The sequence below is a fragment of the Nansenia antarctica genome (assembly GCF_963989245.1).
Source record: "Nansenia antarctica genome assembly, chromosome: 1".
NCBI lineage: Eukaryota > Metazoa > Chordata > Actinopteri > Argentiniformes > Microstomatidae > Nansenia > Nansenia antarctica.
Window position 1 is genome coordinate 62,188,454 of NC_137674.1, and position 72,089 is coordinate 62,260,542.

Here is a 72,089-nt window from a genome sequence, read left to right on the forward strand (position 1 = left end):
TGGCTCAGATGTGACAGAACAGCAGTAACTAAATCCCTTGGGAGAGACATGTTTTGGAGAGGAGAGGCAGCCAGCTTGAAGAACAAAGCAGACCTTTGTTGCCCAAAAGAAGATCTCAAAATAGATGCTTTGTGCCAAAATATTTTTAGGCATTGTCAGGCATTGTACGCAGGGAACATGCAAGTTATATCTGGTGGTAGATCGGCTCCCTTCTCTGAAATAGAGGATGTCCATCATCGTCTCTCCTTGAGACAGCCTTAAAGCACCTTTCACTGACTTGCCTTAGAAGTGGGGAGTTGACCCCAAAACAGGCGACATTTGACTCTTTGGAGTTATTAAAGTCCAATTTTGAGAGGGAGAAGAATCAACTCCCGCTGGAGAATCGAGTCACAGACTCCAAATTCCACTGCTAATTTATGTCTGACACAACAATTTGCCTTAATGACACACACGACAGTTGAATGCTCAAGTCACAACCCAACCGACGTGAGAATCGGTCAAAAAGAAGGCGGGATCCTAATGTGTTCCACTGCTGCTGTGTCCCTCCAGTTTGTTTTTTCTTTCTTTTGCAGTTATTCACACTTGTCCCCCAACGATGTGACAGTCCTGTTTACTGTGTGTTGCCTGTCTGTCTGCTCAAGGCCTGTCTGTCTGCCCAAGGCCTGTCTGTCTGCCCGAGGCCTGTCTGTCTACCAGAGCTGTCTTCTCTGTTCTGTGTCATCATAGAGCTGCTCCTGGGAAATACCACTGTGAAGGGGAGGGGGGGGGGGGCATTTCAATAACATGGAATGCTCTGGGGTGGGGGTGGGGGAACTGGAAAGGGGGATGGGGGGAGGTGCACAAACTCTAGTCATCCCTATTTATGTTTAAAACAAATCTGCATGTGTATACAACAAAAAGGTCAGATTTCCTGCTGGGAAGAGGAATGTGTCCCAGCATACAAACCTTGCCTGAAGGCAGGATGTTATTTATCCCTAGGAGATATAACATCGCTACTGTTATGATAACAATAATAATAATAATAACCTCCTAGAGAATGAATTGACCCCATGCCTGCTCTGCTTTGCTTGGTTAGTCTCTAGTCTTGACTGTCTCTCATATTTCTATGTGCCAGTCTAGATGCATGTTGCAGTAGCACCTCTAGTACTGTTACCATTGCTCCTGACCAGGGCTCACCTGGTTAAGGATAACGGAGTACTAGTTGGAGAGACTCACCCCCCCCCCCTCCTCTCCCTCGGCGGTGCCCAGAATGAAGAGCGGAGGCAGCAAGGCTTGGGGGAACAACCAAGACGGGGTGGTGGCCAGCCAGCCCGCCCGCGTGGTCGACGAACGTGAACAGATGGCCATCAGCGGAGGCTTCATCCGCAGGTGAGGAGGGTTGGGGGGGTGGGGGGTGGCTGTGTTGGGTTGGGGGGAGACTGGGGTCTGTGTAGGGGATAGGGGGCAAGAATGGCCATAGGTGAGTGTGTGGATATGTAGGTGAGTGTGTGGATATGTAGGTGAGTATGTGTGGGTGCGGAGGGGATGTTCCTCTGTTGGTGAGTAACCACAGAGACAGAGAGTATGTGTGTGTGTGTGTCAGGGTTTCCGTTAGAAAAATTTGCCGTCGGACATCGTGTCCGGGAAGAATTCGATTTACCGGACAAACGTGATATATTCCGGTCATCATATTAAAATATAATAATTTTTTTTTTTTTCAAAATCATATTTTTTTTTTCTCCAAATCTAATATAGCTGTTTGTCGCGGTGATTACTGTTGTGTAGCGGCCTATATATGCCATTTAATGTCTATTTCTCATCCGATACGATTAGATGCGAGCTATATAATATATAATAATATAACATGATTTGACGCATGCGCGCTATGCCATGCGTCAAATCCAGCGCTGAACGGGTCCAGCGCTGAACGGGCGCCTCACTGGGAACTGAACAGACAGCATCGATCAATGAACGGACTCCACATTACGTTAACTGAAGTTTGTTAAATTGTTTGGGATTAATGTGAGTTTTCTATTTTCTCTTTACAGTTTTACCCTTTTTTTTTTTAATCAATAAAACAACGTCATTTCTAGCTCGGGAGTATGACAATGGGAAGAACATAACTGTTTATTGAGAAACAATTGATAGGCAGTCTGGGATACGTATATAAAGAAATACCACAATGTCTAGATGTATAACATTTTATTGAACAGTAACAGTGCAAGCATGTAGGCTACGGGGAATAGGGATTTTGGTCAGTAGGTCCTTTGTACAGAGGGCGTTTCTCTCCGACAACGCGTTCCCAGGTACCATGGAAGTCATAGGTAGTCCAGCACACTGACAGAGAGACAGACAGACAGACAGACAGACAGACAGACAGACAGATAGACAGACAGACAGACAGACAGACAGTCAGCTTACTTCTACCCTTTTGAGTGGAATTACTCCTTTAATTAGCTGTTAGCCATCTCAAAGCCTCCTGAGCTGCTCGTCAACACTGAGAATAGATCACATTATAGAAACCAAAACACCGTTTTTTAAATCCACAGGGAATAACCGAGAGTGTAAGGAAAGGCACACCCAGCGCTGTCAGTGGTGGGGAGACTTGAAGTGGCTTTGCTTGATTTCCATCACAGATTCAAGGATTGAAACACTGATGAAAATAGGGAGTAATAGTGATGGGATTATTTTAGATTATTTTAGATTAGATTAGATTAGATTAGGTGAGATTCAACTTTATTGTCATTGCAGAGTACAAGTACCAGACAACAAAATGCAGTTTAGCATCTAACCAGAAGTGCAAATAGTGATATAAAAACAAACACTTAATTTTCGGGGAAACTGCTAAAATAAAATAAATTAAATAAATTAAAAAAGAAAGCGACTATTAGCACCGCCGAATGACAACAAACGTATGAGTAATGAGTAAAACAATGTCACTTTTATAGTATGTTGTTTAACTTGCCGTTCGGTCGCCATGGCTCTGGTGTGTGTAGCAGCTTCAGCTAGCTGGCTGGAAACTTCTAGGGGTGCGTTCGTAAACACGCTCTGAGAGCGCCGGAGCGCACGCTGGCTTCGATGTCACAGAGCGACCGAGTCGTTCGATTGGACGAGAGGCGTTCCGCGAGTGCTGATCGGATTTCCAGAGCGTGTTTACGAACGCACCCAGCCAGCTTTAGCGAATTGTATTCAAAGGGAATTATTTTCACCGGACAATATGTCCGACGACTTTTCAATGTGTCGGACTTCACCAAATTTTACCGGACAAAGACCGGTAATTGCCGGTTAACGGAAACCCAGGTGTGTGTGTGTGTCAGGGGAGAGATAGAATAGGTGGGGGGCAAGGTTGTCCATCTGTAGGTATGGGGGTTGGTGGTTAGAGAGATTGTCAGGGGGCCTCGGAGAGGCCAGTGGGGAGAAGGAAGGACCATCTGCAGGGATAGATGAGAGAGGAAAGTTGAAGGCTGTGGTAAGGTGGAGGTGTGTGTGTGTGTGTGTGTGTGTGTGTGTGTGTGTGTGTGTGTGTCTGTGTGTGTGTGTGTGTGTGTGTGTGTGTCAGTAGGGGGTAAACAGTGACTTGTTTAGCCAGCTGCTTGGACAGGAGGCTGATGTCTCATAGAGGGGAAGAGATCAAAGGGGGAATATGTATGAATATGTACTGTATGGTGAAATGGTGTGGAGCAAGTGTGTGTGTGTGTGTGTGTGTGTGTGTGTGTGTGTGTGTGTGTGGGGGGGTGGGTGTTATCCTGTGCACTATTACAAGTGTCTCCATGATTCCTAAATCCGATGTGTGTGTGTGTGTGTGTGTGTGTGTGTGTGTATGCAGGGTAACAGATGACGCCCGGGAAAATGAGATGGATGAGAACCTGGAGCAGGTGGGAGGCATCATTGGCAATCTTCGCCACATGGCCCTGGACATGGGCAACGAGATTGACACTCAGAATCGCCAGATCGACAGGATCATGGAGAAGGTACAGTTGATCTAGAGTACCTACTTCTACCACTACCAAAACTGTACTCTACAAAATTCTGTTTTGATATGTTTGAAGTGCGGGGTTCGGACAAAGGTTTCCAATACGGAAGACCCAAGCATTCCATTCCATCATTAGAAAGTTAATGACGCACAACGTTCTGTTCCATAATGGAGGATCGATTGTCCAACTCTGTACATCAATAGCTTTGACCCCTACTGTTGGTTAACCTTGCTGGGCGCTACACTGCACTGTGGACCAATAGAATTGTATTGTAAATCAGTTTGACATCATACAACAACCAAGACTAGAGCCTCCAATGTGAAGATCTATTTATTTGTTACCATAATCTGTGAATGTGATGAGATAAAAAGAAATGTCCACATTCCATTCATTGACAAGCGACTCACTCACATTCTTCTTCTCTACCTCCCTCCACCAACCAGGCTGATTCCAACAAAACCAGGATCGACGAAGCCAACCAGCGGGCCACAAAGATGCTGGGCAGTGGCTAAGCTCTCGGAGCACCTGGTTTTAATGGCTGCGCAGTTTGTCAAGAGGCGCAAACAATGCTTTTATCATGGTATTTACCTTCTAGGTTTGCACACATGCACATATCACCCTACCCTAACATTGTAAATGTTGTTCTGTGTATCGTCTGTCCGGCTTTTTCAATGATTGTCCTCGTAAAAAAAAAAAAAAGATTTCTTATACTCCGTATCCATCTTTCCAAAGGTTGTATATAGTGCTGATCTCGATGGCTCTAGCTCACTTGTGCAGTTTTTATTCTCTTTATCGAAAAATATATATATCATATATATAATATATATCATATATATATAATATATAAAGGTACACCATGCTGGATGACACGTATAATAGGAATGCTATACAAGTTGTTTTTCCTTTCTCAGTATCTCAGTATCGTCTTAGTAAAACTGTGTCATTCCATTAGGCTACCGTCATGCTCCTTATGTTGATGTTGTCATGACGAATGAAGAAGAGGAAATAAGAAGATATATAATAATAATAATAAAAATTATATAAACATTTTCAAAAAAACGTACAATCACTTCTATTTGGTTCATTTTCCTCATCACAATCATATTGAGTTACCGTTTAGACAATGTGCAACTAGATTCTGTAGCCGTTATAGAAATTGCATTCCAAGTGATGTGAATTGTGCGTTCTGCATGACCAATGGTAGATTTTAGAGTCTTATAAATAAAACCTGTCTTAAAAAAATATAAAAAAATAATAACATGGCAGTAGCAACATTTGACAAACAGCATGCTCAGTATTAGGACACACACTTTGACCGTTCCATGTTCCTGCAAGTTTGCAATAGCGCCACTATTTCTGTCAATATATATTTACAGACTGTGACCATGGTTGTAACATAATGCAGAATGATCTAAAGTGAAGAGATTATGATGAAAAATTATGATGAGAATGTGGCTGTACCGCAAAAAATGACCTGTTTTCTAAAACGAATATGCAGTTCAGTGAAGATATTGAATCCGTGCTGAAAGGTAGGAGGGCTGGTTGTGTATTGTATCATAAGTTTTGGATGCTCTGAAAAAAAGAAAATCTATAAAACGTTTGCAATGTAAAGCAAAGATGCATATTTCTGAGAGACCTTACTTTTATAAGAAGATTGTATCCTGTTAGTTTACTCTCCCCGTGTGGTTTGTTTATTGGTAAATAAATAACAATAAATCAATAATACTCTAAAACAAAAAATAACATACAAAAGGTTTTTTGTTGCTTCTGTACTTAGAGCTATGCACACCAAATCGCCGAAATGTTGAGTAGTTAGAATACAATGAATAAGAACCTTATCTGAATGACACATAGGTTAAACTGTGAGATTGATGTCTTCAACGCATGTAATATTAAACCTCCCTCTGTATCCTGTCAGTTTGTGAAGTGGTGGACATTTTGTAGCTAGCTAAATTGATTAAAAGTAATAAACCCTACTCTCTATGGTCTGTCTTTATTGATCTTGTCATTCAATAATATTGTTGAAATGTATATGAATTAATGCATCTCTTTATCTGACACACACATATTACTTTTACAACAATATCTTCCAGACTGATGTATTTGTAGTACCAGGATGTATACCAGCGCAGGCTAGTGGAGATAGAAATCAGAGGACGGACTCATTGTAATGGTATGGAATAAGGAACAGTATCATGGTTGATACCAGTTTCTACCTCCACTGCAGCATACAGTGTGTGATTATTATGGGATATCAATAACAGACAATACTGTATATAACCATACATATCTCTAATGACGTATGACACAGATATTCATGTTATATGAACCTAAATAGAGTACATGTACAGTATACGTGCATGATATGACTGACAAAATATATATTACAGAATGTATTTCTGTACTTCATTCTTTGGATATGGTTAACTGCTTTATGAAAGGTGTCCACTTAACAATTAGTTGTCATTGTCCTGTCATCCATATGTGTTTCTGGAACGCTGCATTATTAAGATAAATGAGTTTGATGACATTGATTAATTGAGATACATCGTCCTCCTTCACTTCATACAAACTCATGGCTATACAACACAACACCCCCTGACTCCCACGCTCCCCCACACACCATTAATCACACTTTATCTCACCGACACAGACTCCTTTGAGATCAGGCACTGTACCAACAGAGTTTTGATGTCGTCGTACAACACAAAGCACATCTCGAGATACTGTATGCCATATCCCACAGAGACAAATAACATTCCTAATGATAATGCCTAAATCTATATATTCTAATATACGGTATATTAAATATATATTCTGAAGTATATATATATATATATATATATATATATATATATATATATATATATCTGTTATGTATTGGCTCATATAAAGTATGGCAAATTGTATATTCCGAAGAAAATGTTTGAGAACACTTTGAAGATAGTGTCTATTTTTAATAGTCGACTCTATAGTATGAAACTGCAATATGTCATTTAGGAGAACATACTTGGGGTGGTGGGGGGGGGGGTCAGGTGGGGGACAGAAATATTTTTTCCCTAAAAAGCCTTGGTTAGGATCAACCAGAAGTACCTGGGAGTCTATGATGCAGCATATAAAGCTTCCTGGAAGAGGATAAGGGGGGGGGGGGGGGGGGAGTGGATAAAAACAAGTGCTGCAATACCACGCAACATCATCAAAGACTCCTCTGTCCCCACATCCATAATTCAACAGCATAACAGAAATACCCCTACTGAGGGGATAGGGAATGGTATTATTGACCAGACCAGTCCTCTTCACACTGCTGTTCTTGGCCTGGATCATTCCATTTGAACAACAGTAATTATGTATTTGGTTGTGATATTTGAGGATTGAGGTTAAATACAGTATATTAGGGGTCTGATTGGTAATTGTACATACCAGACCTGTGCAAAACACATATTTGAAATATTGTAAAACTTGAGATATGCTTGATTTGCTGCTGCTGAACCTGCTGCTGAACCTGCTGCTGAACAAGTCAAAGACCCAGGAAATCATCGTAGACTTCAGGAGGAAAAAGTCAGAGATCCAGCCCCTGCTCATCGACGGAGAGAGCGTGGAGAGAGTCTCAACCCTCCGATTCCTGGGGATGCACATGCCGGATGACCTGACCTGGAAGGACAACACAAAAGGCACCATCAAGAGGGCACAACAGCGGCTATACACCCTGAGATGCCTCAGGAAGGAACACAGCAAGCAGGAGATACTGGTGACCTTTTACCGCGGCGCAGTGGAGAGCATCCTCACCTACGGCATCTGCAACTGGTTCTCCAGCTGCACAACAGCGGAGAGAAATCAGAAGATCACCGGCGCCCCCCTCCCCTCTCTGGAAGAGCTGTACAACACACGCTGTCTCAGGAAGGCCTCCAAGATCTCCAGGGACCCGACCCACCCTGGGTACGTACACTTTACCAGGCTGCCCTCGAAAAGGCGGTTCAGGACCCTGGCCGCTAAGACAAACAGACTGAAGAACAGCTTCTACCACAGGGCCGTCCAGGCCCTGAACACAGCAAAGACCTAAGTTCTGGGCCCTGGACAGTCTGGACGGATTGTATGGCAGCTGCTGGACTGAAAAAATCAGGTGTAGTGCTGAGGCACAAACATGTACATTTCAAGCCTGCAAACTGTGACACTTTAAATAACGTGAAACAATACTATTGTGCAATATGACAACCCTAGTCGTCTATCTGTACAGTATAGTACAGTGGATTGTGTACATAGCCTTTATTTATGTAAACCAGCTCCTTCCCTTCTTGTGATTTTTTCCTTTCCTAACACCAGGTGAGCCACCCCTCCTAAATTTCGTTGTTTGGTACCTGTACTGTAGCAATTACAATAAAGTCCATTCATTCATTCATTTAACTTGTCAGACACAATGGAAGCGATGGGATAGTCTCAGAATTTGCCTACAAATACTAGTTAAATCAAGCAAACCTGAATATATTTTTAAACCATCCCAAATAATATTATGTTTTTTTTTTAACCCAGATCTAGTACATACTGTATGTCACATATAATTTACAATTTTCCATCCCTCGCGACAGTATCATCATCAGTTTTAACCTGAGATAAGGACCTCAAACATCAGATCTCGAGCTGGCTGATTCTCTCCGTCAGTGCATTTCAGCAGTGGGCTGTGCATCGTGACTGTGAGGCCATGACAACCGCATAAACAATTACAGTAATAACAGGGTAATATTGTTACACTGCGCTGTCTGATCCCCCATGTGGGCGTCCGTTCAGAGGAGACACAGAGAACAGGAGGTTTATGTGGCTGTAGCATTAACAGTTTGTCTCTGTGTGTGTGTGTGTGTGTGTGTGTGTGTGACTATGAGTAGGTGGGTAACCTTATACTGTGGTTGAAAAGTGGTTGTAAATAGTGTGTGTGTGTGTGTGTGTGTGTGTGTGTGTGTGTGTGTGTGTGTATGTGTATGTGTTTAACACAGGGGTAGTGTTGGTGTGTTTATGGGCATGATTGAATAATGACAAGCGAGTTGAGACAACATTGACTTCCTGCTGTTAGCTTCTCTGGCTAGTAGTCTATTGAACGTCTGCAGATATCAGCCAAACCCCCCCCCCATCACCACCTACCCCCCGTCAACCCCACCCAACCCCTCCTCTGTGTCTCTGGGAGCTGATAGACGACCCAGTGCCCCGGTGGATAGTGCTGATGGAGGTAGTAATTAAAAATCCCAGAGATTTATCATAGAGAGACTGTCTCCTCTCAGACAGCGCAGAGAACTGGCCACCCCTATGGAATCATATCTTCCTCACCACAGAATCCACAAACACACACACACACAAACGCACAAACACACACACACACACACACACACACACACACACACACACACGCACAAACACACACACGCACACACACGCACAAACACACACACACACACACACACACACACACACACACACACACACACACACACAGACATCATCACATACTCCATCCCCTTGGTCCGGACCATGAAAGGCAAAAGGGCGTTCTCATTTGCAGCCCCTTCCTCTTGGAATTCATTACAGCAGAGTCTGAAACTGTCTCAGCTGATCCCTCTCTCCAGTTTCAAGCTCTTGCTGAGAGGCATACAGTGCGAGTCCATGATTTGTTCTTGCTATTAAGTTGACCCTCCCTTTTGCCCATTACTGACCCCTCCCTGTCCCTAGATCTTTAGCTGTCTAGTTTTAGGTTTTTGTAGTTTTAGTTTAGTTTTAGATTATCTTAGACTGTTTTAGACTAGTTTTAGTTTTAGACTATGTAGTTTTAGTTTAGTTTTAGACTATGTAGGCCAGGTTTTGTATTGTATTTGTTTGTGGTGGATGTTGTATGCCTGTGAACAGGTCACACTTGAAAATGAGCCCTTGGGGCTCAATGTGTTTCTTACCTGTATAAATAAAGGTTAGATAAAATAAAATAAAATAAAAATACATTTGGATGCGGTGATGTCATAATCAAAAAGTGCATCGTAGCAACGGAATGTTTGAGTTAAAATGTTTGGTTGATAGGTGCCAGAATTCAGTTTTGGTGATAACAGCCCTAAGACTAGACCTGAAACGTATTACTCCAAGCTAATATTCTAGACTTTTCCAAAATGAGCTTTTACGTCCAGCAAATTCATCCACTTGCACCCCCATGCATGGCTCAAGGTAGACAGCATCTTCCTTTGCCACAAAGTAAGAACAGTTTCATGTCTTATTTCATTGATTTGTTACCATTTGAATAATAATTTTAAAAAATGTTTTACCAAATAAAGCTGTTTTGTGTATCAGTCAATGTGACTTGATGTTGACCAATATTGAATGTGTATTCTAGTGCCTGGTCCTGGTCACCAGCAGGTGCAGCACATATATCTCTGTCTCCAAGAGCGGGACTACATGGAGCAGTGCCAGCAGAACCAGTTCCACTGCAGTTCCATGGCTCAAGGTAGACAGCATCTTCCTTTGCCACAAAGTAAGAACAGTTTCATGTCTTATTTCATTGATTTGTTACCATTTTAATAATAATTAAAAAAAAATGTTTTACCAAATAAAGCTGTTTTGTGTATCAGTCAATGTGACTTGTTGACCAATATTGAATGTGTATTCTAGTGCCTGGTCCTGGTCACCAGCAGGTGCAGCACATAGATCTCTGTCTCCAAGAGCGGGACTACATGGAGCAGTGCCAGCAGAACCAGTTCCACTACTACGTCTCTGAGCTACAGTACTACCTCTGGCTGTTACAACACGACCCAATGGTTCTCCACTACCTGCCTGAGGAGAAAAGGGGGCGTATGTTCAGCTTCTTCTTAGAGCAGAGGGACAGAGCTATGCGGGTACGCTCAGTGGAGAGAGAGGTCAACAAGAGCACAGTAACACAGCTGAGGAAGAGAAAGGCCCAGGAGGAATGGACGGTGCCTCCTCAGAAGAAACAGTGTGTGGGTTCAAACCAGCAGCTGCTTTTCGCTGAGGAAGAGATGAAGAAACTGGAGGCCATTCCAGGGATCCTGGACCTGGCTGTGAAGATGGGCTTCCTGTCTGCATCTGACTAGTTAACTTTAACCCTCTGATTGGTAGCCCTTCCTGACTGAATAATACACATTTATTTATTTAGTAGTAATATGATAATATGTTAGATAATATATGTTATGTTATAAGATATTTATATCAGGTATGTATTTATCATGTTAGGGTTTAATTATGAAGATAGATGAAAGCACAGGTGGGTATACCTGCTGGGCATTGCTGCCTGTCGCACCTCCGACGGTGCCAGTGGGCTGACTGCAGGGTCGTCAGCCGGGAGCCACCCTTCACTGATGTTTCGCTCCTTTAATCCCGGAACATCTCAAGGTGGTGGAGCAGTGACAGGGACGTCTCCCTGCCACTCCCTGCAGCCAGCCCTAGGATCCTCCTTTCCCCCACGCCTTGTCCTTTCTTCTGAGCCAGAGCCAGAAGCTCCCTTGTTCAGCCTCCTCCGCCAGGTCTTTGAGCGCCTTTCTCAGCTTGGATCCTGTGATCCCCAGCGACCTCAGGAGCCGCTGTGTAGATGTTCCTGTATAGCCTCTGCACCCAACTTGCACAGGATAGGTGACTGCCCTCCACCCTGCTTGCGAGCACGCAGCTGCCAAGTCTGTGTACTTTTCCTTCTTTCTCTCGAAGGCAGCCTCCATCCCCTCTTCCCATGGAACGGTCAGCTCCGCCATGATGACTGTCCTCATCGGGGTAGACCAGAGTACGACATCTGGCCGAAGGGAGGTTAATGTGATCTCGTGTGGGAACTTCAGCTGTCGATCGAGGTCAGCTCTCATGTTCCACTCTCCTCCAGGAGACAGGAGGGACCACTGCTTCGTGCTGCTGCCCTGACTTTTTCCCCCTTGCCGGACAAACTGGATCCGCTGCTGTGATGTGACTGGGCTGCTCTTGTTTGATTCCAGTCTGCGTGCTTCCAGAATTTCCGCTAGTTTGCGCAGCACCCGGTCGTGCCGCCATCTGTACCGACCCTGCGTCAGTCCCGCCTTGCATCCAGAGAGGATGTGTCGCAAGTTTGGGTTGTTGGCGTTGCAGAGTTGGCAGGTCTCCTCTGTGCCGTACCAGAGGTGCAGGTTCCGGGAACTGGGAAGGGTGTCGTAGGTGGCCCTGATCGAGAAGCTCAACCTTGCTTGGGGCAGCCTCCACATATCCTTCCATGTGATGGCTCTGTTGATCACAGCCTCCCACGTTGTCCACCTTCCTTGCTGTTGTTGGCCCACGGCTCTGATTTTGTAGCACTCCTCTTCGATCTTTACGACTTCGGAGATCACTAGATCTTTCCTTTCCTTCCTCGTTGCCTTGGACCACATCTTGGGTGCTGATCCCCATCCAAACCCAGTCCTGCCTGGCTGCAGCACCCCGACGATCTCCTGGTGTTTCAAGCGATTGATGGCCTGGTCAACTGCCTGCGTGGCATCCCACTTGCGTCCTGTGCGAACCTGGGCCTTGCTGTGTTGGACAAACGGGTCGGGTGAGTCTCTCAGCTCGAACACGAGTCTCACCTTCTCCTGTTTATAGCCCAGGCTGATGGATTTCAGTGGGAGCTTCAGTGTGGTTCTTCCAAACAGCGCTGTATTAGTGAGGCAGCGGGGAAGGCCCAGCCACTTGCGGATGTAGTTGTTGGCTTTTGCGTCCAACTTCAGCACTGTTGTTAAATTGATGTCACACAACTTCAGGGGCCACATGAGACGTTGGTATAAGGTGAACTGGTAACACCACACCTTGAATTTTCCTGGCAGGAGGCTTTGGTCGATCTTCTTCAGGCCGTCCAAGAGCTGGGAAGTGACAGAAGAAGCCATGTGCTTGTCAGAAAGGTCAGCCGTGTAGAGCCTTCCGAGGCTTCGCACAGGATGGTCCACTAGCAGCGGGATCTTCTCGCCATCCACTGAGAAAGAGATGTTGTCATTCCGGACTCCTTTCCTGATTGAGAGACTGCGGGACTTAGTTGGTTTTATCCTCATCCGGGTCCATGTTAGGAGCTCCTCAAACCTCTTCAGAAGTCTCGCTGTGCACGCTGCTGTCTGAAGGAGTGTGGTGACATCATCCATATAGCTCCGTAGGGCTGGGAGTCGCAGACCTGACTGGGATCTGACTCCTCGGACCATCTGTCTTCCGCCGATTAGGATGATCTCAAACGCTGCTGTGAAAAGGATGGGGGAGATCGAACAACCCATCGCTATCCCTTTCTCCAGCCGGTGCCAACACGTTGAGAACTCCTGGGTTGTGTAGTATACATGGAAGTTGTTAAAGTAGGTTGCTAGTAGGCTCTGGATGCACGGTGGTATGTGGAAGAATTTGAGGGCAAAGTGGATGAGCTGGTGGGGAACAGACCCATATGCATTTGCAAGGTCCAGCCAAACGACGTGCAGGTCTGATTTGCTCCGCTTCGCTGTCTGGATCTGTTCCCAGATCATAGCCGAGTGCTCCACGCAGCCAGGAAATCCTGGGACGCCTGCCTTCTGACAGCTGGTGTCGATGTAATTGTTTGCCAGGAGGTAGCTGGTCATGCGCTTTGCCATCACTGAGAAGAAAATCTTCCCCTCCACATTCAATAAGGCTATGCCTCTGAATTGGCTGATGTTATGGGAGTCTTTCTCTTTCGGGATGAAGGTAGTGACTGCTCTGCTCCATGCTGAAGGGATGGATTCTGTTTTCCAGGCAATGCCCATTAGTCTCCACAAAAGCTTCAGGGTCATTGGGCAGTTCTTGTATACCCTATAGGAGACGCCATTTGGTCCGGGTGCAGATGCAGCTCTCGCATGCTCCACCACCTGCTTGACTTCAGACCATCTGGGGGGAGTGGTGTCAAACTGAGAAGAGGGCTCGGGTGGGAGCGGTACGTGCCCTGGGGAACCAAGGGGACTCTCCTTTTGGCTGTCACTGAGCTGGTCCTTGATGTGTTCCTCCAGCTCCTGCTCGGTGGTCTGCAGCTTCCCCGATTTCGTCTCCTCAAGCAAACCCCGGGCGTACTTGAACGGGTCCCGGAAGAAGTTCGTCCTTGCCTTTTCCTTGTTGCTTCTACGTTTCCTGATCCTTTCAGCTCGCCTCAGGTGGGTGAGTCTGGTTCTGATCTGACTCCAGAGGTTCTGCAAGCCCTCCTTCTCCTCTTCCTCAGCTCTCCTCCATGCCTTCCGCAAACGTCGCCGCTCCTTTACCAGCTGGAGGATTTCTCTCTCCCGTCTCCCGCTCTGCCTAGGAACGGTCCTCCTCTGAGGCATCTCTCCAAATCTTCCCTTGCCTTCCTCATAGATGATATGGCCGAAGATGTTCAGCTTGGACGTTGTGCTGCCTCTTAGACTGTTCTGGAGGGTGGTATGTAAGCTTTCGTCGAAGCTTCTCCATGAATCCTTGTCGCTGGCCTTTGGCCACTTGATCTTGGGTTTCCGGTCTGGCTTCTCTGGGGTTTCTTTGGTGGATTCTCTACCTGACGTTCTGCTCTGATGCTCCTGTTGTGGGTCGTGCAGATGTGGTTGCAAATCCTGCTGGGGAGGCTGTTCTTGCTCTCTCTCACTGGATGCAATGGTGGGATCAGTAGCACTGTGGTGCTCAACCTGGCTCTGATTCCTCCTTGTCTGACCTGCTGGCGCAGTGCAAGCTTGCATCTGGTAGCTGCCGCCGCATTTTGTCCTCCCCTGGTGGATCCGCAGGCCCAAGTAGGTTGTTACTTTGGACCACCCACAGCTGCATTCTCTCAGGATCCTTTGATCGTTAGTCGTTGCCGTTCCAGTCGTTACCGTGTTATCTGTCCTGATTGGTCCATCTTCCATCCCGCCTCTCGGTGGACCGCCGGGTTGTTTTTTCCTTATTCTGCTTGTAGTTAGTTTGGGGAGTCCCTGTAGCAAGGCTACAAGGACGTGTTTAAAGGGTAACTAGCCCCGCCACCCCCGGTGCAGTCTTTCCTGCATATAAAAATACAAATAAACATAAATAAAATATAATAAATAAAACATAATTTCACTTATCAAAGTTGTGATGTGTTTTTCTTTAGTTAAACTTGAGTCCAATTGAGTCTGAAAATACACACTCTCTCTCTCTCACACACACACACACACACACACAGACACACACACACACACACACACACACACACACACACACATGCACACACACACACACACACACACACACACACACAGACATCATCACATACTCCATCCCCTTGGTCCGGACCATGAAAGGCAAAAGGGCGTTCTCATTTGCAGCCCCTTCCTCTTGGAATTCATTACAGCAGAGTCTGAAACTGTCTCAGCTGATCCCTCTCTCCAGTTTCAAGCTCTTGCTGAGAGGCATACAGTGCGAGTCCATGATTTGTTCTTGCTATTAAGTTGACCCTCCCTTTTGCCCATTACTGACCCCTCCCTGTCCCTAGATCTTTAGCTGTCTAGTTTTAGGTTTTTGTAGTTTTAGTTTAGTTTTAGATTATCTTAGACTGTTTTAGACTAGTTTTAGTTTTAGACTATGTAGTTTTAGTTTAGTTTTAGACTATGTAGGCCAGGTTTTGTATTGTATTTGTTTGTGGTGGATGTTGTATGCCTGTGAACAGGTCACACTTGAAAATGAGCCCTTGTGGCTCAATGTGTTTCTTACCTGTATAAATAAAGGTTACATTTTTTTAAAAAGAAGAAAAAAATACATTTGGATGCGGTGATGTCATAATCAAAAAGTGCATCGTAGCAACGGAATGTTTGAGTTAAAATGTTTGGTTGATAGGTGCCAGAATTCAGTTTTGGTGATAACAGCCCTAAGACTAGACCTGAAACGTATTACTCCAAGCTAATATTCTAGACTTTTCCAAAATGAGCTTTTACGTCCAGCAACTTCATCCACGTGCACCCCCATGCATGGCTCAAGGTAGACAGCATCTTCCTTTGCCACAAAGTAAGAACAGTTTCATGTCTTATTTCATTGATTTGTTACCATTTGAATAATAATAAAAAAAATGTTTTACCAAATAAAGCTGTTTTGTGTATCAGTCAATGTGACTTGATGTTGACCAATATTGAATGTGTATTCTAGTGCCTGGTCCTGGTCACCAGCAGGTGCAGCACATAGATCTCTGTCTCCAAGAGCGGGACTACATGGAGCAGTGCCAGCCGAACCAGTTCCACTGCAGTTCCATGGCTCAAGGTAGACAGCATCTTCCTTTGCCACAAAGTAAGAACAGTTTCATGTCTTATTTCATTTATTTGTTACCATTTTAATAATAATTTAAAAAAAATGTTTTACCAAATAAAGCTGTTTTGTGTATCAGTCAATGTGACTTGTTGACCAATATTGAATGTGTATTCTAGTGCCTGGTCCTGGTCACCAGCAGGTGCAGCACATAGATCTCTGTCTCCAAGAGCGGGACTACATGGAGCAGTGCCAGCAGAACCAGTTCCACTGCAGTTCCATGGCTCAAGGTAGACAGCATCTTCCTTTGCCACAAAGTAAGAACAGTTTCATGTCTTATTTCATTGATTTGTTACCATTTTAATAATAAATAAAAAATGTGTTTTACCAAATAAAGCTGTCTCAGCTGATCCCTCTCTCCAGTTTCAAGCTCTTGCTGAGAGGCATACAGTGCGAGTCCATGATTTGTTCTTGCTATTAAGTTGACCCTCCCTTTTGCCCATTACTGACCCCTCCCTGTCCCTAGATCTTTAGCTGTCTAGTTTTAGGTTTTTGTAGTTTTAGTTTAGTTTTAGATTATCTTAGACTGTTTTAGACTAGTTTTAGTTTTAGACTATGTAGGCCAGGTTTTGTATTGTATTTGTTTGTGGTGGATGTTGTATGCCTGTGAACAGGTCACACTTGAAAATGAGCCCTTGGGGCTCAATGTGTTTCTTATCTGTATAAATAAAGGTTAAATAAAATAAAATAGAAAAAAAATATATATTTGGATGCGGTGATGTCATAATCAAAAAGTGCATCGTAGCAACGGAATGTTTGAGTTAAAATGTTTGGTTGATAGGTGCCAGAATTCAGTTTTGGTGGTAACAGCCCTAAGACTAGACCTGAAACGTATTACTCCAAGCTAATATTCTAGACTTTTCCAAAATGAGCTTTTACGTCCAGCAACTTCATCCACTTGCACCCCCATGCATGGCTCAAGGTAGACAGCATCTTCCTTTGCCACAAAGTAAGAACAGTTTCATGTCTTATTTAATTGATTTGTTACCATTTGAATAATAATTTAAAAAAATGTTTTACCAAATAAAGCTACATGGAGCAGTGCCAGCAGAACCAGTTCCACTACTACGTCTCTGAGCTACAGTACTACCTCTGGCTGTTACAACACAGGATTATATGCCAATGTGAAGGGAGCCTACACATCCACTGCCCTCCCGCCACTAGGGGCATCCGATCACAACATGGTCTGGATGGAACCTACATACACCCCTATCATAAAAAGGCTGCCTATCACCACCAGGACGGTCCAGCAATGGTCAGAAGACGTGGAGGAGGAGCTGAGGGCGTGTTTTGAAACAACCGACTGGGGGATGTTCCAGAGAGTCCACGGGGAGGACATAGATGGTCTGCTAGACTGTGTCACAGACTATATCAAGTTCTGCGAGGAGAGCATCGTCCCCATTAAAAAGGTACGGTGCTTTCCTAACAACAAGCCGTGGATAAATGGGAACATCAAGAACCTTCTGAAAAGGAAGAGGAGGCTGTTTAAGGCAGGGGACACTGAGGGAGCCAGGGCCACTCAGAAGGAGGTGAAGAAGGAGCTGAGAGCAGCCAAAGAGGAATACAGGAGGAAATTGGAGGGCGGGCTAGTGGCCCACAGCTCCAAGGAGGTGTGGAAGGGTTTCAAGAAGATCACGGGCCACAAGCAGCCACATACTGTGGTGGAGGGGACCCGAGAGCAGGCGGATGACCTGAACTGCTTCTTTAACAGGTTTGACCAACCACCCCCCTGTCACCCCCCACAGCCCCCGACCCTCTCCTCCCCTCTCCTATGTACCGCACCCCTGGCAACAGTAGCCCCCACTCCCCCTGACCCCCTCACACCCCAGCAGCAATTGCCTCCCCTTACCAACACCAGGAGCCAGGGAGCATGCTTCACACCTGGAGACACCGGTACTCACAGCTTTATAACATCTGAGCAGGTGAAAAGGCAGCTCTCCAGGGTGAATGTGAACAAGTCCAGAGGTCCAGACAACATCAACCCCAGGGTTCTGAAGGTGTGTGCTGGAGAGCTGGCGGACACATTCCAACATCTCTTCAGTCTATCTCTAAGACTGAGGAGGGTGCCACAACTCTGGAAGACCTCTTGCATCGTCCCAGTGCCAAAGAAGGGACGGCCCAGCACCCCAAACGACTACAGACCTGTCGCCCTGACACCACAGGTCATGAAGATCCTGGAGAGGCTAGTGCTGCAACACCTTAAGCCCCAGGTGAAGGACTTCCTGGACCCCCGGCAGTTTGCATACCAGGAGAGCATGGGGGTGGAGGATGCCATCATGTACATGCTGCACAGGGCCTACACACACCTGGAGAGGCCACAGAGCATGGTGAGGACCATGTTCTTCGACTTCTCCAGTGCATTTAACACTATCAAGCCATCACTGCTGGCTGACAAACTAGCAGTGATGTGTGTGGAGGACTCCCTGACGGCTTGGATCCACAACTACCTCACAGACAGGCGTCAGTATGTGAGACTGCAGGGCTGTCAGTCTGAGGTGGTGGTGTGCAACACCGGTGCCCCCCAGGGAACTGTTCTGTCACCCTTTCTCTTCACCCTCTATACCTCCGACTTCCAGTTTAGCTCCGACCAGTGCCACCTGCAGAAGTTTTCAAAAATCGTCGGTTACATCACAGACGACAGGGATGAGGAGTACAGGGCCCTGGTGGAGAGCTTTGTGCAGTGGTGCGACACCAACTACCTTTTGCTTAACACCAGCAAAACAAAGGAGTTGGTGGTGGATTTTAGGAGGAAGAGAAGGACCCCAGCCCCCATCACCATCAAGGGGGTGGAAGTCGAGAGGGTGGACTCCTACAGGTACCTGGGAGTACAAATTAATAACAAACTGGACTGGACTGACAACACCGAGGCTCTTCTCAGGAAAGGGCAGAGCAGACTGTTTGTCCTGAGAAGGCTGAGGTCTTTCGGTGTCTGCAACAAGCTGCTGCAAATGTTTTATCAGTCGGTGGTTGCCAGCGTTCTGTTCTTCGCCGTGGCCTGCTGGGGTGGAAACATCTGTGCCAGGGATGCTGCGAAGCTAAACAAACTGGTGAAGAAGGCCAGCTCTGTGGTGGGGACCGGGCTGGACAGCCTAGAGGTGGTGGCAGAACAGAGGATGGGGAAAAAACTGGCGGCCATGCTGGTCAATCCCTCCCACCCGATGTACTGCGAGCTGGCGGGGATGAGGAGCAAGTTCAGCCACAGATTTGTTCTCCCCCGCCAAAGTACAAAAAGATTTGGACAGTCCTTTGTTCCAGCTGCACTCCGACTCTACAACCAGGCCCTGCAGGGTGGGGGAGACCTGGAGCTGGAACTTTTGGAACTTTTTACGTATTGAGCCTGCACTGTTTTATGTATTTTATTGAATGTTTTCTGTTTTCTGTATTGAATGTTTTCTGCCCTAACTGAGCTGTTTGACAACAAAATTTCCCCATTGGGGACAATAAAGGTTTTCAATCAATCAATCAACACGACCCACCAATGGTTCTCCACTACCTGCCTGAGGAGAAAAGGGGGCGTATGTTCAGCTTCTTCTTAGAGCAGAGGGACAGAGCTATGCGGGTACGCTCAGTGGAGAGAGAGGTCAACAAGAGCACAGTAACACAGCTGAGGAAGAGAAAGGCCCAGGAGGAATGGACGGTGCCTCCTCAGAAGAAACAGTGTGTGTGTTCAAACCAGCAGCTGCTTTTCGCTGAGGAAGAGATGGAGAAACTGGAGGCCATTCCAGGGATCCTGGACCTGGCTTTGAAGATGGGCTTCCTGTCTGCATCTGACTAGTTAACTTTAACCCTCTGATTGGTAGCCCTTCCTGACTTTGAATAATACACATTTATTTATTTAGTAGTAATATGATAATATGTTAGATAATATATGTTATGTTATAAGATATTTATATCAGGTATGTATTTATCATGTTAGGGTTTAATTATGAATACATATAAAAATACAAATAAACATAAATAAAATATAATAAACAAAAAATAATTTCACTTATCAAAGTTGTGATGTGTTTTTCTTTAGTTAAACTTGAGTCCAATTGAGTCTGAAAACACACACTGTCTCTCTCTCTCACACACACACACACACACACACACACACACACACACACATCATCCTCCAAACCCCTCCCCTCTCTCTTTCTCTCTCACACACACACACACACACTCACACACACACACAGACACACACACACACACACACACAGACACACACACACACACACACACACACGCACACACACACACACACACACACACACACACACACACACACGCACACACACCCCTAAGCTTCAGCTGTATCTCTCATGTGGTACAACCCCCCCCTCCACTCATCCCCTACACCCTCACTCCTCTTTTGCTCTTTATTTTGATTCCACTCTCCCCATCTCTCTCCCTCTTTCTATCTCTCTCTGTTCACCCCACTCTCTCTCCCTCAGCAGCTACTGCAGCCTTTCTCTCTCTCTCTCTCTCTCAATCTCTCTCTCTCTTTTTCTCAATCTCTCTCTCTCTCTCTCTCTCTCTCTCTTTCTCAATCTTTTTTTCTCTCTCTTTCTTTTTCTCTCTCTTTTTCTCAATCTCTCTCTCTCAATCTTTCTCTCTCTCTTTCTCAATCTCCCTCTCTTTCTCTCATGCATCCCCGCCCACCCCTGCTGACTGGCTGGGCCCAGTTTGGAGGACTCAACAGACGAAGCCTAGAGAAACAGAATCCACACACACACACACACACACACACACACACATACAAATCCTGTCCGCCTTACAGCGCTATATTAGTTGCTAAATGTATTCATGCTGTCCACGGTTGGCAAGCCACAGCGAAGGTTGCATTGGAGGCAGACCTTCTGGAATTAGCCTACAGTAGCTCGGAATTCAACTCAATCTACCAGACCAGTGTTCACAGCCAGGGAGGGCTAGAGTGGGAGGGGGGTAGAGAGAGAGATGGAAGGAGGGAGGCAGAGAGAGAGAGAGAGATGGAGATGGAGGAGGGCTTATGTAAGGCTGTGCTGTGCGATGTGAACACAAGACACTTTCATACACATTCCTCTAGAGACACACAGAGATGACAGGGAGAGGGAGAGCAAAGGAATGTGAGAGAGAGAGAGAGAGTGAGGGACAGATAGGAAGAGATTTAGAGGAGAGAGATATGGTGACAGGAAGGATAGGGAGAGGAGGAGTAGGAGATAGACGCAGAGACTGCAAGGGAGAGCTAGAGATGGAGAGAGTGAATGCGGGGGTGGGGTATGGGGACATCCGGAGGGGGGGGGGGGGGTTTGCTCTGCCGCCTACTCAAAACATTATGCGTCAGGCAGTGGGCTGTCTGTGCCACTAGGCTGACAGTGGGGATGAGGGAGAGAGGGGAGGAGAGGAAAGGAGAAAACATGAGGGGAAAGAGGGGAGATGTGAGGAGAGAAAAGGAGGAGAGGGAGATAGAGAGAGGAAGAGAGAAGGGGTGAGCAGTGGAGATGAGCTGGCTAAGGTGAGGGATGTGGTGTGAATAACAGCACAGCCACAATGGCTGGTGATCGGTCATGCGGGGGAGGGAGGGAGAGAGAGAGGGGTGGGGCTCCTCAGTACTACGCATTAGGGAAACCACCGCATTCTCTCTCTACTGCACGCAGTGCAAAAGTGCAAAGAGTTTATACACACCCTGTACATAAGAGCTCCTTCACATAGAAATGACCCCCTCCCATTTTTATCAACCAACCAGTCTATTTACCTCTGCGGTGCCTTGCTAGCACTAGGCTTGCTAGCAACAAAAGATGTCGTTGTGGTTGGTGTGAGGTGGGGAGGGAGGGGAGGCTGCCTGCCTAGCTGGAGTCCCACAATACAGATGATGCCTGCTAGCTAGGTCTCTTCAACCTTCGCCTCCTATTCAGCTCCACTGTGTCTGTGCCCTACGATAACCTTCCTGCTCGTGTTCTCATTATTTATCATTTCTAAAAAGTGGATGCATGGCCGCTTAATTAAAGCAAACAAAACAATGACAGTGTCGCCTCTCACAGGCAAAATGACCTCTACTGTCATCTTTGTCTCTGCCATGTAAATATTTGGGAGAAGGTGTGTTGGAGTTAGAGAAGCAGCAGCACCTTGTGGTGGTGATTGGATACTGCACGAGCACAGGAGATGGCTGGTTGGTTGGTTGGTTGATTGATTGGTAGGGGTGGTGGACACAGACTGCAGATATATTCATTTTCATCCGTTGTTATCCGAGACAAACTCATAAAACTAGAAATCATCCACCAGTTAATTACAAGCTGAGCTCATTAAGGTCATATCCAACAGGGATAATGTATTCTGGTTAGCGCTCTATTATAGTACACTAAATTCACACAGGTCGGCAGTTTGTATCCCCCTTAATGAACAGACCTCCTGCTTAGCCTGAGTTTAACCATCAGGCAGAGAGGGGAGGGGAGAGGAGGGATGGAGAGGGAGGAGGACAGAATGGGGTGAGGAGGAGAGGAAGAGGTAGTTCATATTCACCAGACCTGGTGCAGACCTCCTGCCAGGCCTGAGTTTGACCATCAGGCAGAGAGGGGAGGGGAGAGGAGGGATGGAGAGGGAGGAGGACAGAATGGGGTGAGGAGGAGAGGAAGAGGTAGTTCATATTCACCAGACCTGGTGCAGACCTCCTGCCAGGCCTGAGTTTGACCATCATCAGCCAGAACAGCACAGCAGGGCTCCACAGAACAACTTTACCACCGCAGAGAGGAGGGGGGAAGGGACGGGAGGAGGGAGGGAGGGGTGGAGAAAGTCCCATACTCCTACAGTACATATGCAGAGTAGTGGACATGGAGGGAGAGAGGAGGGAGGGAGGGGGGTGGCAGGAGTGGAGAGAGGAGGGAGGAAATTGGGGAGGAGAGGCGGAGGGAGGTGAGTAGAGGAAAGTAGAGGGGTGATGGGGCAGAGGAGGGGAGGAAAGGAGAGTTGGAGGAGAAGAGAGGAGGGAAACACAAGCGACGAGAGGAAGATAACAGGATGAATCATGGTAAGCTGTGTGACTCATCATTTAATATCTCTCTCAACACGTAGCAGGACAGAAGTCATTTTAGAACTAAAGTTGAAATGAGGCCCAGTGAGATGCTTTTATTAAAGCTGATACGAAAGCAATTAAATTACACAAGAACACTTTACTTTGAGTAGTGATAATGTACACTCATTGACTCATTAAGTTTCATTATTCTGAATGGAATTCAATCTGCCAACCAATCTGCAAATACCTCTTCTTGACTTTGCCTTTGGTTTAAGTCTCCTCAGGGGGGCTACTGTCTGCAAAGCCGTGGAAGACTGCCATGTACAGTGCCAGGAGAGAGTTGGGGAAGTTGGGGGTGAAATGTGCTTATGCAGGGGATGAAGGGAGTAACAATAAAATTAACCGCTGCATTGCAGTGAGCCTGTCCTACGATGTTCAATCTCAACTAGCCTCCAATGATTTATTCATATGTATTTATATGTATCTATATATCATTTCACTTATTTATTAACTAAACTAATAAGTCCTAAGGCTAAACATATTTTTATAGAAGGTAGGCCTACCAACATGCTGATTTGAGATCAGCTTTGCTTTCTGTCAAACGTAGGTAGAGCATTTCATTATGTGAGGTAGAGATTAATTGGGAGAAGGATAATCTGATCCTGGATCTGCGGCGTAGTATGAGCAACTACTTAGTAGTTCATTGGATGTTATAGAGACCATGTGACATGTGTTTGACATTCAGTTGGCCAGTTTGTATGAAAGGAGATCCTTTCCGGTACACTCACCGATGAGTCTCTTGAGATATTCCCAGGATGTTCTGTATGTATAGCTGTGAAGTGGTGCTCCGGATGTTCCCCAGGGCAGCATCTAGGCTGACGGACATGGACAACAAACCAGGAGATGCTTTCCCACCTCTACCCCCTCAATCGTTTCACTATTTATATGAACCTCCCTGAATCTAAACCCCATACATATTTTTTTCCAAACAACAGGCTATAGAAGTGTAGAACTTCCTATTATAATTGTCATTTTAGGAGTCTTTGAAATATAAACATGATATGCCTGATACCACGGTGAGAGCTCTCACTCACTCATCTCCATCACCATGTCGTTGCAGTTGTTGTCACGGTGAGGAATGTCCTCTTCCTGTCTGATAACAGCCGACAGGGTATCACTGATGGGAAGACTTTCTCCATCATCTTGTCCCTCAGTCTCCACAATGTCCTCATCTTCCTCGATGGTGATCACAACATCATTGTTGTTGTTGTTGTTGTTGTTGTTGGACTGGTTTATGCAGGGTTGACAGGGGGCCAGCCGCGGGACTCTGGAGGAGACGCGTGGACTGACGCCAGCAGGTACAACCCTGTTCACTGGGGGGTGAGAGAGAGATGAGATGATGAGATGAGATAACGTTTATTGCCATTTATGCATACACATATAGGAACTTGATTCGGCGTTACAGTAAGAGCATTTCTAAATGCAATGCAAACAAAACAACACAGGACAGACAGCAATGCAGAGAGAACACAACAAACTGTAAAACCACGGCAGCCATATTGCGGCGCTGTAGTCCACAGAATACTGTAGAAGGGAGGGGGGGGGGGGGGGTGGCGGGGTGGCATGGGCAGGGGGAGGGAGGAGTGGGGTGGGTAGGTAGGTATGGGTGGGGGGAGGGAGGAGTGGGGGGGGTAGAGAGATAAGGTGGGGTAAAGTCTCAGGATGTTCTGGGTCAGTCCGACCCGTCCTCGTAGTAGAGCAGCAATCAGTGTCGCTATGGACAACGGCCTTGAGCACTGCCCCAGAAGGCGGCACAGAGTTCACCAGAGGGGGGGGGGGGGTTGGCACGCTGCATGGAGTCTTCAGGGCATGGGGGAGCTTTTGGGCCATAATCAGGTGAATGGGTTCACTGCGAGGAAAAACAGCATTCCATAGAATCAAACCTCTCGAAAATTTGGGGTCTCCTGTCAAACGCCAATTTGGGGAGCAGCAAGATTGCCCACCCTGCGATCCAGATCCAGGACCTTACGGTTCAGATCCGTAAGCGCAGCGCCGTGCATTCCAGCCACCCTCCCCAGTTCTTTGATCAATTGTATTCAGGGACCAGCTGGGGGCCAACACGTGGGCCAACACGGTTCAAGCCTCTGTCCAAATTCCATGCCACAAGACACCAGGAGAAGCGAGACGGCCGCTACCGCCCCCTGCAGGACCTCTAGACCACTGTCTTCAACAGGAGGCAGTAGTTGGTACTCCTCCACTGTCCTGAGGTACTGTCTACCTTTAACAGTCTCCACGGATTCACAAAGGTAGTGGCCAAGGTCGTATGTCAGGGCATTAAGAATGAGCAGACCCTCCGTGAACATCAGGTGTCTATCACTAGGCCGCATCCATCTTCCAGTACACCTGCTGGTTCTTGTCTTTCAGGGTACAGCGAAGAAGGATGTTGTTCCCTGGTGTCACTGTCTGCGTCATTGCCTTCAATGTGACTGGAACGTGGCACAAAGAGAGAGAGAGGGAGGGGGCCTGTTATGGATAACATTCAGTGATCATGGAGAGCTCCAATTTCCAAACCCTAGTTTTTCAACCTAATAATTCCTCATAATACAGTGGTACCTTTACCAGTACAGCTGGAATTTCTTATTTATTTCAGTCGGGTATTGTATGGTTGGTATACTCATCAATCTAGAGAAAAATAAACATACCCGCAAGCTTGGGACACATAGAGGCATCTGCCTCTTTCAGAGTCTGAATCCAACTCCTGAGAGATAAGGAATACACCATTACATTTTAGCATAATATGCTCATACTCATACATACTGAGGAATTTTAACAACAATGCAGGTTTGCTGTTATGCTAAAAGCAATCATCTACGATAAGAATACTGAGGAGTTGGAGTTGGGCCGTAGTCTGAAGCTGAGGGTGTGCTGGCCGCTGCAGAGCAGTGTCCACTGGACAGGTCCCAGCCACAGTACGGGTCCCTGGCCAAGACACAATCTACTCAAGACGCGTAGTGACCGCAGTCCCTCACTGGCACCTGTACAGCTCCAGACTGGGATCCTGCATACAGCTGACCCTAGGGAAACAAAAGGACAAGGAGACAGTTAAACCAGAATGGCCTTAATGAAGTGAAGTGAAAAGAAGTGAATCTATAACTGACTCAAGTTGTCATAATCATTATAAAAACATTGTATAACCCACCCACCGTATACTCTCTTCCACCCACATACATACTTACCACAGTGAGTGACTTCTCTTACCACCCACATAATGTGCATACTTATCACAGAGTATTATCTTACCACCCACCCAAACACACACTTACCATGGTGAGTGACTATACTCTAACCACCCACATCTCACAACATACTTACCACAGTGAGTGACTATTCTCTTCTTTCCCACATACTTACCACAGTAAGTGACTGTTTTTCCACCCCAATACATATTTACAGTATCACAGTGAGTCACTATTCACTTACAATCCAAATCTCCCAAATATACTTACCACAGTGAATGAGTGACTATTATCTTACCACACACCCAAATACATACTTACCACAGTGAGTGACTATTATCTTACCACACACCCAAATACATACTTACCACAGTGAGTGACTATTATCTTACCATACACCCAAATACATACTTACCACAGTGAGTGACTATTCTCTTCCTTCCCACATACATATTTACAGTACCACAGTGAGTGACTATTCACTTATCACCCACATCTCCCTACGTAACGTAGGCTACTTACCACAGTGAGTGACTATTATCTTACCATCCACCCACATACAGTATATACTTACCACAGTGACTATTATCATATCGCACACATACTTAAAGTACCATAGTGATTGACTATTCTCTTACCACCCACATACTGTATATACTTGTATAGAATAATAAATTATTACATAAGTAAATGTAAAAATGTAAATATACTTACCATAGTTCTCTTTCTCTTACCCCCCATATTTCCCAACATACCTACCACAGTTTCTTAAACCTAAAAGTTGCTTTTCACAGCACCTGCCCATCCTATCAAATATCCTTGCATTTTACAACAGGACATTGGCTATGTACACACAGACTAGAGTCTACTGCAATCACGCTGGACACAGCAGCTACACAGTCAGCATTTTACTGACAAGCTCACAGTAATGCAGGGCAACACTTTTCCAATTAACATTGGGAAAAGATTCCCTCAGGACGAATGATAGTTCACAGCTGTGAGAATGTTCTCCACCCCCCACCCCTCCTTTATTGCTGCTGGCAATTCTCAACTAATTTCCAGCAACAGCACTATAAGAAACATAAGATAGATAGATACTAGATATAATGGATATAAGGAAACCAATACAGTGTCTTTCTTTTGGTTCTGGTTAAATGTTTATAGTAAGAAAGAAGTGTGTTCCATCTGTGGCAGACCAGATTTGATGAACCAAAACCCATGTGAGTAGTGTTTTTTTTCCAGAATCTAGTTTCGTGGGAGCTGAATAGGGAAATGCCATGGAGAGTATTAAAGAGTATATTAATCAGATTGTACACAATATTTCACTGTATTACACTGCTACAGTACTGAGGTACTGAGGGGTAGTAAGTTGAGCTGGTGATTTTTTCTACTCTATTTATATCATATTTAGAGCACATGTACTGTTCATAATAACAATAATTTAAAAAGGGAAATTGATTGTGTATACTGTGGGATCATTCATATGTTGATACTGTTGTTATTGCAATGTTATTTCAAGGGAAAGTGCTCATGTTTGTTTTGCTAGCATGTCTGTATGAATTATATCATTTCCTGGGACTGTCCCCGGTCCTCTAGTGACATGTAACCAGTACTGATTGTCTATTTGTGATTTCACCATGGGATGTTTAATTTCAATAAAAAATAATGACACCTATTTTTATTCAATTTATTTACAGTACTAAGATATGACATTGACATGGAACACATGTTTTAATACTAGCAACAAGATCAGTATGACTCACCCAAAGCACAATGAAAGCAAAGATTTCACAAATATGTCATAATAACGACAGCGGGTACAGACAGGACATTATAAAACCATTGAACAGAACTTACACTGGGCACAAAGTTCATTACTTCATTACAGTCTTAACATATGATTGTTTTCTCAAACTTGAGTCACCGATGAGTTAGTCTTAAACATGTAGAACTGTAAAAACAAACGCAGGTAAAAATTACCCATGAAATGTTATCATTCATACACACCTGCCCTCAAAAACAAACAGGAGCACTTTCCCTCAATATAACATTTCAAATAGTACAACATGATATAGCCTTAAATATATACCACCACTTTCCTTTTGAGATTATCTTACAAACATACATGACATAACTATAGGAGTAGAAGGTTCAGCGAGGCTGTGGTGGGGTAAGATGTGCAAGAGTGCCAGCTCACAGGTTCATAGACCCTGCTCCGTGGGGCACAGTGTGTGGAGGTCCTATCTGGGTAGACTCCCAGGAGTCCCTCCAGCGTCCCTGGGCCCTGCCCTGAGGTTGGCCGCCGTCGCAGCAGCGGTGCGGTGCATGAAGGGGCACAGAGGCTCATGGGCTTTGAGGGCCTCGGTCAGACATCTCTGCTCCTCTGACAGAAGTTGCACCTCCTTCTTCAGACGGCTGTTCTTCTCCTCCAGACACTCGTACGCCTGGGGGAGACGGGACCATATAGGTTCAGATCTCTCTTAATCAATTAATCACTAACTTTATTGGTGCAGCACATTTCATTCATAATTGCAATACAATGTGCGTCACTCTCACCCACCACAGTAACAGTAGTAGTTAGCAAATACAGTGATGTATCCAACAAGGAGAACTTGCCTCTAAATTACTAACTGCTTTATAGATTTCTAAGGGATATTATTTAGTGGTTTAGTTGAAATATCGATTCAGAATAGGCCTGATTGGACCAGAAGTCCCATTGCTTTCGCAGTATGTTTTGTGCACAGACCTCATGCAGCTCGTCAGCTCTCTTGGTCTGTCTCTTTCTGCTCTTCTGTGCTGCCACTCTGTTCTTCTCTCTCCTCTTCAGCGTCTTCTCGTCATCGTCCGAGCTCTGGAAGAGGTATGGCACACACACGCACGTGCGCACAAACAGCATTTCATGATTTCATGACTTACTTCTGGCCTATAGATCTGGAGAACATGAGACAACGAATCAAGGTAGCCGACTATGAGCAGGCCTAGGGGGAAACTTACCTCGCATCCTAGGAACATGAAACGATTTTCATCGTCTCTGAGCTGAAAACCGCTAGAAATATCGCTGTCAGACATGCCTGGCGCGACTAGACTGACATGGATGACTACATCAAACGTCAAAACACGTCGTGTTTGAAACGTTTTATTTCAAATACAGCAAGTCAGCTATCCGAGATGCGTATGGAAGTGAGATGGGTGACAGATACGGTGAGTGACAGTTTCACTTATTCATACGCTGTTGACAGCTTCACTGAAAATCGCCTTGACGATTTCTCTGAAGTCACGTGGTTAATTCCACCCGAACAGACACCTTCCGTGCAGGTGGGGGCGCAATCTCCAAGCAAATAAAGTGTCTCACCAAATCAAGAATCAATCAAATGAGACTCTGGATTCCGAGATTACAATTTGTGTACACCAGACTCGAGAGCATAGACGAATAGAGATGTGAAATATACATACCATTCTTTTGCACACAGATGACATCTATATATATTTTTTTTTTACCTTATTCTAAATGCTCACAATGGTAAACATCAACGTTTAAATGCCTACATCATCGATTTGTTGATGTTGTTGTATTTCCTTGTATTGACGACAATTAGCTCTACGACATTATGTCAAATGTTATGAACGTTATTATGTGGCTGTAACAACTTATTCACACAAGTAAATGCTGATATGCAGTGAAGCAGATTACCATAGTCCTGCATACGTTATAGCCTGCTAATCAGTGGCGGCTGGCCGATAGAGGGCCCCCACCTTCACTTCCTAGTTCCCCACCTACACTTCCTAGTTGCGATTTGTAAACGTTTTTTTTTTTTAAAATAAACATTGTTTATTCACAAAATGCGGCTGATATTCTGTCAGCGCCTATCAGCATTCATTAAAAATCCTCCAATACAATAAACATTTTATCTGTGTGTGTGTAAAATTCACTGTTAAAATACATAGGGGGAGGCGTCGGGGCGCCGGTCAATGCCAGTCTATGGCAGGCCGAATACTTTTCGCTTACACGTGAGCTGTAGCAGCGCTCCAATTGGCTGTCTCCTATTTCTAGGCCGGGGCGCAAAAATGTGCGTCCTGAATATCCGGTTGTTAAGTCTGACGTCAAACGTGACGTTTTGCAATTTCCGGCTTTTACAAAAAAACAAAACAATGTGGTGGTCTGTAAACTGTGCAGAAATGAAATGGCCTATCACAGGAGTACATCTGCAATGAACGAGCACCTCAAGCAAAAGCATCCTGGAGCTCTTTGTGAAGACAGCCGCAAGATACCACCGTAAGTCAGCGTTGTATTTCTGTTCACACTTCCGGCCGTGTATGAGTGAAAAATTGATAGCTACTAGCTAATGTTACACAACCAATGTAGCTCACCACAGTTTGTATGTCTTGTCTTCTGGTGTTAGTAATAATATATGAGCTATAGTCAGTCGCAATGGTCCAAAATGTAAGTGCTTCGTAACACAGACGGGGTGAATTTCATGAATGAAAGTGAAAGTTCTGTCACAAAACGCCGTTACGTATCCTCACACATGTTTAAGTGGGTATTGCGTGGGTAAAGTGAAATTACGTCTTTGTTTTGAGCGCAAGTGCGCGTTTTATGCTCGTGCACGCGGGGGGGAAATCGTGCACGCGGAAAAAAAATCGAGGACCCCCCCGCCACTAATGTGAAAAATCCTGGAGGAAACACTGCCAAGGGTGCAAACTGGCGATGGTCCAAAAAGGTGACACTTTTTTTTTGCCCGTAGATGGTTAGCTCTATCATTAACAGTGGTCTAACAATGATGCGCGTGTAAGTAGCGATGGCCCTGACCTTAACACCCTCATAATTAATGTAAGCAACCTGTTCTCAAAATAATTATGCGGGTTCCTGCAGGTTTCAACAAGTTACATTTAAGACCTTTATAAGACCACTTTTAATAGATTTTAAGACCTATTGAGCAAGTATTGGTATTAGACTCACATTCGTTGATTATTTTCATTAGCAATGCTGGGTGATCTGTTCTGTTGCATATAGAACAATGATAATGTAAGTTAGCCTACTCTATCAATTTCTTGATTCATTTCCATTGCTTCTCAACACATTAGATATAATAGCATAAATAACAGAATAAACTCACACACTTACTCACACTGCATAGCCTACATACTGAGATATGGCGCACACACACACACACACACACCTCTCACAGGAGGTCCACACACACACACACACACACACACACACACACACACACACACACACTATATTTACTAAACCACACATACCGTTGCTACCACTGCAAGTTTGAAGAAATTCTAACTTCACATGCCTACAGTCGAATCGCCTCCTACGGCGACTATCGTATCGAGGCCTCTTGTCTTATCATTTCACGTGGCAAAATATCGGGGTTTTGGGCGCAGCTTAACCAATGTTACACGAGCAATAAGTGTGCGATAAGTTTTGTTTTATATGTTGTCTCTCATCTGCACGCGTCGTATTCCCACGCAGTGGGTCTGGCGACAATAATACATTTTCCGGTCGGACTTTTTAAATAAAAATAAAATCGATTCTACGCAAGTCTAAAGCACACAGAAGCCATTAAAACATTTTATTTTGAAAGTCTCGCCCTTTGTCTGATCCTGATGTTATAGAAGCAGTGTAGCAGCAGGTTAAAAGCGAGGTAAAGGGGGACCCGAGACAGTCTCGGGCAGCGTTCGTAAATTCGCTCTGCGCACTGGGCTCAACGTCATAAAGGGACCAAGTAATTTGATTGGACAAGAGGCATTCCACGACTGCTGATCAGATTTCCAGAGCGAATTTACGAACGCAGCCTAGGGCAAACCACTCGCCGACTCGTTTTTTTCATAACACGAAACTTGAAGTTGTAAAGTACCCACTCGATATAATAAACAACAGTTTAACAATCACTAAATACTTATAATGATCATCTAATTATGTGTAGTTATGTGTTTCTAGCATGTCGATGTTCTATCAGGTAAATTCGCTAGAACTAACCTCCATACCCTGGTTCAGAAGAAGAAATCAGTCCTTCGTCACTTACATCGTCGTCCTCGATGAAACTTTTAGGTGGATTGGTTACCCTAGCCTAGATGGTCTTTGTGACATTTCACAATCACAAGTACAGAAACTCACTAAAGTATAAAACACCGCTAAAATACTGCTTCTCTTCAAATCACTCCATGACACTTTGAGGTCAGTGCATTTGTTTTTTTTGGTGAACTACCGTAATAACCAGGGGTGCACATAACTTTTGGGGGCCAGTGCTCAGAGGAGCACCTAGGGATGCTGCTTGGTGCTCCCCGAGCTCGCGAGTCACGACCCGTCCCACAGGATGGATGAAAAAGGGATACATGGATAACTTATATTAGCAAAACGACATTTATTCATAAATAAAGATGAACGAACAAATGATTGTGTGCAAAACAAAATATACAAATGCAAAATCAAATGACTGCTCTTTAAGCATTAAAGTCTGTCAGACTCCTTTAAACACAATGAAATCAACTGACATCTCTTTAAGCACTAACTGAATGTCTGTTCTTTAAACACACTGAAATAAACGGACATCTCTTTAAGCACTGCTCTGTTCTGTAAACACTGAAATCAACTTTTCAACAAAAAGTTACAGCCTAAGCATGTATTTATGCTACAAGCTTAATCGTCATCATCACTGCTCTCTTGACTGCTGTAAATTATCACTGTCCTCAATTTCAACCATGGTAGAGGATGTTTTTTTTGTGACCAAATTTTTTTTTTTTGGGTGCGCAAAAGCGCCATCATGCGGCTGATCTGCCGCGCAGCATGCATTTTGGCGACGCATGCGCACTGGCGCACCAGTTATGTGCACCCCTGGTAATAACCCTAAATGGCTAGAGAGTGCAACTTCTGTGCTTTCAGAAACTGTTGGATTTTTTTCGATTGCCCATATAGTTCAAGAATTACGATAGTTTGAAGGAACCCTGTAAATTCCTGTTGAGAAGTTATCGCAACATAGACATACAGTAACTTCTATGTTATTTTATTTGATTACTTCTTATGTTTCTACATCCATCTTAAGAACTTTTTAAGACGTTTTATTTCAACTGCAGCAGAGTTTAGCAGACAGGAAGATGTTAGCTTGGGCATCATGTGACTTGGATGAGATGAGATGTAGACCCCCCCCCAAAAAATTTTTTTTGCAGATCTGCATGATTCACATAGGTCACCTATTTTGAGGTAAAAACGGCGAATTTCACCTAAAGGTGACAAGTTTGCACCACTGCTGTGCCCCACCCAAATTTTTTAGCACCAGCCGCCACTGCTGCTAATGAGCCCACGTTTCGACAAAATTGTTTTGGAAAAAGTGACATAAAAGCTACATAAAAAGTTACTATAATGCAGCCTACTATAGGGTGTAGATTCTTATACAGTTCTTCAGATAGTCGATGTGTACGTATAGCTAACAATTCATAGGCCTACTGTAGGAAAACAAATAAAAAGAGCACAAACACTCTGTTGTTATTGTCCACTGTCAATTGTACTGTCATGCCAACCACCTACAGTACTAGCAATGCAGAAATACCAGGTGCAATCCCTATTGTCCATCATGAGAGGGTGCTATTGTATCACCAGCTGCACACGAGCATACACCGGCACACACTCTTTCACTCTGGCTTGTCACAGCAGTTTGAAATGGCTGGTATTTTCCGGGCAGGAGCGTAGCTGTCTCTAGCCTCCATTTCCTGTACAGCTCTCCTGATAGTCTGTCTGGTGAGGGCGCCTCTGTCCGGGGGCGGGGCCACGCCCTCCCCTGCCCCGAGGGGCTGGACGTGGCCAAACACCACTCTGTCCACCTCCAGGGACTCAGCTGTGGGTTGCATGTCCAACACCTGCCTCAAACCTTCTGCCTGCTGCTGTAGCACCTGGAGAGACTGGACACACACACGCACATACAGATATATTTCTATAATATACACATTGGGGGGGGGGGGGGGCTGTCTCCTATGCCCTTGATACAACATAAATGTAACAGGTAGGGATGCCCGATACTGTTTTTTGCCACCGATACCGATCAGCGATAATCTATGAGCAATATCTGCCGACATACTGCTGATACCGATCAAATAATAGCCTAATACTATAGGCTATGAGTGTAAAAGAGACATTTTTATGCCTAGCCTACATGTTTTAAGAGCCTTTTAAAAAATCTCCACAAACCTTTTGATAGGCTGGCCAAGTTGTGTCTGTACATTCTGCAATCTAGAATATGCTAGGGCAGAATGCTTGAAGTGACGAGTCCTAAGGTTATAAACACATAACACCACACACACCGCGGACATATTTTGGTTTAACAAGCATGCAAGAGTGGCTCGTGTAGGTAAATGAGCATGCGACAATGAATTGACTCACATTGTTTGCGTCATTGATCGGTTGTCGTGATCGGCGTCTAGAAAGCATTATGGGATTTCCCCCCTATTTTTACTGAATATCGATTGCCGATTCCGATTGCTGGCTGATCGATCGGGGCATCCCTAGTAACAAGTGTCAATGTATACTACAGTATTGCATTAATCCCCATTAATGGAAGAGACAGAGTGGGAACAGAATGAGAGTGGAAACAGAATCACTCAGCCGCGTTACCTTCATCACTGCACTGGCTTGTTTGAACACCCTGGGTGCAGAGTCTGATAGGTTTGTCATGATGGTCTCTGAAGCGAGAGAGAGTTTTTAGTTGAATATCAAACAGAGTTGCAAGATGGTGGCTGACAAGAATCTTTGAAGTTCCAATTTGAGTGTCAAACTGATTTGTGAAGGTTTACCATGAACTGGATCCTTTCCCACTTCTTGTGGCTTCACCACTTGTTCATACATGCCCTAAAAACAGAGATGGAGCGCTTTCAGTCAGTTATGGTACAAATGTACTTATTACTTACGAATGTATGTATTTATTTTCTGCCCCAAACCAGTAAGTATTACACAGTCATTCGGTGTCACTTTCATTGTATTTTTTACATCATATTGTATTAATACAAATACAAAATACAATGAGAGTGACACCGAATGGCTTTGTAATACTTACTGGTTTGGGGCATATAAATAAATCAAAATCACTCAATAAAACAGGAATATACACACCATAAGTTTGCGCTCTGCCTTCAGTGAACATACAACGTGGGGCAAGATTTTTTTCGGATATTTATGGCGTTTCCGAGTGGTTTCTACAATGCTCTCATCCAACAGGCCGGCAAGTTCACAACTTTCATCTAGAGGGACAAAGGAAAGAGTATCATACAGATGTGACGTCCAAGAAGACATTTTCCTAACAGATACGTTGAGATAAAATCAACTCTATTACCGTAACTTGATTCAAACTCAAAAGGCAATTGTTTATGGGTAACCAGACATTTCAACAAAAGATCCTCCTAGCCATACACTACAGTCAACATATTTCACTAGCTCATTCATCTCAGTAGCCTATTCTTAGTTGACAGCAACTCACCAATGACAACTTCAAGTTTCTCCTCCCTCACTCCCTCAACCTCACGTCGCTGTTCTACTGTGCCATGAGCTGCTTAGTGAGAATCAAATGAACAACCTGACCTCACATTTACAGAGTTAGTGCTACATTCCTACTTCTGGAATATTATGTTCAATCAGCAAGAGAGGGTTGTTGTTTCTAATTAGCCTACATGACTATAGATTATTATTAGAAATTCAATATCTTATAGAATGAGTTTCAATTTCATTTAGATTAGACAGAATAGAGGTATACAGCCAGGACATCCTCACCCGCCTCATCAGGAGCATCCTCCCATGGCAAGTCGTTGATTAACACATTATCTTGTACAGTTGTCTCGAAGTTCTGAAAAGTTTAATATAAAAGGGACCAATTAGGCCTAGCTAGAAGCATCACAAGTGTGTCAACTTGCTACATTTGTTGTTGATGGAGCTTGGTTTTGAATGACAGACACACAGGGTCTACACAAACTAGCAAATACGTGTAGCTAAAAACATTCAAGCTATCTAGCAAATCTTGAATTGCACAAATGAATTGTAAACTCGTCGTTGACGTAAACATTGTAAACAATCCATGGCTTTGCATTGTCGACCCACCGTGAGCAACTCTTGCAGTAACTCTTGCTTAGCGTTTTCGGGTATCTGAGTTTGTCCATCTAACATCTTCTTTAGCAGTTCTTTGTACTTCTTTATTTGCTCGACAACAATTGTTTTCGAAGTCAGCTTCACCCTATAATCCTCTTCTTTCTTCATGCTTGCGATTGGATCTAGGTCCATCTTCAACTGGTCCATCGCCAACTGTTTCAAACGTCACCAGGAAGCGGAAGTCAAAGTGGTCAGACCAGTAAATGCGATATCTCGCGGTCCTTTGAGATCCTTCAAAATCTCGCGGTTTCTCGCGGTTACTTCTGTGATGACGCGCTCGAACCAAATATGGTCTCCATGCGTCCGGGTGTTGCCAAACGAGGGATATGCGTAAATGCGTCTACTAGAAACGGTAACGGTCTACAAAACGTTCCACGTGACTTCAATGGAAGGCGGGTTTGTTGACTGTCACTGCTACATCTCAGCCAGTGAATATGAAGAGGTAAGCTGTCGACCAAATACGTTTATCATGGTATAGATTTAAGAACAGTTTTAAAGAACAGCTGTTGCTGTTACCGGCCACGCAGATTAGTTGTGGTGCCAGACGTGCAACCTTTACACATTCTTGCGTGACTGATGTATCCACCAGAAGATAGGTACTATAGTTTCGTGCGAAAACCTGAAACCTGAATGATTCATAAGGCTACGGTCACGTGATAACGTATGACAACACGCTCCTTGTTTGATTATGACTAATAATAAAGCTGGCATGTATATTCTGTGATGGCAATGCATGTATTTATTCTGCAGGATTTAGAAGATGTGATCAAGAGGACCAAAGAGGTTAGGACCACGTCTTATATCAAATGTCATTATTTCCATGCTGATTCAATTAATATAATTGGCACTATTCCCTACATACTACTGAAGCCTCAATGGTGATGTGTTGTGAGATTTTCACATTTGCTGCTGATACTATTCTGTTAGAAAATGGACTAATACAGAATGTTTACATGATACTTTATCTTATGTGCCATTCCAGGCTGGAGTTAAAACACTAATCTCAGTCACAGAGGAGGCTTGTGAGTTTGAAAGAGTTATCCAGTTGTATAAAAGGTCTGTATAACTCTCCAAATTGTTCATAATAGGTATTCAAATCATGAGGATATAGAATATGCCTCTATTAAGTAAACTGTATTGGCCACTTAATTTGCTCAAGAACAGAACGTATCCAAGAACAGAACATATGCATATGGATATCCTGCTTCCATGTGAGCGTTCAGAGTCACCTACACATCGTGAGCTTAGAATGATAAGGTTCTATCTCCGTTTAGGGCAGTTCAGAGATATTGAGCGTCAAAGGTTTTACATTCCATTATGTTTTGTGAGATGTAACCTTTGGATTTTATGAATTACTAACAAACAAAAAATCAACATTTTAAAAATAACACCACACAGGCATTAATAAACACCTAATGGATCAGATCATGTAAAAAACTAAATTTTGACCAAAAATGGAGATAGAACCTTATAATTCTAACGTCACGACATGGAATAAATGAGGGATTGCTACAGTGCCCTTCCCCTGGGCATCCAGCAGCTTCTGTCAGAACCTTTCTAACGCGTGGAGGGATATTTGTTTGTGTAGTATCCTGTGAGACAAGAGAAGCTGTTTTCATGAATGTTTTCTTTGAGTTAGTTTTACTGTTGTTCTTTGCAGCTACCCAGATCTGGTTGCACCATGTTTTGGAATCCACCCTGTTCAGGGTTGTGGCTCCAAGGACCAGCGCAGTGTGAAGATCCAGGTACAAACATTTTCTTTGATCACAGTTATCAGTTCAAAGAAACTCAGGTAATAGGCATCAAACACACGAGAGACATATGTTAAGTATGTTAGATAATATGATCAATACGGTGTATATTAAATCATGATAACACTAGAACATCTGAGGTGCGTTAGCTAACATTCGCAAGCCGTGTTGAACACACCTCAGGTTGGTCTCCCTCAGGATAAATGAAACAATCATGCTTAACTTTCAAACATCTGTTATTATTTCAGGACTTGGAGCCTGCCTTGCATTTGTTCCAGAAGTACAGAGATAACATTGTTGCAGTTGGGGAGGTATGCATCTCCCCCCGTTACCACTTATATACTGTTCAGTGAAGTTGTCTGACCCTACAACATGCGTAGTACTAAATTACACACGTGTCCTGTTCCTGTGTAACAACTATATGATGTGACTTCTGTAATGTAAAAAGGATTAGGCTGATTAACAAGGCTCAGCTGCCACAGCTAATCTGAATGTGAACTCTTGTTAGAATAACCTCTTAAAAACACTTCTCCCTGCCCACTAATACCCTAAATGATGTATATCCCTTGCATGAGCTTTTGGAAGGAATGCATGTCTGTCAGAAGGCATTGTTTCACAAAGTTAATTTTGTGGAACTCAGAGGGCCGGTAATAGGACGAAGTCAAGGTGTCTGCCAAAGAACGATACACTCTGGGGTGTAATCGCCCATATAGACAATGATGTAGGATCAGCTTACCCTCCCTTGAAACCCTAATCATTAGTGGGGGGAAACACTAAAATGACCCGAGACTACGTGTCAAGGGGTGACTTCCCCTCTACTCCATAAACAACACCAGTATAAGATGGTTACTGGTTTACAAGTTTAACAGGTTGTGTTCTGCTTTGCACTGCCCAGTTCAGATTACGACTAGGGTTACATATTCTCAGTAAATTCATTTAGTGCTGCTACGTTCTCTAAACTAAAATCTAGTATTTGATAGACACTTTTGGGGATTTTAGAATGATGTTGAACTCTCTCTTCGTTTGATTTCAGATTGGTCTTGACTTCACACCTTGGTATGCCCCTACTGCACAGGATCGCGATGAACAATTGGTCATTTTCACCAAACAATTGCAAATATCCAAGGAGCTGGATTTGCCAGTGTGAGTTTATTTAACAAGATGTGTAAATGTTCTTGTTCCATTGATCTATTCTTGAAAAATACATTTTTCACAAGACACCTGGTCCAAGACAGTGGGGAACAATGTTGTCTTGCATCTTATCATGAGTTAGGAGCTAGCCTAAGACACAACACTACATCCATGTTGTGCAACCTTGGGAACGGGCTGTGCAGTCCTTGACAGGGCTATGATAAGGGGTTTAAAGGAATGTTTTCCTGTAATGGGATACGATGATGTCACGTTGCACAATAACTGATGTGTTAATTTCCTCTCTGACACAGGAACATCCACTCCAGGTCAGCAGCAAAGGTCACCATAGCAACACTGAGAGAGCAGGGTGGGTGTCTTGAACCAGGATTGCATAATAGGAAATACCCCATAAAAAACATAACTTTATGGGTTTCATGTTGAGTTATTAAAGGCTTACTCCAGCCAAATCCAATCGATCTGATTTGACATGCCCTATGTAACATACATATTTGTTCTTCTTTCAAAATTGTAATCATAATGTACTGTATTTAAAGAAACAGCTGGGGGCTGACTTATCATATGACTTATGATCATCATCATATGCCATGTTAAATCTCTTAGGTATCAGCCAAGCTCTGCTACACAACTTTGCAGGGAGGTGTTCGGTGGCCATGGAGGGGGTGCAGGCTGGGTACTACTTCTCCTTCCCTCCTGCGGCATGCAGAGACCAACAGGTGGGGCTAGGCAGTCCGCCATTAATCTGTCATCCCTAATAATCATCCATATCCATCCATATCATAATAATCCATAAACATCCTCAATTGAACTTCTTCCAAGGCTTACGGTCAATTCTGTTTCATTTCTGTCAATTCAGGAAGCAAATTTTTCTCATGATTTATTCTATTTATTCAAATTAAAACGGCACTTTTTAAATTCTTGAATTCACAGAGCAGGGTGTAAGTCTGTTCAAAACATGCCACTTCTGGCCATCGCAGCGAAATTCAGTTTTAACCATTTACATTTTAACCACTTAGCAGACGCTTTTATCCAAAGTGACTTACAATTAGAGATTACGGAGACAGTCTCCCTGGAGTAATTTAACGCTAAGTGCCTTACTCAAGGGCACACTAGTGGTCATGACCTTCTGATCACCAGTCCTACTCACTATACACTGGTGGCGCCAGGCACCACTACCCCAGTTAATGTTTAAAACAATAACATCCTCCTTATTTATAATGAACCCCCTGAAATGTTCTTGCAGTGTCGGTAGCTGTTGCTGCGCATGTTTCTGCATGCGCGCATGATCTGACAAGGCACCTAGCCATCAGAGAGAGAAAGGTGAACATCCCCGAGAACAATCCCCTAGAACACCACTGACCACTAACAATATGTTTCTTTGTATACAAATCGAGGGTCACATCTGACATTTTAGAAAGCCCTTTTTGGGACTAAAAGCGTTGGTAAATTAAATATTTACTTCAAGGGATCTTATTCCCTGATTGCAACCGATTAAACAGTCATTAAAACCAATAGAAAGATTGAATGTTACATATTGCACCTTTAACTTAATCTAACTGATGGAACTGCAACTGAGCTGAGCTGAGTTCAACCGTGCTTCTCTCTATAGGTATTGTGTAGTCAGCAATAGTATGTCGTTATTGCCTTAAAATATCCATAGCTGGTCTTTGAACATGCATGTGTTCAGCTCATGGTTAGGTTCATGTGATGAATGCAATCTTTCAGTGACTTTTACTAGGACAAAAACGTCACAGTGTGCATTTCTACAAAGCATAAAACTCTGAACTTTGTTTCCTTTGAAAAGGCAACGAGAGACCAAGGGAAGTTTGACATGGTGTTACACTTGTTTTTTTGTATAACTTGTTTTTCTTTTTTACACTTTGCCATGCTTTGTTTATCTGTGCTTGTTGGGAGCAGTGACTACTGAGTCCCTTTCACAACATTCAATTGATAAGTCAACTCTTATAACTGTTGTTACTATGTTATAACAGAGGGCCAAACTGATCAAACAGATTCCGTTGGAGCACATCTGTCTGGAGACGGACTCTCCTGCCCTCGGACCAGAAAAACATGTGTGTTGTCGTTTGAAATGCAAATGTATGTAAAGCAGCTGCCTATTATATCTGTGTAAGTCTGAACATCTTGTATTATCTGTCCCTTCCCTGTAGGTAAGAAATGAACCCAAGAACATATATCTGGTCTGTGAGTACATAGCTCAGGTGAAAGGTATCACACCTCAGACCGTTCTCCAGGCTACCACAGAAAATGCGCTTCGATTGTTCCCTAGAATTAAAGAACAAGAGTAATACAAACTCACATTTGTTGTGACAGCGACTTTTGATATATCTTTTCTGGACTGTAAATGAAGAGGAATTGGGGGAAATAAAATGCTCAAAGGTAATTTGGTGGTTGTCATTTCGATATTAAGCCTAGTACCATTTATTTCAGAAAAGGCAGCTGAAGGTATAGGCTCTCAGGTCAGGTTGCAGCTTCACACCAGGTGTGCTTTGTCTGGAGAAAAAAAATGGGACAATGTTATTATATATACAGGACAGACACGCCCTCTCTCTTTTCATTATGGGCTATTCTCTCTCTCTTCCTCCCTCCATCGCTCTTCTAAAGTGAAACCAGGTATGTGTTATGATATTCGAGATGCTTACTGCTCTCTTCGAAGTGTTTTCTTTCCGGGTGTTTGTTGACGATTTGTGTTTGCTGTCCTGTCCATTCAGAGCGCTTCTCCGGGCACACTGCCTGGAGTGACTTGAAGTCGCAGGTGTTCATCAGATGACAGTCATAATGCCTCCTCTCGGCGCGTTCCCAAAACCTACTGTCTGCCTCTACTCGACACCATGTTTCTCTCCGCATATTCAACTCGAACAGGGCTTCCTCTTTCGATGTTGTCATTGTTGGACGTCTCTGCGTGTAATGACAGATGTAGCGCGTAATGCGTTTTGTTGTGCCTCCCCCTTTGGTTTCCTTGGATCCTGAAACATGAGAATGTGTAGCCTTACCTACCCTGCGCCACAGGGGAAGCTCCATTGTGACGATGTGGAGGGTAGTAGGCTATTTTCGGAGGCCCTAAATCTTTTAGACCGTGCCATGGCAAATCTGCGTGTCGCCTCCTGTAAGACGTTCAGTTTCTTGATCCGCCATCTGTATGTGCAATAACGTTATCCCCGTCCATATAAAAAGAAGGACTATCACACTCACATGTTCATATTATTGGTTTATTCACCAAAATCTTCACAGCACCAGCAAACTCCTCAATACTGTGGTATCCATCAACTTGTCTGAAACAACATTCGCGCCAAAACGGACCTGGATATATATATATATATATATACATAAACGTCACGTGTTACACATGTCACATGTACAGATAACAATCTAACCTTCACAATAAATGTGCACAAGGCACTACAACACAAATATGTACCATAAATGTACACTCATCCTAACACATGAGAACACACATCCCAACACCTCCAAATTTCTAATTTCTAGTCCATGTAAAAAATAAAAAATAAACGACCATGAACGCAAATAAAATAAAATAAAAAGGAACATAAAGAACAACACTAAATGAGAATACATTCGTTTACTGTTGTTGGGACCAAATGAAACAACTGGGGTTTCCAGATATTGAAGCGGTTAGTTTCTTTTTAGTGAAGTAGTTCGTTTCATACAGCATTTGACTGACACACAAACGTAGGCTAGGATACACCTTCCAGTTAGTGTAGGCTCACTAGGTTAAACTAAGATTAGGATTAGGGACAGATAACGGGTAGACCTTATGTGCCACTTCAGAGGTGCATGAACAGATAGGCATACCCCTACTCACACATACATACACACACACACACACACACACAGACACACACACACACACACACACACACACACACACACACACACACACACACACACACACACACACACACACACACACACATACACACACACACACACACACACACACACACACACACACACACACACACACACACACACACACACACACACACACACACACACGAATAACATACCATTTACACCTAGTATTATTCCGTCAGGTCCGACGGGAATAATCCGTCAGGTCCGCATTTTCATCGTTTACTTCATAATACCCTGCTTGAAAGTCATAAATGATGGAAATATAGCTTCTTACAGTACTGTTAATAAAGTACACTACACTACATAGACCCTAGATGTGGTGCGGTTGCCGATTGCGCCACATATCCATTCATATGTCAGGGGGGGTAATAACACTGTCAGGAGGAATTGTCTGCGTTGTGATTGGCCAATGCATCATCGGAAGGCCTCCATGTGGAAACGGTCTGATGTAAATGCCCTGCCCTACTCAGGAGGGCTGCTCAAGATACGGAACACAGGAGCCACACCGACACACACCACAGTAGGGAGACCACGCCAGCTACAGATGTCGGAGAAAGCGCAGGAGAATGAGGCTATAGAAAGCCTATAGAACATGGGCTTTATTATGTTATAAGTATACTTTTGTAGTTATGTCTCTTCCTCGTGTATCAACTGAATAAGGTCTCTGTCCTATTGTGTAAAACGTGCTTCGGCACCCTCTCATCTCGACGTCGGCGTAGCGGCAGCATCATGGTGGCCGGCGAGTTGGTCCAGGAGCATCTGCGGCGGGACAGCGGCGGCGCACCTGACCAAATAGACGTCGCTCGCAAAACCCCGTCGCCGGTGGATAACGGAGGAGCTCCGATCGGGGACCAGTATCCAGATCTTCCGGATGGAGCGTCCCACTCCCATCTGACTGAGATAGACTCGAAGGCGCTTGAACAAGAGATCCCTCCTCCGGATGAGAAACAGGCTATGCTTCCTAACGGGCAGCAGGAGAAATCATGTCTGGAGACCAAGCTGTACCGGAGGAGGTTCGCTGTCCTGGCGGTGTTCAGCCTCAGCTCCCTGGTCAACGCCTTCCAGTGGATCCAGTACAGCATCATCACCAACATCTTCGCCCACTTCTACGGGGTGACCAGCGACAAGATCGACTGGCTGTCCATCGTCTACATGGTGACCTACGTGCCCCTGATCTTCCCCGCGACGTGGTTACTGGATAAGAAAGGGCTGAAGTTGACCGCTCTGATGGGCGCCGGGTTGAACTGCATCGGGGCGTGGGTGAAATGCGCCAGCGTGTCGCCGAATCTGTTCGGGGTCACCGTGTTCGCGCAGGTCATCTGTGCCGTGGCTCAAGTGTTCATCCTCGGGTTGCCCTCCAGGATCGCGTCGGTGTGGTTCGGCCCCAAGGAAGTGTCGACAGCGTGTGCCACGGCCGTGCTGGGAAACCAGGTGTGTACCACTGGATGATGGAAAGATATGGACGGCTTATGAATTATGAATGAATGAATGAATGAATGGTCTTTATTGTCATTAATATAGTACAGGTACCAAACAACGACATTTGGGAGGGGGGGGCTCCCCTGGTGCTAGGAAAAAAAAAACTAAAAACAAGAAGGGAAAAGAGCTGGTTTACATAAATAAAGGCTATGTACACTATCCACTATACTATACTATACAAATAAAACACTGTGCTGTACTCTATGCTATGCTATACCTATTCTAACATTTCCTATCTCTGAACCTTATCTACCCGAGGGTTGTCATATTACACATATTACACATTGCACATTCATTTAAAGTGTCGCAGTTTGCAGGTTTGAAATAGGCCTACAACAATAGCATACTGTAATAATTATGTTGTGAGCTACAGTTAATACATGCATATATCAGTAGTATATAGCTGTAGGCTATAATAGGCCTAGGCTACTGCACATTTGAAATTGTTCAATGTTTTAAATGAACATTATAGGCCCATATCATAAGGCTTATGTTTGAACTCATTGTCATTAATCATTGAGTTGTTGTCTGTTCCTTCCCTAGCTGGGGACTGCCATTGGCTTCCTGCTTCCCCCTGTCCTGGTCCCCAACACGGTGAACAATATGGCGCTGATGGGCTACAACATAAGCATCATGTTTTATGGCACCGCCATAGTGTCCACTGTACTGTTCATTATGACTGTAATTGGTGAGTAAATAGACATCAGTTACCTGCCATCTGGGATCGTGTGTGTGTCATGTACAACCTATAGTAGTAACAGTCGTGCAACAGTGGTGTAGTAAATATTGGTATAGAGTTTATAGACATATCATTGTAGGCCAGTGGTGTGTGTGTGTGTGTGTGTGTGTGTGTGTGTGTGTGTGTGTGTGTGTGTGTGTGTGTGTGCGCGTGTGCACGTGTGTACAGTGGCTATAGAAAGCAAAGGATGTGAAGGTATTTCTGTGTTTCAATTTTAATAAATTTGCAGAAATTTAAAAAAACTTGTTTCCACTTTGTCATTAGTCATTATGGGGTATAGTGTGTGGGTTGATGCCAATTTGTATTTATATAATACATTTAAAATTGAGTCTATAACACAACAAAATGTGGAAAAAGTGTGTTGACTTTCTATAGCCACTGTTTGTGTGTGTGTGTGTGTGTGTGTGTGTGATTGTAGTCATTTACACTGAGTGCTTTAGACCCCCCCCCCATAAAGAGACAGGAATAAACACTATCCAATCGACTGTAAAGCTGTAAAAGTAGCATATCGATTACAATGTCACATGTTGGTAACCGTGTCTCTTCTCTCTCTATAGTCATAAAAGACAGACCTCCTCTACCTCCCAGTCCAGCCCAGGCGGTCCTGCCAGACAGCTCTCCTGAGGACTACTCCTACAAACAGTCCATCGTCAACCTGTTCAAGAACAAACCTTTTATCCTGCTGCTTTTCAGTTATGGTGAGACACAGACACACTCACACACACACACACACACACACACACACACACACACACACACTCACACACACTCACACACGCACAAACACACAAACACAAACAGCCATATACCTATACAGATTTGGGCCATTGAGGTTTTCAATACAATTCAAGCTACAAAATCACTCATGGTCTCTGGACACACTGACTATTTGTCTGTGCTGTTTCTTAAAGTCTGTCCTGTCATGTTATTGTGGCCATATGGCTGTGTTATATTTAATTTAGGGCACAGTTTGTTTCCCAGGGATATTTGTTCCATTACCAGATTGATCAGTCCCTCTCCTAACCCTAGACACCCCGGGCATATCCTTGGGCTGGCTCAGCCTGGTCATTTGTGCTCAGTTTATGTAACCCCTTATGAAACGTGTTATTGAGAGAGTCTTTTTAGCAGTTTTTTTTGTGTATTTATGTGTGTATTATGAATAGATGTATAATACACGCATAAATCCACAAAACAGAGGCTGGTGGAGGTAGAAATGGGAGGATGGGCTCATTGGAATGGAATGTGGAATGGTATCCAACATGTGTGCCTCCACCAACCTCTCACGGAATACATGTAATTCATATGAATTATTTAACTTGTGGGTAGACAATACATATATTATACAAATGAATACTAAAAACAGTGAAATCATTAATTAAAAGTTATATGAATACTTATTCAATATTTCGTTCAGACTGAAGACAATAAACCAATGTGATGTGTTTCCTCTTTCTTCTAGGTATCATGACAGGTTCTTTCTATTCAGTGTCGACTCTTCTCAATCAGATGATTTTGGCATGTTACGAGGTAAGTGGAGTAACAACTAGAATGCATGTTTGAATGATCTAAAATGAAATCACTTATTGTATGGAGTAAGATTTAGATGATTGGGGAATCTAATCAAACCCTAATCTAATCTGACCAACCATTGTTGAACTGCGATGGTGAGTGATTAACTGCTTCAGACTGGGTGATAAGTCAAATCAAAGGGGTAAAACACTACAAGAGCTATTGGAAAAACTCCATTATGACGGAGGGAGACTGAGCTGTTTAGATGGGATTTGAGGCTGAGTTGACCTTGTCAGGGCATGAATCCATTGTCTGTGTATTTGGAGTTCATTAGCTACTTTTCACGCATGCCTGGAACTCATGCACTGCAGTCAGGCCTGGCTGAGACACTGAAAGGCGGACAGCCTTAGGTTGGGAACCAGTCTACTCCTCTCTCAGTGTAAAACATCTGATGACTTGACACCCATCTCCCACCAGACGGCATGTGAACCCCATAACCATAACACACCATGCGCCATGCGACCAACCACATAAAGACTGTGTGCCTTCTTTTGGTGTTAAAGCTTTCACCCGTGCAGCCAAACATACCCTTGTCAAGATGACGATCCTGCCCATATTCGACTATGGCGATACCATCTATATTTTTGGTCAGGCTGCATTTGTAAATAAGAATTCGTTCTTACAGGTTAAATAAAAAAACAAAAAAATAAAAAGCCACAATCTGCAACTTCCATCGTCCTGCCCCAGCACTTGTTTCTAAACTGTTTGGGCGATGGTGGGCCTTGGATAATCTAAAACTTGTTGTTTGAATTCCAGATTGTGTCTTTAAATGTGACAGTAAGCATTATGTTCTACTCCCCACTAACATGAACCCTCTCCCCCCAGAACCAGGCGCTGAATGCGGGCAGGATCGGCCTCACCCTAGTGGTCGCCGGGATGGTAGGCTCCATCATCTGTGGATTATGGCTGGATCATACCAAAGCGTACAAGTAGGTAGCACCTGTACAGACCCCGAGAACACTGCACCGATACACAGGGAAATAAATGGTAAAAGTACAGGAATGGAATACAATAACTTTACTTTTCTCAGGAGGAACTTCAGGCGTAATGGTTATTGTACTATAACAATCCAGATATGTTTCACTTACTTACATACTTTCACTTTCACTTTCACCACAACTGATGTTTTTTTATTATTCATCCTTTCACTCAACAAACTGGTCTGAACATTCTCAGGATCCTAAACCCTGTCAGTCCAGATTCTCAAAGTACAGGTTTGTTAGAACGCGCTCCTGAATTCACATCATAATCGAATCAGAGTTGGGACGATTTCTCACACAGCTAAGCATGCTCATTTTCCTGAAAGTCACTGGGTGCTCAACAGATTATCCTCTTGAGAAGCTGGCGTGTGTGTTTTTGTTTACTTACTTACTAGAGCTGGGTTGGCTGGGCGTCAGACTAACAGGCAATAGCCAACGGCCATGTTCACTAGTTTTTTATTTGTATTTTTGTTCATTATTATTATTATTTTAAAAAATGTTTTAATTTAATTAGAAAACAATTAAAGAAAAGAACAAATTATAATACAAATAAACCAAGTTATTGAAAACAAAGGAGGAAGGGGTGAATAGGCCAGCCATCATGACAACATACAACAAACAAATTATTAACAAACAAATTATTTTCCTTCACTAGGTTGTTAAGTCATTAGTCAACTTGTACAGGATATGCTAATGCTGAAGTAGGTAGCTGTGAGTAAATAATCGCATTCGGATGGATTGTCAACAGCCATTTCCAAGGTTAAGTCCACCAATGTCACAACTAGTGCTATAGTGAGAGATAACATGTTATACAGTCAAACCAATGTCGCTGAATGTGTCTGTAATTGTGAGCCAGGCTTGGAGTTCATTTAAGTTTAAATTCTGTAAATTCAGGGGATAATTTGTATTCATTGTGAGCCTCTCTGTGTAATAATAATAAATATATCTTACAAAGTGCTTTAGAAATAGATAAAACAGATATGCAAATAAAAACAATAAAAGTAGAAAAACTGTAAAACAACATGTTAAAAAGAATAACGGCAGCATCAATTAAAGGCTAGAAAATTAGTTTTAAGAAGACATTTAAAAGAGAATACCGATCTTGCTAGCTTAATATCCTCAGGCAGGTCATTCCAGAGTAGGGTCCCTAATGGCAAAGGCATGGTCACCATTTGTCTTCAGTCTTGATTCTGGAAAGGCCAGAAGCACCCTGCCTGAGGATCTTAGGCTGCGCTGAGGCTTACAGGGAATTAACAGGCCAAGAAATATAGTCCTGTGCCAGACCCAGCCGAGCCGACCCTTGAAGTCAAATCTTCAAATGAATTCTGAAACTAATAGACAACCTGTGTGGAATGTATAGACAGTTATACACTAACACTGTGTGTCCTGTGCCCCCCCCCCTCCCTCTTCATCCCTGTCTCTCTTCTTGTCCTTAGGATGACCACTCTGCTCGTCTACGTCCTGTCATTCATCTGTATGTTGGTTTTCACCTTCACCCTGGACCTCAACAGCATCTTACTGGTCTTCTTTACCTCCGGGGTGCTTGGGTAAGACAGAGGGGTCACTGTGGGTAACACACACAGCACACACACACACACACACACACACACACACACACACACACACACACACACACACACACGCATTCACTACAGGGCTGCTGGGGGAAGGCAGGCTCACTGGGCTGTGGAATGTGCTGTGCAGTTTGGTTCTTTTTATTGAGTGAACATCATACATACAGCGCCCTCCATTGGAAAGAGGAAGCATTTTGTCTTCTTTTAGCACTGTACACCCAACAGTCTGGATTTTATGTCAAACAATTACTATGGCGTCAAAGTAGTGATTGTCATCTTTAATTCAATGCATTTTTCTTTCCGACTGCTTTCACCATTTAGAAAGTATATATTTTTTAAATCATACTCTCCCTATTTCAGGAATCTGAGAGGAGGGCACTGCATGTGGAACATACATGTATACTGTATATACACTGAGATATCATATTATAATTTTTAAAAATCTTTTTAAAAACAAAGTGAAGGCGTGACACAGTGAAATAAGATGCTTAGCGTAAATGCTGGGCCCTAGGAATTTGTTCTTACTGCTGTCTGATGTGCTTAGGATAAACATTAACACCCACATCATACGTCTTTACTCTGTGAATATGACATAAGGGCGTCACAACAACCACTTCTGTAGTGTAGTGTGATCTCCTTCTGCTGTTATGGGTCACTAACGCCAGTTGGTGATCCTGTAGGTTCTTCATGACTGGTTACCTGCCTCTGGGATTTGAGTTTGGGGTTGAGATCACGTATCCTGAATCTGAAGGCACGTCCTCAGGCCTACTCAACGCCTTCGCACAGGTGAGCCCCAGGAATATTCATTTACAAATGCATTTACCAGAAGTGTGTCTTTTCATGTATGGAGTGGTATGTAATTCAGGAGATAACCTCATCAGCGTATTTAGTTGAACAATTGAGATAATAATATTTATAATAATAATAATGATTATTATTATTATTATTATTCATATAATTCATATATTATATGAAGACATTATGTCTTCCTTTATTTCGCCGTTTCAGTAATTACTGCTCTGCCTTTTTAGGGCAGTATGTTGCTCTGTATGTTGTTATGCGACAGAGAGTAATGTGTCCTGTCCTGTCTTCAAAGCAGGGTATTGCATGACCCAATAGATACATTCTTTTCAGTAATGGGTATTTTGTGGACTAAAAAGTTTTAGTTTTGCCAGGTGGGCGGAAAGTATGTAAGCCTTTCTCACGTCCCATCTCTCCCCCTCTCCCCTCAGATATTTGGGATTATTTTTACCTTAATCCAGGGAAATTTGACCACAGATTATGGTCATCAGGCTGGGAACCTCTTCCTTTGTGGCTGGATCCTCCTGGGCGTGGTGCTGACAGGTACGGCAGGGTCCTATACTGTACTGTGTTGTTTTAGGTAGTGGTGGCCTAGTAGTAATTTTAGCAATTAAACAATTATTTTTATTATTATTTTTTGTGACAATTTTCTCTTCTATTTCAGCCTTGATCAAATCTGAACTCAAAAGAACTAACGTCAACTTGGGCATCGACAGCAAAACTCAAGCAGTGAGTCACGTTCCTCCATCTTCCCTAAAGAAAGACACACACACACCCACACACCCACACACCCACCAAGGTCACATTTCTATGTTTGTTTCTCTCAACTCAAAGCCCATTTTGATCTCGTGAGCTTCCACCATGTCAGGGCTGGTAGTCAGATGAGACAGGACATAGACAGAAGAGTCCAGAAGAGTCTCAGCTACTGAGTCTAGTGGGAATCTGGATCATGCCGAGAGTCAGAAACAAATGACTGGAGATCCATCTCAAACCACATCTCATAGGTGGTTTCTTCACTTCACCTGGACTAAATGTCGCTTTCTGTGGAGAATATCTGTAGGGAGTGAGGAGTAGCTTGGTCTAGTTCTGTGTCCGGGGGAACCAACCTCGGACAGTTTCCTTGGCAGTCAGTTGGCAGAAGACTCTCACACTCGTATCCAATGAAAACAAGAAGGTTTTAGAGTGCCTCTCCAGTTGCCATTGGCATTGCCAAGATGTCCAAAGAATGTTAGTAAGTAGGCAGGGCATTGGCAAGCAGAAAGTACTTGTGCACTTCGTTGTTATGGTAAAATACTGCTTCAATGGCATTTTAAAACTGTGACTAAACGATTAATTTGTTTAATTAACAAGATGAGAGCTGTAACATTTAGTAGACTTCCCTCCTTTATCAAATGACAATACATGGCACTAATGAAGGCAATATTTCCTTTCTGGTCTAGATTCCTACTGAGTGCCCTTCAGACAAACCAACTAATGGGGTGAAGCTGGCATCTTCCGTCAGCTTCTCCCACGAGACCTCAATCTAACCCAAAAAGTACTGACGTGTCATTCAACCTTCTACTGCAGCGAGAGGTCATTCAACAGCATTCTACTACACAGAGGAGTCAGCAACATTTATACGGAAAATGTCTACTGAGGCCTACTGTGGAGACCTCAAACACATCACAACGTTTCCTGAGGTTACTTGAAATCTCCCTTTTCTTGTATATTATAACGTGTAAATCTAATGTTAATATTTTTGTGTTATTTGTTGTTGTTCTTGTTGTTGTTCTTGTTGCAGGGACATGATTTGTTTACAGACAGGTACACTGAGCACTCCAATACAAGCTTAGTCGCTATAGGTGGACGTCAGCTTACCCTCCCCATATCCAAACCTCACAAAAGGACCCAGTATAAAGCGCAATTTCACCCTAATCATGCTCTTAGTCCATAATCTTCTGTTCCTTGCGCTACTGTACCGATCTACCACTTTTTTTAATACCCACACACCATCTTAGATTGGTATTTATATAAACCATTTGAAGTCAGAATCAGAATCAGAATTGCTTTTATTACATCCAATGTAAAGTAAAAAAAAAAACACGTAAAAAAACAACAACATTTTTAGCCTTAGGTTCTTCGACATTGGCATTGGCATTGCAGCAGGATACAAAATCGACAATGATAAAATAAAGTAAAAGTCATGTCATCCTCGTCTGACGACAGATAGTATGACTCCAACCACACTAGTTCAGGCAACGTGGGTCGCGCTGGAATGACGTAGCTCTTGTAAGACAATGGGCACATCGTACCACATGTGCACAGATCATGTAGGAAGCTCATTCCTACTTTTGTTTGGTTTTAGCCAGCGAGGAATGTCATTGTTCTTACGTTGATGGTGCATCATGCAATTGAGTGACAGTGTAGTTGTAGTGTACAATGTCTGTTTTGTTCACGCACTGACTTTCTCAACTTGATCTCTGCATTTTACTGAAGTACAACAATATGGACCAAATAGTCGAGAGTCTGATAACCCAGCACAGGGTGAATGCACATTATAGCCTATTGTCTAGACTCTATGGTACCTATAGAAACATGCACAATCTGTATTTCAATGTATTACTTAAATGCATGCTTTCAAAAGTATTTGGATGTTGAAGACTTTATGAGGGCTGTATCATATTGCGTTGCATTGTAAGTGTAGGTCCTGTGAGTGTAGAAGTATTCTTGTTAGATATTCAGCACAGGGAATTCAAGTGAGAATAAAAGTATGAGCAGCAGCGCCACCCAGTGGGCTATTGTGGAAGTACTGCAGAAATCTGGGTGATCGAGCACAAACAGCACATTTTAATTTAATTAATTTAATTAATTAATTAATTTTAATTTTGCCATTTAGCAGACGCTTTTATCCAAAGCGACTTACAATTACGAATTACAGGGACATTCCCCCTGGAGTAACTGAGGGCTAAGTGCCTTACCCAAGGGCACACTAGTAGTGGTGTGGCTTCAGGCGGGATTTGAACTCACAACCTTCCGATCCCAAGTCCAACTCACTATCCACTAGACCACCACTACCCCCCGGTACATTTGGTTCAGATACCTCCAAACTTCAGTCATTTATTGCATATAGCAGGTTTCTATAGGCTCTCAAATTGGATGGGGGAGAAGTCATCTCATCACTTCCAATGTGTACCATGGCTGTATGTCAATCTTCTAGCGTAGCATTCTCACTGTCCCGCCAACTCCATCTGTACTAATGGGGAAAGAATAGGATAGTTAAAGAAAGTGCCCACCATGTTGCTACCACTTATCCGGTATTATCAGATCAATGCAGATGAGGGGGATACTGCAGGATGCTGCAGAATAATGCCAGTGCTTGATAATGTATGAGTGTAAAAGCTAATGTTATTATTTAGCTTCTCTCGATTGTAGATGATTAATGTTTATTTCATCGTTTGCTCGTCCGGAAAACTCGCTACTTTTTGATAAATACATTCCACACGTTTACTGTTCCATTGATGTAGTTGTGAATAATGATAAACTAACGTTTCTTTTTTGTAATGTTGATACCAGACTTACATTTTGTATAGCGTTGTAGTCTTATCTTTCAATTATTGTATTTATTTATCAAGTTATTCTATTGACTTTGATATTATTCTATTCTATTGATTTAATTGAGCTGTAGTAGAGCAACTCGTTCTCAATCGCCCTGAGTAAGTCATGAGTTAATTGAAACTGTGAAACAATTCCATATGTTTGTGAAATACAACATAATACATCATTACTTTACATCATTGTTTGAAGCCTCTGTGATAGCCCGGTTTTATTTAATGAAAGCGGTGCACATTATAGCCAGTGCCAATACAATACTGTTGTTATCTAGCTGTCAAAACACGTCTTAACAACCACGGACAACCATTACAAATGATATGGTGGCATTCACTTATTTTAATATCTACTGAGCATAATGTGAGTTGTATTTCACAAATCTCCAGTGTACAATGCTTCTAAGATGGCCCACTGTTAAAACAATCATAGGTTTGTGCTTTGCTTCAATAGTTTGGTCTTTTGTACTGTATTCTGTAGGGGTTGAAAGGGGCACACAAGCTGCTGTACAGAAGAGGCAATGGCTGATGTCTGCTCATCTGCAGATGATGTACTGTACGTTCTGTGGCAATCATAACATGAAAAACTGAATGGAAACAATTCAATAAAATGATTTTGCTCCACTTGATTTTTGTTTATTTTTTACCCTTTCCCCCCCCCCTTTTTTTCCTTTTAATTTTTTTTTTAATACTTGAAAAACGGTATTCCTGATTTCAATGGTCAGGCATTGAATACACAAGTCAAAGAAGTGCAACATCTGCATGGAAGGTAAGCTAAATCAAGCACATCAAGTTTTTTCAAATATTTTAAACCAGTTAAAATAAATAGTTTTGCACAGGTCTAATGTATAGGAGTTAGCAGGACAGGATGTCATGGCCATATTGTCACTACAGCGCTCTCATGTGGTTGTCAATATAGTGCAATGAAATTATGCTGTTCATAAGTAGACCTATAGCAGGAGTGGGCAATTCATTTTCACAATGGGCCACATGAGAAACCAGGACTATTGTGGAGGGCCGGACCAGTAGGCTGAAATTAATTCTGCTCAATATTACTTTTATCGCTTTATAAAAAGCAGTAAATTATATGGTTTTTCCACACTTTTATTCTGAAATATTTTTTTTATCCACACTTTTATTCTGAAATATTTTTTTATCCAGACTTTTATTCTCACAGGGAAGTAAATGCAGCTATAGTTTTTTATACAAACTTTTATTCTGAAATAAAAAAAAACAAGACTTTTATTCAGAAACATTTTTTTATCCAGACTTTTATTTTAAAATATTTTTTTATCCACACTTTTATTCTGAAATATTTTTTTTATCCACACTTTTATTCTGAAATGTTTTTTTATCCAGACTTTTATTCTGAAATATTTTTTCATCCAGACTTTTATTCTGAAATATTTTTTCATCCAGACTTTTATTCTGAAATATTTTTTTTATCCAGACTTTTATTCGGCAATATTTTTTTTATCCAGACTTTTATTCTGAAACTTTTTTTTTCAACTTTTATTCCGAAAAAAAAATCCAGACTTTTATTCTGAAACTTTTTTTTTCAATTTCTATTCTGAAATTAAAAAAAACAGGCTTTTATTCTGAAATATTTTTTCATCCAGACTTTTATTCTGAAAGATTTTTTATCCAGACTTTTATTCTGAAATTTCGAAAAAATCCAGACTTTTATTCAGAAAAAAAAATCCAGACTTTTATTCTGAACTATTTTTTTATCCAGACTTTTATTCTGAAATTTTAAAAAATCCAGACTTTTATTCTGAAATATTCTTTTATCCAGACTTTAATTCTGAAATAAATAAAAAAACAGACTTTTATTCTGAAATATTTTTTCATCCAGACTTATTCTGAAATATTTTTTATCCAGACTTTTATTCTGAAATTCAGAAAAAAATCCAGACTTTTATTCTGAAATATTTTTTTATCCAGACTTTTATTCTGAAATATTTTTTTATCCAGACTTTTATTCTGAAATGTAAAAAATCCAGACTTTTATTCTGAAATAATAAAATATTTTTACCAGTATGGTACGGTTCGGTACGGCATGCATTTGTATCCTACCCGTACCATATTTTAAAATATATATATATTTGATGTGTGAATCCGTTCTGCCTGGCTAAAAGTACCTCTCACTACCCCTCTGAAACGAGAACTAAAACGGCTCGGCCCAGCTCGGTTGGCAGTGGAGAAAGCAAAACAAACCGGGCTCACGCGGTACGGCACGGTAGTGGAAAAGCGCCATAACATAGTCACGCACGCACATACGTAAATTGAAAATAAAATTGTCGCCTTCAAAATAAAAGCAATGCAATTGTACTGGACACATTGCCTACACTTATTTACATGTGATTTCTATTATTATGACAAAAATCCCATTTTTTGGGACCTCACACAGGGCCGGCCAGGGACAGCCATAGGGCCGCATGCGGCCCGGGGGCCGTACAATGCCCAGGTCTGACCTATAGCATAGCCTGTCTATGAAACAGTAAAATATATCTTCAAAGAGACTACTTCTCTGACTCAGGGGAGACTGGTGGAGGTAGCCATCGAAGGATGGGCTCATTGCAATGCATGCATATCCTTATTCCATTCCATGCAATACAATGAGCCTGTCCTCCGATTTCTACCTTCATCAGCCTCCACTGTATATTTTTACTATATACAGTAAAAAATAAAAAATGTAAGTACAGTGAAATAGACTAGATTACCTCTCTGCCTACCTGTATTCTAAGTGGTTATTTATGATAGTGGTGATGATAGAAACTATCAACAGGTGTTTGAGAACTAATAGAGCTTTGATGGAAATAATAAGACATGAATGGTGAACTAACGTTTCTATAAACGTTTCTATAAGTACATTTCATTGACTTACATTTTGCAGTTATAGGTTTCAATTGTTTGTGTTTATTTCATGTCAAATTATTCTATTTACCAAGCAATGCAAATGGTAAGTCAATTATAGACATTTTAATTACATTTATTTTTCAGGATATCACATACAATACATTGTCCAGAAGGGGGCATATTTGACCAACTTAACTTTCACTAGAGAAAGGCCCAGTGCCACATATTTCAGCAAGTGCCCTTCATTTGAGTATTCTGGTTTATGCAACAACAAAAACAACAACTAACCTTCACCTGTTTGATACAATATGATAATTTGCTTTCTGGTCATTTTATTTAATTTGTTGGTCAAGATACAAATTGAAGTGTCTAACCAGCTGCTAAAACATTTATCCTGTCTATTTAATGTTTGGAATTACTGGCTACATTTGTATCAGAGTGTGTTCAATTCGGAAGTTACATTGTTGAAATACAATCGTAGTAACATTACGATATCACTTTAAAAAGTATCGACCATAACAATTCCCAGTGGCCAGAAAAAGAAATCCCATTTGTTGCAAATTTCACTTGTTGACGCCCTTATCCGCTACCACCACCAATGCCTGCACGTCGCTGCTTCCTTATTTGGTCTGAAGGCTAGTTAAGTCCGCCCCTCTTTGTTGCTGCAGCCAATGAAATCACTCAGAACGTGGCCGGCTGCCGGGGTTACGATAGAGAACAACATAGTGGAATCATGTATCCATACGATTAACCATGTGATGGATTAAACTACTAAAGAGGCGTTACATCACGAGGACGAAGATTTCGAAGAGGTAAACGGAATATTCAGGCAACATGTAGATTACGAACGGAACCGAAAGGAATGCAGAGGTCATCACCATCATCTGGAGCTGTGGGAGTCAGATCGCCCCCTCAGTGTTGAAGTTACAACGAGCCGGACCGTCACTATGCCTCGGTGATCAACAAGCCAGCTACCTTCTTATGAATGGACCACGGTTACACATTGCGGTATTTTTTAAGGAGCAATGCTCTGCGGTTTGATTTCTTGCTATTTCCCCCCCGAGCCCTTGTGATTTCTTTCATGGGTACAGATGATAGGAACCTCCTGCTGAAGGATAGATCGTTGTGGAATGCATACATTTTTTTCTGCTGGATTTCTTACGAAGCCAAGCTTGATCCATGTCAACGATACTTTATTTAATTTATTTAGACGAGATCAATATCGTGGGTATGTATAGGTCGAGGTGCAGGAGAAGTGGACAGTGCAACATGTTCTGAGCCAGATTGCCTATAGCCAGGGGAATCACTACGGGCTACCATCTGCCTAGTCCCCCCCCCCCCCCCCCCCCTCTTTACACTTGAACAATGACCGGACCGAACGCCGCGACCACCTGCTCGTCCTCCACTAAGACGGGACACAGACACGGCCGGTCCAAAAGCACCAGCACCTACTGCAACTCGAGCCCGGGTGCTGCCGAGTCCGCCTCTCTGTCGGTCGGCACGGCCAACAACACCGGGCGCTCATCCGGAGAGGAGGAGGAGAAGGATGGAGGTGTGCTGTTTTACGTGAACAGGACTGGTTTCCCCATTGAAGGTGTCACCTGGGAGAGAATGTGGACTCATGTTGCCAAAGTACACCCCGACGGACAAGAAATGGTTAACAAAATAAGGAATGCCGCATACCTTCCCAGAGTAAGTAGGCTACCCCTAAAAAGCTTTCCCTTTCTAAAGGTCTAATAGTGGATTTTTGTCCTGTCCTTTATTTTAGCCAATTACCATGTAACAACCAACCAACACAGATACATTGACCTCATCAGCAGTCAAAGTCAAAGTCAGGACAATAGCAGAATGAACTCCATTAGATTTTCTCCTGAGAGTCTCTAGTCATTGATTCACGTAATTGTCCTGTAGAGGAATGGAGTGTGTTGTGGCATGCAGACTATGCCCCCCCCTGCGCCTAGCCCTGGCCTCACACAGGACTCTACATTGTGTGTGTGATTTCATCAGCGGCCACTCAGGTCAAACAGACAGACCTCTGTATGTACAGACATATCTGAAACACTGTGTCACAGGCAGAGCTCAATGGTGAGAGCTGAGAGCTCTGTCTGTGTCTGTGTCTGTCTGCCTACCTGCCTGCCTGCGTCTGTCTGTCTTTCTGTCTGCACTGGTGTGGGTCTGCTGAGAAAAAGGAGACTGTAGACCATCACTAATTGGGCAACAGCAATTAGCGCATGGGATGACCATGATGCCAAGCCCTGTAGCACATTCAGTATCGTACATGTCCCTATAAATAGCCCATAGCTATGACAGTACACACACACACATCTTTGTTTTCCATGTGGTTATTGTAACTATGACCAGAGCAGAAGGTATTAGTATCACTAACATAGCAGTTCCCAAGCGTGGGGTCGGGAAAATCAAACAAACCTCTATGAATTGATAAACTAGACAAACATTGTGTATGTATTGCACCTGTAGCCTATATTGTGGTGTTTGGGATTGAAATCCAACCGATTAGAGTATCTTTTAGGTGAAAGAATACACTTGGACATCAGTATTAGGCCTATGTGTTGGCATAGCCCACAATCAAGTTGTTGGGGGGTCACAGGAAATTATTGATGTCAATTTGGGGTTGTGAGAAATTATTTGGTAACACATCAACTTTCTGTGCAGTAACACTGATGTAGTAAATATTGGGTCACAGAGTGACAGTGTTAGGAATAAGTTTATGTTCAGAGTGTATCTACCACTGGAGCAGACTTCTAGTGCTCTTTGAGTTGAGACAACATTATACACTTTAGAAAACAAGTAACCTAGGCTTTATTAGCTTGTGCTGAGACAACTCAACTATACCCTAGGCTAATTCACACTAAATATTCAATTGAGCTGACACTTTTATACAAAGCGACTTACATTGCAGTGAGTGCATACATTTTGGAATCGAACCCACAACCTAAGCGTTGTTAACGCCATGCTCTACCAACTGAGCCGCAGAGGACCATACACTACAGAGCCAAACTGAGCTGAGCTGAGCTGGGCTAGCCTGGATACACATCTACCATGTTGGCTGAAACAGTGCTGAAAAAGCCAACATGAAAGGAAAACATCCGAGCCAGCACCACACAAGGATAAACAAAAAGACATGTGTTCCACAGCCATAGTGCCTCCAGCCTGAATGATATGAATGATGTGTTCCATTAATTGGGGGTAGTGGTGGTCTAGTGGATAGTGAGTTGGACTTGGGATCGGAAGGTTGTGAGTTCAAATCCCGCCTGAAGCCACACCACTACTAGTGTGCCCTTGGGTAAGGCACTTAGCCCTCAGTTACTCCAGGGGGAATGTCTCTGTAATTCGTAATTGTAAGTCGCTTTGGATAAAAGCGTCTGCTAAATGGCAAAATTATTATTAATTATAATTAATTAATTGGATTGAAGTACTGTAACCTACCCTTGTTCTGCTAGACCCAAAGTGGTAGAGTCAGTTATCAGTTATCTAAAGCACCGGATGTCTCAGTGACCTATATATATCGAGTCACACTTGACTGTGACCGGGCCTGTGATCTCCACGTACCTGTACAGGTGTAGGCTGATGGCCAGGTTTAGCTGGGCTAACCCAATAAGCGGATTAAACAGTGAGAGTTAAGGCACCTCAGGATGACCTCGAGGCCAGCGCTTGTGTTGAGAGTGTTTAGAGGAGGCAGGCCAGCACTGCAGTGGAGCTCCGCTCCTGTGTGTGTAGTAGGAGAGAGAGAGCGGAGAGAGAGGAGAGAGAGAGAGAGAGACAGGAGAGAGAGAGAGAGAGAGAGAGAGAGAGAGAGAGAGAGAGAGAGAGAGAGAGAGAGAGAGAGAGAGAGAGAGAAAAGAGAGAGAGTCACAGTCCAGAAGTTAAGCCTGTGTTTATTGCCCTGCCTGCAAACTAAGCTAAGACTGATTGCATTTAAGTTTGCCTACGTTTCAGAAGGGCTGCACAGATCATCAGATTTCTATATCATATTGATATGCTTCCTTACATATGAAACACATCGTGTCTGAGTCACCAAGTCAGAGATGTACTCAAACCACGTCTCATCATCCTGCATTAGGAGATGAGGATAAGGTGGATTATTCTGTTGACTCTGTTCGGAATGATTATGTAAAGCCAAATTGTCCCATCAATATGGCATGTCAGTTGAAGGGACAAACGGATCTGACTCTTCTCCTAACACAGAGGGCTGGTTTCCCAGATCTACGTTGAGCCTCGTCCTAGACTAAGGTCATGTTCTCACATGAAAGTCTGAATCGAGACCCGGAGCAAGTGGATGAGTTCGCAACATTGTTGCATTAATTATTTCTCTGATTTGCGTTCTCACAGTCACAGCCCTTCATGTAAACGAAGTAACATATACGCAATCGAAGCAACAGATGTGGTAGTTGATTGGTCAGAAAAATTGAAAATTGCCCGTAGTCCCTCTCTTATCCAGATCAACACGCCTGTGCTGTTGTTTTCCTATGGACTGCCTCGGGCAGCGTTCTCACCAAAAGCGAAGCGAAGCAAAGTGATGAATGCGTCGTTTCTAACCGAAGCGAAACCACCCTTTTCAAGCGGAGCATCCGACGGGTATTTGCTCCGGGAGTTACTTCGAATGCGCGTTCTAACCGCTCCAAACGACGCAGAGCAAAGCAAACTTTATCCTAAACTCTGTTTCAAGTGAAGCACATGTTCTAGTGAGAACACCCCCTAAAACTCATTGTCATGGAGAACTTCAATTGAAACTTGTGATTTAAGCCTAGTCCAGGAAGAGGGTCATGTTTGTGTCTGGGGGAACTGCCACATAGCGGGGCCTCATTTATAAACGGGAATCTTTTAAAACTAGGGATGCTCCGATCTGGATTTTTGGGGCCGATACCGATCACCGATTTTTTTCCTCAAGATCAACCGATACCGATATTAAAAAAAATACATAACTGTAGGCCTACTGACTGGATAGCCTACATATTTTTTGCTTTTTAGACAAAAGTTTTGATCCATTAGGCACCAAGCAAACGCAGACCCATTTTTATGGCATAGTAAAGGTCTGGTCTATCACCCAGTTAGGGCCTGAAGCAGAGGCGGATTAAGGATTGTAGGGGATCCGGGGCTTAGCCCAGAGGGCGAATATAATGTGAGAATTTTTTTGCCTTCAACCTTCAACTTACCACCACCTTAAAGCGGACAAAAGGCTGTATTACAAAATAGACAGTAAACACACACACACACACACACACACACACACACACGTCAGTCACCATCATTTATATTTGTATAGAATTACAGAATTGATGGGTAGGGATGCTCCGATCTGGATTTTTGGGGCCGATACCGATCACCGATTCTTTTCCTCAAGATCAACCGATACCGATACCGATTTTTTTTTAAATACATAACTGTAGGCCTACTGACTGGATAGCCTACATATTTTTTGCTTTTTAGACAAAAGTTGTGATCCATTAGGCACCAAGCAAACGCAGACCCATTTTTATGGCATAGTAAAGGTCTGGCCTATCACCCAGTTAGGGCCTGAAGCCCAAGTCCAGGGGTCCCCAAACTTTTTTCTGTGAGGGCCACATCATTTTTCCTTTCTGTGATGGGGGGCCTGGGTTGGTCTCTAACATAAAATAATATGGAACGGAGTGGAATGGAGGCGGTTGCGCAAAGCAATTGCGCGCAGGAGAGCACTGGTGGATGCAAGCAAAGTCTAAACAGTTGAATTTGGATGGAATTTATACCTATAGTGATATGTCAATGAAATATAATCAGTTTTACAGTCTGATACTTGAGGGAGGACCCTCATCATACACGGGGGGACCAGAAGCAGGGCTGTCTGGGGGTCCTTAAACGAGCATCAAACACTTAATTTCTTGCATTCTGGTGAATTTAGATGCAATTTGTGCCCTTTCTGCATCAATTTATGGTGGAAATGTATTATTTGCGAAACAGCGCCCCCGCCACCACGTCGGTGCAATGCCGCAATTGCAGTTAGAAATTACACGTTGTTCAAAGGGCCGGTCCAAGTGTGGGGGTGGGCCGTGTTCGGCCCGCGGGCCGTAGTTTGGGGACCCCTGCCCAAGTCAGTCGATATGGCTGTATAAAAGACATAATAAACGTGGCCTTCATGGTTTACATACTGTTACGTCCTCCTATGTTTTCTGTTCAGTTATCTGTCTTGCCCAGGGAAAAAATAAAAATAAAAATAATTTAAAAAAAATCGGTTTTTGCGATCGGCCATTTTTGCCGATCACCGATCGAGTCATTTGGAGTGAAATCGGCCGATTTAAATCGGAGGCCGATAAATCGGAGCATCCCTATTGATGGGCTGAGGCTAGTTATGTTACAGTATGTATATCAGGGCAGACTCTGGGCTCACCACTTATATTGTATTGATTGTCTTGTCCTGTGTTATATGACGATATATTACATGTATTGTTGGCCTGTGTATAGTACTGTGAAATCAAATCCCCCCTGGGACATTAAACAAACTTAGTTAGTTAGCGTTACATCTTAGGATAGATTTGAGTCATGTTCTGTATACATACATACTACCATAAGGGCATACTTAATGTGGTTACTTCATGTTTACTAGCTGTAACATTAACGTTACATCATTCTTTTTCACTTGTTACTCAGTCAACCAGAGTGCAGATATCAAAGACTATCAGCCTGTTATTCACTTTATTTGTATAAGTATTATCCTTTGTTTGATTTCTTACCATGTACCGTAACAGTACCTTGCTATGTTTCATTTTCATTATAAACATAACGTTATGTTATGATAGCCAGCTAGCATTAGCAAACCGGAAAAGTAGTGTCAGTGAGTCAGTCACCTTTCTAATAAGATTCACAAACCTGAAACATCATCTATGTCATCACTGCTGGTGATGTCATTGTTGTCAGCTGCTGATACTGCTGCTGCAACAGTTCTTGGCGCTTGTTTTGTTGAAAACAACTTTGGGATATCCATGCTTACAAAGTCAGGCACTGATTGAGATCACGTCTTCTTCAGGGCAGGGCAGGCTACGCAGTACGCAGGCTAATGTCGCGCAGCTGCTGCCTCTCTGTTGGACTCCGGTACTGCACGTTACTCACGAGAGTTTTTTATTTTTATTTTTATTTTTAATTTTTTAAAGTAAAACATTCGGGGCTTTTCAGAAAACATCCGGGGCTTGAGCCCAAGTAGCCACCCCCTAGCGCCGCCCCTGGCCTGAAGCCCAAGTCAGTCGATATGGCTGTATAAAAGACATCATAAACGTGGCCTTCATGGTTTACATACTGTTACGTCCTCCTATGTTTTCTGTTCAGTTATCTGTCTTCCCCAGGAAAAAAAAAAAAAAAAAAAACGGTTTTTGCGATCGGCCATTTTTGCCGATCACCGATCGAGTCATTTGGTGTGAAATCGGCCGATTTAAATCGGTGGCCGATAAATCGGAGCATCCCTATTTAAAACATATTTAATTGGATCTGTAATTATTAAACAATACTTGCATGTTAGGAAATGTATTCTCATAAATAATAAGGTGAACAGTAGGACAAATTAAGTTTCAACTGATGCCTTTTTCGATGCCTCAGTGGGGCAGATACGAGTGCACAGTTTCATATGGCTATCACATGTTCGTTGCGCAGAACTGTTGTGCAGAATTTCACTGGGTGAAATGTCTTTTTTTAGCCTTTCTGTCGGGATTTGCCTTTATTGTAATCAAATCAAATCAAATCAAATTTTATTTGTATAGCGCATTTCTTACAAGATGCAACTCAATGCGCTTCACACAATGAAAATGTTCAGTCAATCAGTCAATCAATCAATCAATACTGACAGAGCCGCGAGCAGGCAAAAGTAAAAAACCTGTATACTATGTAGCCAGGAAAAATTCCCTTGCAGCCCTCTACCAATAGAGCGACTACTAGCCAGTTTGCTTACCAGTACCCAGCGGTCCCCCAGGGGAGGCCAGGACCACCGGCACAAAGCAAGCAAGCAAGGGCAAAAACCTGTACACCATGTATCCAGGAAAAATTCCTTGCATATTATCGGCGTACACACTGTCCATAAATTTTGTGTTGTATTTGCATCGTTCTGCATCCAGTATGGTCACAGGTCCTGCCAAAAGAGAAACTTAAGCACAGTTATGATGCAACAACACAATAGAGACAATAAAGATGACAGCAATACAACCTGATGGTGGTCCTGGTACACCCTTGTACCGGTTCCAGTACTGCTCTAGGTGCTATTTGGAGCTGACAGTGCCTCATCAGCACCCGGGTCCATTTTCCTGTCAACACAAATCTCAAAAACACGAGTATGGTGTAATGGCCTAGTGATCCTAGTTCTATAATGTCCAATGTCTCCCTTAGTATCAAAAGGCGACATTGAATAAGTAGGTTTTGAGGTCACGCTTAAAAATGTCCTGAGTTTTAGACAACCTCAGGCCCTCAGGTAGGGTGTTCCACAATCTAGGAGCATATATGCTAAAAGCTGATCCTCCAAATCTCTTTGTCCTAGCCTCTGGCACTATTAAAAGTTCCGTGCCACTAGACCGTAGGGGTCTAGCTGGTGTGTATCTTATGAGCATGTCCACCATGTAATTGGGTGCATCACAGTGAAGTGATTTATAAACTAGTAAAAGGATCTTAAAGTCTATTCTATGACTGACAGGGAGCCAGTGTAGTGATCTCAAGACAGGTGTGATGTGCGCTCTCCGTTTGGTCCTAGTAAGGACACGAGCAGCAGCATTTTGAACCATTTGTAGTCTATTTATCATTTTTTTGGGGAGACCTGTCAGGAGAGCATTACAGTCATCTAGCCTACTAGTAACAAACGCATGCATTAATTTTTCAGTGTCTGCCTGGGAGAGAAATGATTGTACCTTAGTGATGTTTCTTAGATGGTAGAAGGATGTTTTAATAGTGTTATTAATATGAGTTTCAAAATGTAGATCTGGGTCAATTATGACACCAAGATTCCTGGCCTGACACTTAGTGTTAAGAGCTAGTGTTTTCAAGTGTGCAGATAATTTCTCTCTCCCAGTTTTCTCGCCAATGATCAATACCTCTGTTTTTTCTTGATTGAGTTGGAGAAAGTTTTGTGTCATCCAAATATTAATATCGGCAATACAGTCTATCAGGTGGTCGATCATATTGTAGTCGTTGGGAGTTACTGAGATATAAAGCTGAGTGTCGTCAGCATAGCTGTGGTAGTTAACGCTATGCTTCTTGATAACAGAACTGAGGGGTAGCATGTATAGGCTAAAAAGCAACGGTCCTAAAATGGACCCCTGGGGAACTCCACAGGTTGTGCTATAATTTTTTGACTTATGGTCACCAAGGGCTACAAAGTAATCTCGGTCAGCCAGGTAAGTCCTGAACCAGTTTAAGACCGGACCTGAGAGGCCAACCCAGTTTTCAAGTCTCTCAATAAGTATGGAGTGGTCTACCGTATCAAAGGCTGCACTTAAGTCTAAGAGTACAAGAATCGAGAGTTTTTTCGAGTCTGCATTTATCCTAAGGTCATTAGTTACCATAAGCAAAGCGGTTTCTGTGCTGTGGTATGATCGGAAACCTGACTGAAGTGGGTCATACCTATTATTTAGGACTAAGAATTCATGAAGCTGTCTATACGCTGCCTTTTCTAAAATTTTGCTTAGAAAAGTGAGATTGGATATTGGTCTACAGTTTTTTGGATCAGAAGGATCTAGGTTACTTTTCTTCAGGGTGGGTCTAACCAGGGCAGTTTTTAGCGCCGCTGGAAATATCCCTTTAAGTAGGGAGTGATTTACAATGCCTAGTATGTCATCAGACACAGATTCAAAAATGTCCTTAAAAAAGGTGGTAGGAATAGGGTCAAGAGGACACGTAGACGGTTTAAGCTGTGACACAATTTTACCTAATGTTTCCGTACTAATCATGGTGAACATGCTCATAGTCATGTTCTGTGGTGGCGGATCTGTGGTGCTACACAAACCTAGTCTTTCCTGAGTAATACACATTCTAATATTTGTTATCTTATCCCTGAAGTGGGCTGCAAATTCCTCGCATTTGGTGACAGAGGCTGCGCCGTCTAGAGTCCTAGGAGCAGGGTTTACAAGGCAATCAATTGTCGAGAACAAGACCCTGGGGTTATTCTTGTTTGTAGATATTATCTTTGAGAAGTGATTTTTTCTAGCATTTCGCATTGCCAGGTTAAAGGCAGATAGATGTTCTTTAAAAATATTCTGATCAATCTGTAGTTTGCTCTTTCTCCATCTGCGCTCTGCTTTTCTACATGTTCTCTTTAAGAGATTTATTTCACTGTTTCGCCATGGTGCTCTCCTCTTGGCTCCAACCTTTTTTGGTTTGGTAGGTGCCAGGGAGTCTAGGGCCATTTTTACTTTATTGTTAAAGGTAATTACTAAGTCGTTTTCACATAACGTCGGAGTTGTGTGATTACTGTTCATTAAAGCTTTGAAATGTTCAGCCACTGCAGGGGTAAGATAACGTTTTTTAACAACACGTTCAGCATTGCTTTCAGCTTTACGTGTTACAATGGTAAAGAAAATACAGAAATGGTCAGAGAGGGCCAGGTCGCTGATACCTGATATTGAGACCTCAAGACCCTTTGTAATCACAAGATCAAGGGTATGGCCATGATTGTGAGTGGGTTCATTGACATGTTGGACAAAATCCATAGATTCCAAGAGGTCAATAAATTCCCTAGCCCTCAAGTCAGCCTCATTATCAACATGAAAGTTAAAATCACCAGTGATAATAATCCTATCATAGTTGGGATGGATAATGGATAGGAACTCAGAGAAGTCAGGTAGGAAGGTAGGGGCTGGTTTCGGCGGCCTGTATACAGTTACCGTAAGAATAGGTGGTTGGCATGCCATAACTGTGGCATGATATTCAAAGGAGGAGAATATATCAAAGGATATGCTCCTGCAGTTTAGGTTATTTGAAGCTATGGTAGCTGTTCCTCCCCCCTTTTTTCCATTTCTGATTGATTGGAAAAAACTGTAGTTGGGGGGAGATGCCTCAATAAGGGCTGCTGCTCCATTTGTATCTAGCCAGGTTTCTGTGAGTAGCATGCAGTCGAGTTTTCTATCACAAATGAGCTCATTTATGATAAATGTTTTTTTGTTAGATAGGGACCTGATATTCAAAATTGCCATGGAGATGTCATTTTGACACTGGGACTGACTCGTGGGCATACTTAATGAAATGGGTAATAGATTTCTCAAATTTGCGCCAAGACAACTATGGGCGTTAAAAGGGTGGGACAAGACGCTCGCTCACGTGCGCAAAATTTAGATTGTAATTTATAAAGGGAAACTGGCCTGGGACGTGCATACGCACTGTGTAATAAAGCTGAATATTTTTGTGAGTAAACTTTCTGTCCTTCGTACGTACGCAACCTTTTCACGTCAATCCTACGCGCAGTTTTATGATTGAGGCCCCAGGAGAGGCTGAAATCGAAAAGGTCAGGCTCATCGGAATGCATGGAATAGAATGAGGAACGAGCCATTACCTATTCCGTTCCATGCATTCCAATGAGCCGGTCCTTCCGATTTCGGCCTCCACTAGCCTCCACTGTTGTATGCCACCATGTCAGTCGTGGGGAACACCCCTGCCCGAACCATGGTGCCACATCACATCACCCTTTTCCTGATTAATCGGAGGGTGTTTGGAGCACAATAATCCTCTAGGATTTGGAGTCCAGGATAATCTCCTGTAACCTAATTGTCTCCGAAAGCTTTTGATTTACACAGAACAAACCAGGCTTTAAGAACCAGAAGCCCTCCTCTATGCCTCAATACCGTACACACCTCATAGTCACGTCAGTGTGCATTTTACGTAGCTCCAAACATGGTGGTCAGTGAACACGAGGGATTCTCTCTAGGGATTTTGGCCCATTCTTCCATTGCAAATGGTTCCAGCTGGTCCAAACTGCGTCGGTTTCCGAGCATGGACATTCACTTTGAGCACCCGCCACAGATTCTCAATAGGATTGAGATCTGGGCTCTGTGCGGGCCACTCCAGGACCTTGGTTTTGGTGTCCTTTAGGAACTGTTGGACCAATGTATTGATGTATGCTTTGGGTCATTGTCTTGTTGGAAGACCCAGTGACGACCTGAGCCTAGACTAAGAGCAGATTTCTTCATATTATCACTCAAAATGTCAACATCGTTTTCTTTTTTCATGATGCCATGCACCCAACAAGGCTCCCTGTGCCTGAGGCTGCAAAACAGCCCCACAGCATGATGCTCCCACCACCATGTTTAACTGTGGGAACTGTGTTCTTAGGGTTGAAGGCCTCTCCCTTTCTTCGCCAGACAGCAACATCCATGTGCCCAATCAGTTCCAGTTTAGTCTCATCAGACCAAACCACAGACTTCCAAAACTCATCTTTACCTTTCAAATGTTCACGGGCAAACCTCAGTCTGACTCTGATGTGCAGCTCTTTGAGTAAAGGGGTTCTTTTGGGACAATGGCCCTGAAGCCCACCACGATGATGAGCCCTCACAACTGTGTTCCTTGAAACATCAACTCCAGAAGAAGCCAGGTCAGCAACAATCATCTTGGCAGATGTCCTTGGTGTCTTGCTGAGATCTCTGACTATTTTCCTCTCCAGAGTTCTTGAAATCTTGAGCTTTCGACCACGCCCCAGGTTTGTTTCTTACAGAATTTGTCTCCTTGTACTTACGTAGCAATGATGCAACGTACAGCGGTTCTAGACATTGAGACGCTTGGAAATGGCAGTGTAGCCTTCTGCCTTATCATGAGCCTCCACTATATTCTTTCTGAGCTCAAGACTGATTTCCTTTGTCTTTGGCATGGTGAGTAAGAGTAGTAGTATAGTCCCTCTCAATAATGTGTTCAAGTGCCCTGTTTCTTGGAGTCCTTTTATGCTAATTGAATGCTCAGGTGTTGTTAGGAAGCCAATTGACTGTACAGGTGTGGTTTGAAATCTGATTGGTTGCTTAGGTGTGTTTTTAAAGCAAATATTCACATGGGGGCTAATATTTTTGACCACCCCATTTTTCACTATATTTGATATAAAGCAAGCCTACAAACTTATTTTATATTCCAAAATGTACCAAAAGCTAATAAATAGCACTGGTGAATGTTTGATTATATAAAGTTTTATCAATGCTGCAAACATTGGGAAGAATTTTAGGAAAATGTTCCATAATTCCTGGGGGGCTAATAATTTTGGCCTCAACTGTAGACCTGTGGGAAAACTTTCAAGCGAACGTTTCAGGTTAGCTGTAGGCTGATAGACACAGACGCTCTGTACTAGGCTACGTATCCTGGCTCCAGGTCTGGGTGTGCTTTAGCCAGCGTCTATGACTAGCATTGTCTTGTCATGTGTGTCACAGGAGGCGGCCTAAGCACATACTGTACCAGGCTCCGCTTACATGTAGGCCACATCACATGAAGATCTCTCAGGATATCATGTTCTAAAGATAGACCGTCGCTCGCTGACCAAACACCAACTGTCTTCCTTGAAGGAGACAAATGCCCAGGGTGGTTGGTGGCTGGCTGGTCACATCCAGACTGTCTCTCTCTCTCTCTCTCTCTCTCTCTCTCTCTCTCTCTCTCTTGCTCTTGCTCTCTCGCTCCCTCTCTCTCTCGCTCTCTCTCCCTCTCCCTCTTTCCTCTCAGTTTCAGTAGTGTCCCCAGGGAGGTACGGTTAGATTTGACCCACGGCACTGGGTGCAGACAGAAAGTTTTACCCCCACGTGACCTCTCTACAGCTGGGGAACAGACGCAGGCGAGAGAGGGGGACAACTGGCCATGGAGGGAGGGACTGAAAAAGATGACAGAGAGAGAGGGCGGGGGAGTGAGCGAGAAAGGGAAAAAAAGATGGGACAGAGGGAAAAAGAGGTGGTAGAAATGGAAAAATATGAGATGAGACGGGGAGTGATAAGGGGGAGAACGTCTTTCTTTTTTGTTATCTTTCACTTCCCTCTGCACCACATGTGAGGACCACATAATGCCTCTGACTAATGCATAGTCAGCGTTAGTCTGTGAGATCGGGTGTCAGTGCCATCCTACTTACAGCTCTGGTTGGAATCCAATCAAGTTAGACATTTCAAAGCCTTCTTCTCCTCCTCCACCACCACCACCACAACTTCTCCATTTCACTCTGCACGCATGCACGCACGCTCACGCTCACGCACACACACGCATGCACACACACGCATGCACACACACACACTCTCCTCAACACACACACACACACTTGCTCAGCTCCAGTAGTTCTCTGAGCTAGTAAGCAGACAGGCAGAGAATTACAAGGTTGAATTGGGAGCACTTTACCACTGAGCTAAATTCTCCCTCTAATCACTGTGTTCTAAGCACCAAGGGAGAGGGTTGCATTTCTATTATTTTCTATTCTATTGTATTGGTTACTGGGGGGAGAAAGATGGGGTCTCTCCTCAGTCACTACTGCTCTTCTTCATCCCCTAACCTCATCCTCTGCAGAGGGAGAGGGGGAGAGAGAGAAATATTAATCACCCCATCTTCAATCTGGCCTAGAAGAGTGTGTGTGTGTGTGGGAGGGAGAGGAGAGAGAGAGAGAGAGAGAGAGAGAGAGAGAGAGAGAGAGAGAGAGAGAGAGAGAGAGAGAGAGAGAGAGAGAGAGAGAGAGAGAGAGAGAGAGAGAGAGAGAGAGAGAGAGAGAGAGAGAGAGAGAGAGAGAGAGAGAGAGAGAGAGAGAGAGAGAGAGAGAGAGAGAGAGAGAGAGAGAGAGAGAGAGAGAGAGAGAGAGATAGGACTGCCGGTGAGCGTGTGTATGATATGTGAGGGATTATTGAGGAATAAGACCCGGGGCTGCTGACTGCTGTATTAATTTTAATGGCTTACATTTGGCAGAGCTTTGATATGATGCTTTTAAAAATAGAGAGAGAGAGAGAGAGAGAGAGAGAGAGACTCACCTTGATTGATTGGGTCTTCCCTTCTTTCTCCCTCCTTACTGACACAGTCAGAGACAGGCGTACACATTCTCACTCTCACACACTCTGTTTCTCTGTCTCTCAACCCCTTTGATCCACTCACTGTATTGTTCTCTGTTGACTAATGATACCACAGAAACAAAAGTGTGTGTGTGTGTGTGTGCGCGCGCGCGCCCGTACGTGGGTGTGATTGATGGATTCGTCTGTGAAACAGAAACAGACCAAACTGGGAGTAACTTGGAAGCCAAGACA

At 43.4% G+C, this 72,089-nt stretch overlaps 5 protein-coding genes across 6 annotated transcripts in view; 4 read left to right on the forward strand and 1 right to left on the reverse strand.

Annotated features, from left to right (window-relative positions):
- Positions 1–4,465, forward strand: part of snap25a (synaptosome associated protein 25a) — a gene marked incomplete at both ends in the record, with an annotated part of 19,067 nt that extends 14,602 nt beyond the window's left edge. For both annotated transcript variants that reach the window (XM_080550461.1, XM_080550460.1), the window contains 3 exons: positions 1,249–1,368; positions 3,806–3,950; positions 4,397–4,465. In XM_080550461.1, coding sequence (XP_080406587.1) covers positions 1,249–1,368; positions 3,806–3,950; positions 4,397–4,465 — 334 coding nt within the window. The remainder of the gene's footprint in view (positions 1–1,248; positions 1,369–3,805; positions 3,951–4,396) is intronic.
- Positions 4,466–32,758: 28,293 nt separating this feature from the next.
- nsl1 (NSL1 component of MIS12 kinetochore complex) lies at positions 32,759–36,619 on the reverse strand. Its single transcript, XM_080537222.1, has 6 exons — positions 36,472–36,619; positions 36,148–36,220; positions 35,494–35,621; positions 35,178–35,232; positions 34,999–35,066; positions 32,759–34,289 (listed from the first exon to the last, which is right to left on the reverse strand). The coding sequence occupies exons 1-6, from the start codon at positions 36,535–36,537 to the stop codon at positions 34,023–34,025; spliced, it is 657 nt and encodes a 218-aa protein (XP_080393348.1). The 5' UTR covers positions 36,538–36,619; the 3' UTR covers positions 32,759–34,022.
- A 285-nt stretch (positions 36,620–36,904) lies between these two features.
- On the forward strand, positions 36,905–41,725 carry tatdn3 (TatD DNase domain containing 3; the record flags this gene model as incomplete). Its single annotated transcript, XM_080540980.1, has 10 exons — positions 36,905–36,961; positions 37,270–37,302; positions 37,502–37,575; positions 38,180–38,264; positions 38,519–38,581; positions 39,304–39,413; positions 39,713–39,768; positions 40,023–40,135; positions 41,411–41,491; positions 41,588–41,725. The coding sequence occupies 10 exons, from the start codon at positions 36,905–36,907 to the stop codon at positions 41,723–41,725; spliced, it is 810 nt and encodes a 269-aa protein (XP_080397106.1).
- Positions 41,726–44,042: 2,317 nt separating this feature from the next.
- flvcr1 (FLVCR choline and heme transporter 1) lies at positions 44,043–51,981 on the forward strand (the record flags this gene model as incomplete). The annotated part of the gene is made up of 10 exons (XM_080524681.1): positions 44,043–44,744; positions 45,336–45,480; positions 46,089–46,229; positions 46,991–47,058; positions 47,926–48,029; positions 49,517–49,627; positions 50,335–50,440; positions 50,887–50,998; positions 51,120–51,184; positions 51,895–51,981. The coding sequence occupies 10 exons, from the start codon at positions 44,043–44,045 to the stop codon at positions 51,979–51,981; spliced, it is 1,641 nt and encodes a 546-aa protein (XP_080380807.1).
- Positions 51,982–58,263: 6,282 nt separating this feature from the next.
- The window catches only part of vash2 (vasohibin 2), a gene marked incomplete at both ends in the record, with an annotated part of 31,073 nt that continues 17,247 nt past the window's right edge, over positions 58,264–72,089 (forward strand). Inside the window, 1 exon segment of the mRNA XM_080543724.1 lies at positions 58,264–58,590. Coding sequence (XP_080399850.1) covers positions 58,264–58,590 — 327 coding nt within the window.

Bases quoted from the DNA above. Each gene is read 5' to 3' on its own strand.
- nsl1 (XM_080537222.1), bottom strand. From the start codon at position 36,537: ATGTTAGATGGACAAACTCAGATACCCGAAAACGCTAAGCAAGAGTTA. The intron at 36,221-36,471 runs GTGGGTCGACAA...TAAACTTTTCAG, and splicing joins TACTGCAAGAGTTGCTCACG to AACTTCGAGACAACTGTACA. The intron at 35,067-35,177 runs GTAAACCTTCAC...CTCTCGCTTCAG, and splicing joins GGGAAAGGATCCAGTTCATG to AGACCATCATGACAAACCTA.